Here is a 72,089-nt window from a genome sequence, read left to right on the forward strand (position 1 = left end):
TAAAGGGCTGCGGACAGAAATATAGAAAAAGTTATGGCGGTCAGAACATGGCGATGCAAAGTCGTAAAAACAAAAAACAAATTTGGTATCGCTGTAATCGTAGTGAACCGCGGAATAAGCTTGTCATGTCATTTTTAGCGCATAGTGAACTTCATAAAAACAAAGCCCATTTTTTTTCCATTTCACCCGACAAAGATTTATTTCCCCATTTTTCAGCTCTCACAAGGCTATGTGAATGGAACAGTAAACAAAGTTATGGATTTGGAAGGCGGGGAGGAAATAAAAAATAAATAAAAATTGGCCTGGTCCTTAAAGGAGTTGTCTCTCTTCAGCCAATGGCATTTATCACGTAGAGGAAGTTAATACAAGGCACTTACTAATGTAATGTGATTGTCCATATTGCCTCCTTTACTGGCTGTATCCGTTTTTCCATCACATTATACACTGCTTGTATCCAGAGATTACGACCACCCTGCAATCCAGCAGTGGTGGCCGTGCTTGCACAAAAAAGTAAAAAACAACGTGTCTCTGGTGGCCAGGACCGCCGCGGGAGTGCACATAGGCACACATGTGCAGCAGCTCCTGTCTAGGACCATCTTGCATCTGCTCTGCAGCGGTGGCCATAACCCCTGGATATGAGCAGTGTATAATGTGATGGGACAATTAATCGAGCCAGCAAAGGAAGCAATATGAACAATCACAGTACATAAGTATTAACTTCCTCTACATGATAAATGCCACTTGCTGAAGTGAGAGGGCCCCTTTAAGGGGTCAATTAACCTAACAACTAATGTGATATCATTGCACTGGGAAAGCCTGAACTTGATGGACCCTTTTTTTATTAACCTATAATAACTTTAAAAACAAAGTCTTTTTTTTTTTTTTGCACATACAGTATCGTGGACTTCATGGGCAAACTTGTCTGAACTGAAAATGTTCCTGTTTGTTCCTCAGGGATATCTCAGTTGACAATATATCCTGGCAAATAGTTTGACCATAGGATTGGACATGTCTGTCAGGGTACCACAGACTCCTCAGGTGAGCCCAGGCTCTGACACAATAATGGGCCCCAAAGGTCCAGCAGAAGATTACCTATTCAGTTCTTATTGGTGAGATGGCCTGCATGACAGCAAATATTACAATGCTAGCAAAAGTGCAGATGTTCTGTATAGATGGAGGCTGGTCCTCACAATCATTTCCTTGGACCCTTGGTCTTCTCCACTACAATTTTGTTGTCTTGACCCCAGGGAGGTGCTTATTTGTTCTTGTCCTAATGTCTTCTTCTAATTGTTCATATTGAGCTCTATGAGCTTGATGATGTACAGGTGGAGAAGTCCATTCAGTCTGAGCATTCCTTGTCCTCCAAGATGTGCAGATGATCTTCTCTTGATGCCTCTGAGGTCTGTGAAGGTGTCACAATGCATTACTGGGTGATTGAGTAATACAGCTATGTATATGTATTAATATAAAATCTATTATAGACTAGAGAGGTCTACAAGGTGATTCTAGATGGCACAAGAAAGAAGACCAGTCAGCTATCCTAACCTATCTGTTTTAGTAAATCCCTTTTTTATTCCTCCTGAAATCTTTTAGTAAACCAACAACTGGGTGTTACCTTTTTCATTGTCAATAGGGTGTGTCCATAGTAAAGTCTGACACTGCTGATGCGGATTGGGGAGTGTGAACGTGTATGGATAAGCCTCACGGACAAGGGGAATGATAAAGTCTAGTTGTCTACTTATTCATACAGTTCCAGAAGGAATAACACAGGAAGAGCACAATTCTAGGAAAAGATTGTCATTTCATAAGGAATACAAGTATTTACCAAAGCAGACAAGTCAGGAGAGTTGAGAGATCATCTTTAAATATACAGACGTGGACAAAATTGTTGGTACCCTTTGGTCAATGAAAGAAAAAGTCACAATGGTCACAGAAATAACTTTAATCTGACAAAAGTAATAATAAATTAAAATTCTATAAATGTTAACCAATGAAAGTCAGACATTGTTTTTCAACCATGCTTCAACAGAATTATGTAAAAAAATAAACTCATGAAACAGGCATGGACAAAAATGATGGTACCCCTAGAAAACACAGAACATAATGTGACCAAAGGGACATGTTAATTCAAGGTGTGTCCACTAATTAGCATCACAGGTGTCTACAACCTTGTAATCAGCCATTGGGCCTATATATATGGCTCCAGGTAATCACTGTGTTGTTTGGTGATATGGTGTGTACCACACTCGACATGGACCAGAGGAAGCAAAGGAAAGAGCTGTCTCAAGAGATCAGAAAGAAAATTATAGACAAGCATGTTAAAGGTAAAGGCTATAAGACCATCTCCAAGCAACTAGATGTTCCTGTGAGTACAGTTGCACATATTATTCATAAGTTTAAGATCCATGGGACTGTAGCCAACCTCCCTGGACGTGGCCGCAGGAGGAAAATTGATGACAAATCTAAGAGACGGATAATCCGAATGGTAACAAAAGAGCCTAGAAAGACTTCTAAAGAGATTCAAGGTGAACTTCATGCTCAAGGAACATCAGTGTCAGATCGCACCATCCGTCGTTGTTTGAGCCAAAGTGGACTACATGGGAGACGACCAAGGAGGACACCATTGTTGAAAACGAATCATAAAAAAGCAAGACTGGAATATGCCAAACTACATGTTGACAAGCCACAAAGCTTCTGGGAGAATGTCCTGTGGACAGATGAGACAAAAATCGAAGTTTTTGCCAAGGCACATCAGCTGTATGTTCACAGACGAAAAAATGAAGCATATCAAGAAAAGAACACTGTCCCTACTGTGAAACATGGAGGAGGCTCTGTTATGTTCTGGGGCTGCTTTGCTGCGTCTGGCACAGGGTGTCTTGAATCTGTGCAGGGTACAATGAAATCTCAAGACTATCAAGGAATTCTAGAGAGAAATGTACTAGCCAGTGTCAGAAAGCTTGGTCTCAGTCGCAGGTCATGGGTCTTGCAACAGGACAATGACCCAAAACACACCGCTAAAAACACCCAAGAATGGCTAAGAGGAAAAAATTGGACTATTCTAAAGTGGCCTTCTATGAGCCCTGACCTCAATCCTATTGAGCATCTTTGGAAGGAGCTGAAACATGCAGTCTGGAAAAGGCACCCTTCAAACCGGACACAACTGGAGCAGTTTGCTCATGAGGAGTGGGCCAAAATACCTGCTGAGAGGTGCAGATGTCTCATTGACAGTTACAGGAAGCGTTTGATTGCAGTGATTGCCTCAAAAGGTTGCGCAACAAAATATTAAGTTAGGGGTACCATCATTTTTGTCCATGCCTGTTTCATGAGTTTATTTTTTTACATAATTCTGTTGAAGCATGGTTGAAAAACAATGTCTGACTTTCATTGGTTAACATTTATAGAATTTTAATTTATTATTACTTTTGTCAGATTAAAGTTATTTCTGTGACCATTGTGACTTTTTCTTTCATTGACCAAAGGGTACCAACAATTTTGTCCACGTCTGTATCTGGGACCAGGGTGACAGCAATTATGGCCAACTACTTCAGCTCCCACAATAGGAGGGGGTAGCGAAGAAGTTGCTTGGGGGTCAGGGGCCAGTTAAAAAATTTGCTGTAGGGCCCAGTTATTTCTAGTTACGCCCCTGGACCCTTGCCAATCATGAAAATTGGACCCCATGTTTAAATTGAGGAGCAACCATGTGTACTGGTGCTCCATTCAGAGTGTAAGGCACTGCCCGATATGGCCGGGTACAGCACTCGACTATCTCCGGCAATGTCATAGATTTTGAATGAAATGGTAGTGAGCATGCCTGACCACCACTCCATTTAAAAGGAGTATCTGTAGTTTCCAGCAGTTGGACTCCCACCGATCAGACATTTATCACTTCTCCCTGTGGATGTTCTAATTTGTTATTCTGGAACAACCCCTTTAACCAATTTAGGAAATCTGTGGGTATCGCCATAAAGCCTCAAAACCCATGTTATTAATAACAGGCTGAATAGAATGCCTACAACCAGTGTTGAGCGAATTGAAGTCAAACAAATTGATTTTGATACGAATTTCAGGAAAAATGTGATCTCCTGCTGCGGCCATCTTGATTAAAGATACCGCCTAAAATCTTACGTGCGGTGACATATGATGTCACCACTCCTGCCAGTGTGATGATGTCATCACGTCTCTGCGCGAGATTTTGCGCAATGTCTTTAATCAAGACGAACATGGCGGCCTCTACACGATCAAATGGATAAGGTGAGTATTTTTTAATTTTTTACTGGATTAACCCCTGAAAGCCCTCAATGTTAATCTCCAATGCTGCGATCAGTGATGAACGTGGCATCTGACATTGTGCCCGTGAAAGTAATTAGTCCCGAAGAAAATTTCTTTGTGAAATTCGGTGAAGTAGCCGAATCGAATTTTTGATAACTGCTCAACACTAACTACAACCTTAATGTAAGTGGACAACTCAAGATCTTAAAGGGGTTGTCCACCCGTTAATATTGTTGACCTATAGTCAAGATCGGTCATCAATATCTAATCGTCTGGGGTCTGACAGCTGTTTAAGGAAGATGCGGCACTCCGTGCAAGCGTTGCTTCCTCTTCATTACACTGCACTTCGCCTTGAACCCGCTCCATTCACTTGTGCTTGTAATTACACCACGCCACCGGTCCACAGGAGACAAGACGTAGTGTAATCATGAGAAAGCGGCGCTCGCATGGAGTGTTGTCTACTCTTCAAACAGCTGATCGGCGGGGGTGACGGGAGTCGGACCCCCACCGTTTAGATATTGATGACCTATCCTGACAATAGGTCATCAATATTAATGGCTGGACAACCCCTTTAAGGTCTGGAAAATATAATTATGGGCTTAGGGTTTTAGGCTGAAGGTGACCCTTACAGGGGTTGTTTAGGATTTTCATTTTTAAATTCTTCCCCACCCAGTGGTGCTTGTGAAGATCTCTACGTTCACCTGGTCCCTTCTGCTCCATTCCAACTCCATGGCATCCAGGCTGTCTTCACTGGTCATCCAGTCCCTGTCTCTCAACGTCCATACGGTTCATGTGCACCACTGCAGCCAATTACTGGCCTCAGTGGTGATGGGCTATCAAGCAGCAGGTCGTACTGGGTCATGGTCCACTTGGGGACATGTCACTGCTGAGTCCAATGATTGGATGCGGTGGCGGACATGACCCCACCCATACGGAAGGTGACAGGTAGGGACCGCAAATCCAGTGAAGACAGCCCAGGAGCCACATTGCTGGAACAGAGTGGTGGGGAGCAGGTTAGTATAGATCTTCTCTAAGCTACCAAGGGGTGGGGAGAAATCAAAAAATCAAAACAACCCTAGACAACCCTTTTAAAGGATTTGTTTAACTGAATTTTAAATTAAGATTATTGAATAAATGGATGAAAAAGTATTTGCAACTATAATGACCTAGATAGACATGCTACTACTATACTCAGCAGAGTAGAGTATGAGACAATACTAGGGGTTCTGTCACACGCAGCTTTTGGTGGCAGTTTTTGATGCAGTTTTTGTGAGAAGTTGGATGGAAGCAGGGGCGTAACTACCATAGCGGCAGATCATGCGACTGCTATGGGGCCCAGGGCAAGAGGGGGCCCAGTCTTAGTTGGGATCATCTCCTCTTCTACTGGAGGTGAAAACTTGGTCAGGACTCCAACCTCTAAAGGAACAACTTTTAGCAAATGAGGCAGTGTGAAAATGGGCCAAGGGTCAAACCCTTCTGTCCTGTGTGGGGGCCTGGTTTGATCCTTGCTATGGGGCCCTTACTTCTCTATGTTATTCCACTGGATGGAAGGAAATGGGAAACATAAAGGAGGGTGGCATGGATGTATACTTCTCCTTCTCTTGCTGGATCCACTTCTAGCTATGGCTCAAAGAATTGCACAAAAAGCTGTGCGTGACACCACCCTAAGACTTACTGGTTTCATAGTCATTTGCACAGTACTAGCAGTCGCTTCTGAAAGGGTCGTCCTAGACCAAAGCCTGTGAAATCCTTTCCTGTACTCTTCCCGTACCTAAAAGTAAAGGAATTATATTATTATTTTCAGAAACCCTAATGGAGAGTGAGATCATATGGGAAAGATTGTTGAAAATAATGGGTGATGAAAGTTACATGACCTGGCGGTTGAGCAGACAGTGTACAAGGAAGATATACAATCCTTGGAGACTGTTGCAGATGGTGAAGATGTAAGATGCAACAATGGAGCCAGATCCGAACTGAAAGAGGCCGATGAGCCACGTACAACCTAGTATGAAGAGCTGGGACAAGGCCTTGAATGTCAATAGGCTGTGGAGAGAGCAAGGGTTAAATAATGCTTTTACATATATTCCGACTAACTGCCAATAACTCTCATCAAGCTCCATAACGCCCCCTCCTTATCACATCACATACCCTGCTAACTACTCACATTCCCCAGAACTATGTCTTTCAAAATTCACCTGTATGCCCCTTAAGGGCTCATGCACACAAACGGGCACTGACTGTAGGGTCACCGTATGCGGATGCAGTACTTGAATGGGGTCCGCATTGAATGATCCACATTCGACGGTCAGCACCGCAAAAATTTAGTGTATGCGCTACTGCGCACCATACTGTGTCTCCCAGATTGCGGATCCATTCAAGTGATTTCAGGGCCTCAATACGGGCACGAACGGGCAATGGCCGTGTGCATGAACCCTAAAGGGCCTATTACTGTGATGGCTAATCTCCGGCACTCCAGCTGTGGTAAAACTACAACTCCCAAGATGCACACTTGCTTGGCTGTTCTCAGAACTCCATAGGAATAGAGCATGCTGGGAGTCGTAGTTTCACCACAGCTGGAGTGCCGGAAGTTAGCCATCACTGGCCTATTATATAGGTCATCAATATCTGATAGCAGGGGCTCCTCCAGTTGTTTGAAGAGGCCGCAGTGCTAGCCTCTATATAGCTTACCAAGCACAGCGCCACATGTTGTATAGTGGCTGTGCTTGGTATTGCAGCCTAGCCCCGTGCACTTGAATGGGACTGTGCTGCACCAGGCACAATGTGACCGATCAACTTAACGTCACCAGCCTAAGGGTACTTTCACACTAGTGGTTTTCTCTCCGGCACTGAGTTACATCCTAGGGGCTCTATACCGAAAAAGATCTGATCAGTTTTATCCCCATGCATTCTGAATGGAGAGCAATCCGTTCAGGATGCATCAGGATGTCTTCAGTTTAGTCTTTTTGACTGATCAGGACAGAAATAAAATCCGCAGCATGCTGCGGTTTTATCTCCGGCCAAAAAAAGGGAACACTTCCATAGGAATGTATTCAAAATACCGCAATGCCGGATCCGTCCTTCCGGTCTGCGCAAGTGCAGACCGGTAAAAATGTGAAAAAATATATAACCGATCCGTTCTTGCAATGCATTTGTAAGACTGATCCGGATCCATCTACAAATGCTTTCCGTTTGCATGCAGTTGCCAACTGCTTGCCGGATCACTCTGCCACAAGTGTGAAAGTAGCCTAAGAAGAGGCAATAGAATACCGCAGCCTCTTCAAACAGATCATCATCGGCGGTGGCGGGAGTCGATGCCCCACTGATCAGATATGGATGTGTAACATCCCAGAGTATGTTACCAAACTCCTTCTCCTCGCTACAACATGTTAGGTGTATGTAAATTGTCACCTTGTGTAATTATATTGTCATTAATGTCATTTTATGTATTTCTAGGCCTGTTTCTTATATTATGCTGTAATTTCCATGTACACCAGCAGGTGGCAGCAATGTGTGATCAGGAACTTAGCCAGTTTTAGTATTGCTAGACTGGAATAGTTCATTCCAGTTTTAGCTTTCCCCTCCTCTGTGAGGCTGGTCCCATGTCCTGTCTCATGGGGAGGAGAAGGAAGTTTAGTTGAGTGTACCAGCCACCCCTGCTTGGGGTAGGCTGTGTTAGTAGGAGCTCCCAGAAACAGGGATCTCAAGACAGGATCGGGCCTCGGCTGAGGCCAAAGATCACCCTTCCCAGTCCGAGCCCTGCAGCCTCGACTGTGAACAAGCAAGCAGCACCTCCAGAACTATAGATCTCCAGGAAGAACCATTCCCTGTGAGCAGTACTGTGAGTACATATCCAGAGTCCAGGAGAAGCCAAATTCCTCCTCAGCTAGTCAGGCCTATACCAAGCAGAAGACAGACAGAGCAGAAGACAAATACCTGCCAGATTCTCCCGGCACATAGTATAGCTGCAGAAGAGATATTGATCCCTGCCATACCTTGCCAATACCTGCTGGGACCTAGATGACTACTGCTGTTACTCGTATGGATTTATGCTGCCAGTCAGTAAAGACAAGTTGAATTATATCACAAGTCTGGATCTCAGTTATTGCTACCAAAGTTCCTCAGTTACTCCTACTAGCAACACTCATTTTATTGCAAGTGAGCCACGATCCAGGAGTCCAGCCGTACCCAGGTAGGAGACACCGTTGACACTACCATATCTGCTATATAGAGACATTATCCCCCTCTGGCATTCCTCACCTGGTACATGAGTTGTAACATCTTAAAGGGCCCTGCAACAGTACCCTGCGCACATTGCAATTGGCGTCACGAACAACTCATAGAGTTATACACATCTATCCTGACCCACTGCATAGTTGGCCACCGTACCACGCCCTGGCTCATTGCATAAGACCTATCCTGAGGATAGGGTATCGATATTAAACTTCCAGAATAGGGGTTATCCATACACGAATGGCTAAAATCTACACAATCTATAACACAATGATGTCCACAGTAATACAGCTTTAGGTAATATAAAATAATATTAAAAAGCTCAGATCATCATATTTTTCAACATTGTACAGTAGACACATAATGAAAATCAGCTCAGGGTAGGCCATCACTAGCGGATCAGCAGGGCTCCAACACTTGGCACCCTTGCCAATCAGCTGTTTGGGTGTAGCTCCAGCCCCGGAAGTAGGTGCCAGAACTACTGTACATAGCTCTGTACACTGGAAACGAGCAGTGTATAATGTGAAAGAAAAATGAATCCAGGCAGCAAAGGAAGAAATATGGACAATCACAATACATTAGTACGTGCCTTGTATTAACTTTCTGTACATAGTAAATGCCACTTGCTGAAGTGAGACAACCCCTTTAAGATAGGCCATCACTTAGTAAAAATGGAGCTACACTGTTCACACTTGTCTTCTGGTTTCAGTGTCTTTGGCTTACCGGGTATGTTTTAGGGTAGAGACATTCGAGTTTAGAGACGCCAACTTCTTTCTGAGGAGCCAGAATGTGAGGACCAAGAGAATGAAATTAATCTAAAAGAGAGAGAGTAGTAGACAAGAAGAAAGTCTTAGAGAACACAAGTTGGTTGTCAAGATCAGTGCCCCCCCCGAGTATATATTTCATTTTCTGCTCCTTCTGTATATATATTCCATTTTGCCAGCTCTGTATATATATTCCATTTCCCCGCCTCTGTATATATATTCCATTTTCCCCCTCTGTATATATGGTATTCCATTTTGCCCCCTCTGTATATATATTCCATTTTGCCCCCTCTGTATATATATTCCATTTTGCCCCCTCTGTATATATATTCCATTTTCCCCCCTTTGTATATATTACATTTTGCCCCCTCTATATATTTCCATTTTGCCCCCTCTTTATATATAATTCCATTTTGCCCCCTCTTTATATATAATTCCATTTTGCCCCCTCTTTATATATAATTCCATTTTCCCCCCCTCTGTATATATTTAATTTTTTGCCCTATATTTCATGATTTTGCCCCGGGGGCAGGGCCCCTAAGTTGAGGGATTTGCTACCAGTGCTGTGCCGTGCCCTCATATGGCCGGTGGGGAACGGCAGTGAGCTGTCGTGACTCGTGGTCGCGTCGACCATTAAGTTTATCAAGTGGAAGTGCGGTGTGCCGCACTGCCGCCACTGCCAGGTGCCCCCCGTGAGTATAAAGCCGGCGTGTGCCGCGTCATCCCTCGTGATCCCGTGAGACCCGGCCCTGAGTTCACGGGTCTCGCAGGATCATCTCAGCAATAGGTGCAGCGCCGGAGAGGGTATGGGTGGGTAAGGTTAGGACTAACTACGTAGTGCTGCACCGCCGGCCAGGCACAGGGGCCCGGACTGGCCATTAAAATCACTTGCAGAAAGTTGCGGGGCAGCCGGGCCCAGTCGCGGTCGCACCCTCTGCGATTGAGATCGTTACGCCCCTGATCAAGATCCAACAAGGGAGCTGAGGTAAAATATATACTCACTGAGATAAATATACTGACTGGTCCAAGGAAACTCCAGATGTGACTTATTTTAATCCAACAACTAAAGGCAAAAAGAAAAGAAACCCAACTGGTCATCGTTATCTTTTGATGAATTCATTGGTCTTTTCTCATAATGATAAGGTTTCCTAGGAAGGTAAATCAGGGAAGATGGTGGCATAGAAAAGACTGCACTCTCTACTATGGCCTTCACCGACACAGGAGACTAAGGCCACCTGAGCTTGTACTAGTGATGACACTGCAATTGAGTGTTAAAGAATCTGCCTTATATGTAGGGCTCTGGTGGGCTCTTCAGGACTATATAGCTTTCAGGTATTGCCTACTTGCTAACTGATCAGTTCCCGACTGACACCCAGGGTTATTGTTATTGTCTGTGTATTATGGAACTTACTGTGTCTGATCCCCATAGATGTCTGGATATAACGATGCTGATATAATCATTATGATGACAGGGATTCCAAACCCAATCAAACAGACATATGGGAAGTAAGAGCGTTGAGAGTTCATATAATTTATAGCTTGCAGGTTTCGGACAGTCATGAAGAGAAGGATGCTTTCGAGGGACATCCAACAGAATGCACAGAGGAAGAGGAACTGCAGACTGCCTGCAATAACCGAACAGAGGATCTGAAATAAAGACAAAAGGGGTTAAGATAAAAAATACAGATAAAATTTTTTTAGAAATTCATTTTTGATCCACTACATATAAATTGGTCTTCAGATTCGGCCAAGATCTCACTAAATTCAACCAGAATTAAAAGTGTCCTGATTGCCAGGAAAAGATGCGTATCAGGACAGCACTAGTAATGTATCAGCACCAGGATTTATATTGAAAAATATTTGTGCCTGTGACTTATGTGAATTATGTGCTGTACAGTGGGGTGATACACATGAATAAAAATTGAGAGGGATAGCTTTAAATGCTGCTGCAGCACTCACTAAAAAATGATTGGCAGACTGACTGAATTATACAGTGGCACACTACACTGACACTTGTAACCTAGCTAAAATGTATCTCTCTGTCACTCTCCGACAATAACTTTACACGGGCCGACAATCAGGGCAATTATCAGGAAGGAATCATCAGGTGCGATTTTCACGCATGGTTGCTAGGTGACGATCGGGGTCTTTATTATTTTCCCTTATAACATGGTTATAAAGGAAAATAATAGCATTCTTAATACAGAATGCTAAGTAAATTGGGGATGGAGGGGTTAAAAAAAATATTAAACCTCATCCACTTGTTCGCCCAGCCTGGCTTCTCTTCTTTTTTCTTCTTTGAGGACCTGGGAGAAAAGGACCTTTGGTGATGTCACTGCGCTCATCACATGGTCCATCACATGATCCATCACCATGGTAATGGACCATATGATGAGCGCAGTGACGTCACCAAAGGTCCTTTTCTCCCAGGTCCTCAAAGAAGAAAAAAGAAGATAAGCCGGGTTGCGCAAACAAGTGGATGAGGTGAGTTGAATTTTTTGTTTATTTTTTTTAACCCCTCCATCCCTAATTTACTTAGCATTCTGTATTAAGAATTCTATTATTTTCCCTTACAGCCATTTTATAAAGGAAAATAATAAAATTTACACAACACCTAACCCAAACCCGAACTTCTGTGAAGAAGTCCGGGTTCGGGTCTGGGTACCAAACATGCAGATTTTTCTCACTGGCGTGCAAAACGCATTAAAACGCTTTGCACTCGCGCTGAAAAATCCCACATTTTCCCGCTACGCACCCGCATCCTATCTCGGCCCTCACACGTGACGCCCGTGTGATAGGCCTTAGAAGGATGACATATATCCATCGATTGTCTAGTCTGATGTTAGGTCATCATTCTCTTCCTTAAAAGGCTATCAATGGTAGACTATTACATTCAACTATTAGGAATGTGATCCAGTGCCCCATCACTGGTCTATTCACCTATAAATACATGAAGCGCTTTGTGTGTGTGTGTGTGGGGGGGGGGGGGGGTATGATTGTCTTTTGTGAGCTCCTAATATCACCAACATCTGTATCAATGGCCCCCCCTGTAGTTAAAAACATTGGATTTATTCCAGAGGACTTAATACCTAATCTCCCTAGCTGGAGGTATTTGGAGGATCTGTATTGCCCTGGGTAAGGGTTATTGCCCTGATCATTTGACCACCCAACCTGGGACTACTTATCTGTGGAGCATTTCTTTGTCTGGTTTATTTGTAGCTTCCATTTGAATTATGTTTTTAATTTGACAGTTCTGTTTAATATAGGTTTGTTGTGGTGGCATCGTTCCTTGAGGAACCCTTCAACGGGGGAAAGGCATTGGGACACCTGAAGGGGGAGCTTTACTCTCCCACAACTTCTATCTTAGAGGATGTTATCTTGCAGACCAGTATAGGGACCCCTAACAGGAACCTTTTGTATTATAATACTGCACCTTATGTTGGGGATTTTGAGTTATATTTATGTACTGTTTTTGTGTATGGTCATGAATCAGTAAAAGCACTTTTTTGATACTACAATTGATATTTATTGTGGGTGACCTTCACCCCTTACCTGTTATTAATTATCTTCGGGAGTATCATATGTATCACTGGTCTAAATAGTTTGATGTTCTCAGTGACTTCTTGATCTTAAATGGTGCCTATCATATGTGTCAGTATAGTCCCCAGGGTTATAAAATCCACCTTCTTCATCTTGCCTGCCCTGCTGTGCTGTCTGGTTTGTAAAGTGGCGGATACCTTATTAAGTGATTTGCCCCAAAAACAAATTGCTAAATTTTTCCATCCTCTAGAATCCTAACCTTTTGGAAACTTCATAACGAAGTCAGTTTGTTTAGAACCGATTCGCTAATATCTAGTTAACAAATAAACTTGGAAAACGGTTTATATCACGCTATAGCATGAGATTATAATCAGTGTGGGTCTCTTTGCCAAAAGGGATTGAGAATTAAGATCTTATGCTCTTTAGAGTCCTACAATGTTAGCAAGATGCTGAAGTGTTACTGAGGCCTGAAGGAGAAGTAGAGACACCTTCATTGGTTGTACAAGACTCACAGTACTTTACATTTCTAAAATAGTTACCTTATTCCTGGTTTGTTGAAGACCCACCAAAACAAGTAGTTGGCCCAAGAACAGACATCCACAGAGAACTGTTAGAACAGAAGTGTGAGCGCTTCTTAGGGGCCGACAGAGTATAAAGGTGAGAAAAGTGAGAAAGAGACAGACAAGAGAAATACTGAGGCCAATAATAGAGAGAATTTTTAAGCCATCGTCCACCTGTAGTTGAAAAAACAATAATGGTTTAGAAGTGATATTGTACACCATCAGATACATGAAATTAACTTGAATATTCTTGCAAAAGCTGATCTTTTGAAATGCATTGCTTGTGTAACCAGTTACCTAAGAGTCCATAAGAATATGATGTGTTTTCTGACCGCTAGATCACACGCTATGTGGATTTTTTTTTTTCAGTTTTCACAGGGTTTGAAGGCTCTATATGTGCTATACATTATAGAACTAGCCAATTGTATGGACTTTCCATTCACCCATCCCTCAGTCTTCTACACATTCTTCCATTCTCTGTTTAGCTAGAAGAACATGGTGACTCCTGTTGTACAACACCAAGGATTTTCCAATGAATACATCGGCCAAGGCTAATATATTCCACATGTAACATGTGCTAATAGGAATTCATACAGATCATAGATTTCTGAAAATAAAAATTGTAGATAGCTTTGAACTTTATATGGCCCATCCTCTTGGAACATGAATCCCTACATGACAAATTATATTTGTTTTGTCAACTTAAATGATTAACAGACCATGGACATAGGATAGTTGTCTGACAAAAAAATTGAAGAAGGTGAGCAGATGGGATATAGCTGAATGAGGAGTCCAGTTGGAGGGTTTGTTCAATCAAAATATTTAATGTTCCTGGGGACCCCCACTTATCATGTGCCTTTTATGATACTGACATCTTAAGTGGCAGAGGGTCTTTGGCCTTTCTCTTGTGCCAGGAATCAAGCACAACTGCAAATCCACATTCCCTAAAGCTACACTGGTGTGTCTGGCAGCCAGTTACACATTATTCAGATTGTCTGATGTCCATAGGCTCCTAAATAATAATAAAGAGGGTAATGAGTCAAGCAATATATATGCCTTTATATATCACCTGAATTTTGGTGGGTGCCATGATGACAGCAAAGGTGGAGAGATGTCTGCAGACACAACGTGTACTGTTCGCTTGCTCTGACTGCTGACTTTCACATCCATGGGTTGACCAGACATTATTTTGTGTGTCCAAAAATACACACCGCAAAGTGTAGAGTGGCTTCACAGCCTATATGTAAAAATGCAGACAATGCAATTATCTCATAACGGTTTTATCAGAGCATTATGGATCAAAAAATAATTTAGATTTATAAAATGTACATACAGACCCTCATTGTATACCAAGGGGCTAGATATAAGTCCAGTTAATATAACTTATATGAGGTCCTCTGCCTACCTATGGATTGTATAAAATAGCACAAGACACACGTTTGTCAGGTCCAAATGCCGTGACAATGTCCAAGACAGATAATAATTTCTTTATTGCAATGTCAAGATGCTTTAATGTTCAGGAAAGAAAGATAGCAACATTGAAGACCATCTAAATCGGGCAAGTTATCCATGTGAATATATGTGAATCCTGAGGGCATGCTTTCCTAAGAAAGTAATCATGTACAAAGAGGTCATGTACAATTATGTATTACCGTATGTCTTCATACAACCTCAGAGTTGTGTGAAGCAGTAACACATCACCCCTAGACTTCTATGAATCAGCCCTGGCAATTTTCTAGGGAAGAATATCCCTAAAACAGGCTACCACACACAGTATCATAAGTTGGCACATGGAGTGGCTATGGTCTCTAGTAATGAGATTCTGTGGCTCATTGAACCTTTGTACAGACTGTGCAAACATCTCTGCCATGTGTATAAGGACTACCTGAGGAGTGAAGTATTCATTTGTCCAAATCAGTTTATTAATCTTATGCATGGCAACCATACAACTCAAGGCTAAAAAAATAAATGCCATACTGCCACTAGAAATGATGATATAAATGTTTATACATTATTCCACTGACCGTCATATGTTTCAGAGTAAAGGTCACTGGAGGGTCTAGGTTCTCTGTATTGGAAAGTGTGATAGCTCCACCAACCAATGAGGAGATCACTTCTTCTGTAGTTATATGATCAGGATTCCCAAACGATGCAAGAATACTGCCATTTAACTTGTCGTTGATACCTTTGTATAAGATAAACATGGCTCCACCTAACAAACACATACATATGACAGAATAAATATATGATTAAGATATGTGTATAGTTAGTACAGTGGACTCTACACTTACCATTTTCGAAGTTCGTAAGTGAACACGGGACTTGCATTTCGTTGCCAAGGACTCTTAAGTTAAAGGAAGAACTTTTACCACAATGGTCAGGAGTAACTTTCATCTCAGCCTCTATAGGAGATAGATTATTTGGGTTTATGATCATGTATGCTATGGTAAACCTTGTGAGATATTACTAGTCATCTTATTCTAGACAACAATGCATCAAAATATGTTGTGAAGCCTCCTTCTTGTCTACTACACCAGTGACAGCTTATTTCTTTAACCAGGCATTCCAGGACTGTTAAAATATTTTAGAAGGCACCAACTGGAGAAGCTTTACCCGTGGCCATCATCCATATTGAACATACAGTACTTCCATATCCTAGTACACAAGTTCTAGGTGCACCAGTCTAATGACTTGTTTCCATTACATGTCAGGAAGGGTTCTTTGGCTAATTAAGTAGGGTAAAGGTATAGATGTTGATGGACTACTCTGCCACCGTCCTCTAGATCTTTATACTCCTTAAGTAAGACTGCAAAAGTCTATGCATTTTTTAACAAACTCCACACCTGAGAGCAGGTACCTGCTCTCAGGTGTGGAGTTTGTTAAAAATTGCATAGACTTTTGCAGTCCATGTCAGATCTACTTATTTTAAAGTGATTTGATAGAAACGATTCCTGTCCTGGAAAGTATCTATTCACCAGGAGATTGAAAACTGAAAATGAAATTTAGTTATGGGCATAGGTAATATATATGTAACTGTAACCACCTGTGACTACATACAGTACATACTCTACTGACAACCAAGGGTCTAAAAATGCACCTCTGGGACTATTGCATATATTACATCAGCATTTTATTTACACAGTAGGAATATGTGCACTTCCAGGTGCCATATCAGGTCATTAAATTCAGCAGCTTATTTAAAAGTGTTATCATCCTTTGGCACGCGCACTGCACGTACAGCGGGCAGTGTAATACAGCCTATGACCACCTTAAAAGGGATTTCCAAAGCTTTATAACTCCCTGGACAGGTCATCAGTCCAGACACTCAGGACCCCCGACGATCAGCTGTGTGAGAAGGCACCAGCATTTCTATGAGCGCAGCAGCCTTCTCGCAGCTTACCAACCACAGCACTGTGTATACATTGTATAGCGGCTGTGCATGGTTTCGTGCTCAACCCCATTCACTTCTATGGGGCTGAGCTGCGCCTAGTCCACGTGTCCGATGAACATTTCATCACTGGCCTAGGAAAAGCTGAGAGAAGGTCGCAGTGCTCACAGGAGTGCTGGTGCCTTCTCAAACAGCTGGTCAATGGGGGTCCCAGGTGTCAGGCCCTCACCTATCAGATACTGATGACCTATCCTCAAGATAGGTTATCAGTTATGGAGTCTCGGAAAACCCATTTAAAGTAAGTCTGTCCTGTAAATTTCACCAATATAACAACCAGCAATGGCCATCAAAATGTTGTAAAAGCATTATAACCATAACGTTATGTCATCTGGGTGTTTATTCCATGCCCCCCAAGGCATCTGGGGAGAGGAAAGGAAGCCTTGGGAGGTTAGGAGAGGAGCGTACAGTGGGGAAGTACTTGAGCACTTTGAAAAGGAAAGCCTGCCCAGATGGGCACTTGGTAGCCATTATCCATAGGAATAAAAGTGCTTTTCGTGGACATGTAATAAACACCCAGATGACATACAGTTATGGTTATAATGCTTTTACAATGTGCTGATGGCCATCGCTGTTGTTATACTAATGAAATTTACGTAACAGACTCTATTAAAGTGAATTCAGGGCCAGCCTAAGGGTCACATCACTTGTCACTACTAAAAGGGGTCCCCACTGATCCTGAAGACCTGAGCATGCACCTAAGCATGCACACTTGGTGCTTGAACCTATAAATAAAGCATGGGTATGCCCTAGATACTTGATAAGGTAGTGTTTTTTGGGCACTATATGGTATACCATAATTGAGGTGAATCAATAGAACATACTGCAAAGAGTACTGTCTAAGTTAAGGCCAGCACTGGTTGAATCAAACATATCATAAAAACCTCTATAATGGTTCTTCTATACCTAGTATGAGTCCCAGTTGTCAGGATATGTGGTTATAAAGATGTTTGGAAACTCTCAGATCTAAGATATTCGTACCAGTGTTGGTCTATTGGTGTTCTGTTAAGGCCTCATGCACACGACCGTTGTGTGCATCCGTGGCCGTTGTGCCGTTTTCCGGTTTTTTTCGCGGACCCATTGACTTTCAATGGGTCTGTGGAAAAATCGGAAAATGCACCGTTTTGCAGCCGAGGCCGTGATCCGTGAATCCTGTCCGTCAAAAAAATATGACCTGCCCTATTTTTTTGACGGACAACGGTTCACGGACCCATTCAAGTCAATGGGTCCGTGAAAGAACACGGATGCACACAAGATTGGCATCCTTGTCCGTGATCCGTGGCCGTAGGTTGCTTTCATACAGACGGATCCGAAGATCCGTCTGCATAAAAGCTTTTTCTGATCTAAGTTTTCACTTCGTGAAAACTCATTTCCGATAGTATATTCTAACACAGAAGCGTTTTCATGGTGATGGGGACGCTTCTAGTTAGAATACACTGCAAACTTTGTACAAGACTGCCCCCTGCTGCCTGGCAGCACCCGATCTCTTACAGGGGGATATGATAGCACAATTAACCCCTTCAGGTGCGGCACCTAAAGGGGTTAATCGTACTATCATATTCCCCTGTAAGAAATCAGGGCTGCCAGGCAGCAGGGGGCAGACCCCCCCCCCCTCCCCAGTTTGAATATCGTTGGTGGCACAGTGTGCCCCCACCATCGCCCCCCCCTCCCTCCCTCTATTGTATTAAATCGTTGGTGGCACAGTGTGCCAACCACCATCGCCCCCCCCCCCCCCTCCCTCCCTGTATTGTATTAAATCGTTGGTGGCACAGTGTGCCAACCACCATCGGCCCCCCTCCCTCCCTCTATTGTATTAAATCGTTGGTGGCACAGTGTGCCAACCACCATCGCCCCCCCCCTCCCTCTATAGCAGTAACATTGGTGGCAGTGTGCGGTCTCCCATTCCCCCCCCCCCTATCATTGGTGGCAGCGGAGTTCCGATCGGAGTCCCAGTTTAATCGCTGGGGCTCCGATCGGTAACCATGGCAACCAGGAAGCTCTTTAACAGTTCTTTAGCAATGCGCCGCACAGACCTTTCACTTACCAGTAGGAGGAGCTCCCGGCCGGACACAGACATCGCAGCAGCAAGCAGGTAAGTATGAATCTTCTACTGTTGTACTATTGCTAAGTAACCATGACAACCAGGGCTGCAGTAGCGTCCTGGTTGCCATGGTTACCGATCGGAGCCCCAGCGATTAAACTGGGACTCCGATCGGAACTCCGCTGCCACCAATGATGGGGGGGGGGGGAATGGGAGACCGCACACTGCCACCAATGTTACTGCTATAGAGGGAGGGGGGGGCGATGGTGGTTGGCACACTGTGCCACCAACGATTTAATACAATAGAGGGAGGGAGGGGGGCCGATGGTGGTTGGCACACTGTGCCACCAACGATTTAATACAATACAGGGAGGGAGGGGGGGGCGATGGTGGTTGGCACACTGTGCCACCAACGATTTAATACAATAGAGGGAGGGAGGGGGGGGCGATGGTGGGGGCACACTGTGCCACCAACGATATTCAAACTGGGGAGGGGGGGTCTGCCCCCTGCTGCCTGGCAGCCCTGATCTCTTACAGGGGAATATGATAGTACAATTAACCCCTTTAGGTGCCTCACCTGAAGGGGTTAATTGTGCTATCATATCCCCCTGTAAGAGATCGGGTGCTGCCAGGCAGCAGGGGGCAGTCTTGTACAAAGTTTGTAGTGTATTCTAACCTAAAGCGTCCCCATCACCATGGGAACGCCTCTGTGTTAGAATATACTGTCGGATCTGAGGTTCACGAAGTAGCTCATATCCGACAGTATATTCTAACATAGAGGCGTTCCCATGGTGATGGGGACGCTTCAAGTTAAAATATACCATCGGATTGGAGAAAACTCCAATCCGATGGTATAAAAGAACTCCAGACTTTACATTGAAAGTCAATGGGGACGGATCCGTTTGAAATGGCACCATATTGTGTCAACATCAAACGGATCCGTCCCCATTGACTTGCATTGTAATTCAGGACGGATCCGTTTGGCTCCGCACGGCCAGGCGGACACCAAAACGACTTTTTTTTCATGTCCGTGGATCCTCCAAAAATCAAGGAAGACCCACGGATGAAAAAACGGTCACGGATCACGGACCCACGGACCCCGTTTTTGCGGACCGTGAAAAAAAACTGTCGTGTGCATGAGGCCTAAAGGTTTAGAACCAGAAAGTCATCCTTTTGAGTCAGTTGCAACCACATTAACCCTTTTTCTCACATCAGTAGATATTCCCTACTCTCAAGAAGTATATCGATATTATTGTCTATCTACTCACCAATTTCAGAGGTGCTTATTTGTTGGTTCCTGGGGTCTGCAGAGAAGGATGCCAGTAGTGCTGTTTCCACATTCTCTATTATTGGAAAGACAACAGTTTGGAGGTCTGAGATGTCCAATGTTTTCAAAGTCTGATTGAGAAGGTTAGTGATCTCAGATGCCACGTTCTATGGAGATGGGAAAATTTAGGACAGTTAATAAAACCAATGATGTTAGGAGAAGAATTAAAAAAACCTTCATCAACAATACAAGTGTTGCCTCACATGGTACATTATAAATGGCCTAATACATCAGCCTAATTATTCTACCCTTTCCATCTAATAGTGTAATTTCTTTCCATTCTGGGAGTCTTTTTGTTCCACGGGTTCTAATTAGCCTTATAGGTACAACGAAGTGTATTAAAGGTCTTAACTTGGTTAAGTGAAGAGCAGTCACAAATGAGAGTTCTCAACTACAGTTTTAATTGGTCAAAAATTACTAGCATGTGATAAAAAAAATGTAAACTAGATGTAAATCAAGGAGAAAAATGAACCATCTTTGCAAATTAGCAATTAATAAAAATTCCCAATTGTTTTGCATATACAGTGCCTACAGTATGTAGACTGTATATGTGATTCTATAGTTACAGACATCAAACAAACCCTGCATGTAGTCATGTGTTACGCCACTACTTTTTCCTCCTCTTCTTGCTAGTAGTAGCAACTTTGGACTGGCCCACAGTCCAAAGTTGCTATTATTGCTGCAAAGGTACCAAAGGTATCAAAAGGTGCAGCATAAGACAACCCCACCAGGAGGTGACTTTGGAGCCAATCACTTGCCATTAGGGTCTATTTCTTATGAGATGAGGCTTCTGTACCTTGAAAATGGGATCTACCAGGTTGGAAACTTTTGGCCTTGTTAGAAACAACATGTCTTGATGGGTTCTGCTGATCATTAGCCACTTTGTACTAGATGCTTATCTTATGTGTATGGCTAGCTTAGGACATGACTGCAGGATCTGAATGCAAACAAAGGGTTTGTTAACCATGAAGACATATACAGTACAGACGAAAAATTTGGACACACCTTCTCATTCAAAGAGTTTTCTTTATTTTCATGACTATAAAAAATTGTAGATTCCCACTGAAGGCATCAAAACTATGAATTAACACATGTGGAATTATATACATAACAAAAAAGTGTGAAACAACTGAAAATATGTCATATTCTAGGTTCTTCAAAGTAGCCACCTTTTGCTTTGATTACTGCTTTGCACACTCTTGGCATTCTCTTGATGAGCTTCAAGAGGTAGTCACCTGAAATGGTTTTCACTTCACAGGTGTGCCCTGTCAGGTTTAATAAGTGGGATTTCTTGCCTTATAAATTGGGTTGGGACCATCAGTTGCGTTGTGGAGAAGTCAGGTGGATACACAGCTGATAGTCCTACTGAATAGACTGTTAGAATTTGTATTATGGCAAGAAAAAAGCAGCTAAGTAAAGAAAAACGAGTGGCCATCATTACTTTAAGAAATTAAGGTCAGTCAGTCTGAAAAATTGGGAAAACTTTGAAAGTAAGGGCTATTTGACCATGAAGGAGAGTGATGGGGTGCTGCGCCAGATGACCTGGCCTCCACAGTCACCGGACCTGAACCCAATCGAGATGGTTTGGGGTGAGCTGGACCGCAGAGTGAAGGCAAAAGGGCCAACAAGTGCTAAGCATCTCTGGGAACTCCTTCAAGACTGTTGGAAGACCATTTCAGGTGACTACCTCTTGAAGCTCATCAAGAGAATGCCAAGAGTGTGCAAAGCAGTAATCAAAGCAAAATGTGGCTACTTTGAAGAACCTAGAATATGACATATTTTCAGTTATTTCACACTTTTTTGTTATGTATATAATTCCACATGTGTTAATTCATAGTTTTGATGCCTTCATAGTCATGAAAATAAAGAAAACTCTTTGAATGAGAAGGTGTGTCCAAACTTTTGGTCTGTACTGTAGGTCTGCTCGAAGCTGTACAAATATTCCCGATGTTGTGTCCTGCACTTCATGTTGGGGTAGAGGCTCTTGTGGATGACGTGTTCCCGGCATCATGTACTCGAGAAAACACCCATAGCATACCCAAATCGTGCAATTTGAAATTACCTTTATTCAGTAGTCTAAGTTCAGATACATAACCATTGGCATAATGTTAGTAGGGCTGATAGTTCAATACCAGATATTTCGGTCACTGCAGACCTTCCATAGTATCATACAACTCCAAATGGATAGTAGTGGAGATGTCTTGTGCTAATAGCCATATACACAAAATTCAGAGATTTTTTTTGTCTCGGAATCTGGACGTTTATAGCATATCCACAGGATGGGACTAGAAGTAGCACTTGCACCTATCTGGAGAATGGGGGTCCTCCACTCCAGTATCACAGCTGCTGTGGAAGGAGAAGTGGCTGCATATGCACAGCTCGTTCCATTCATTCCTAAGGGAGTTCTGAAAACAGCTGAAAATGCTCATTCAGTTATTTTCTGAACTCTCATAGAGGTGAAATTAAAGAATAAATGGATATGCAATAACTATTCAGATGTGAATAACCCTTTAATATTAAGATTGAAACTTAAATGTCATTCCTTTTTTAAAAGCTGCTTCATTTATTTTTATTTTAGATGAGTCTGGGCATTGCAATATTTACTCCACTGCAAGGGTGTAGCTATAAAGGGTGCACAGGTAGCAGTCATACCCGGACCATGGTGCCTGAGGGGGCCCAAAGCCTCCTCTGCCACATATGACAACACCAGTATTAGAAATAGCACATGGTAAGTTGGGTCTCTCTTACAGATTTTGCACTGGGGTCCAGGAGTTTCAAGTTACTCCTCTGCTCCATGGATAAACAATGGAAAGTAAGGATGGTGTAAATATGATCAGTTCTTTACTTACCTGGACACGATTGGTGCTATTTCTCTTACAGGTTTCTTCAGTGATAGCCACAAAGGATTTTAAGAAAGTGCACGACGGATGCTATAAGAAAATCAATTAGAAGGTCTTAAAATTCATCTTAAAAATGATGCCCACTTATTTTTCTGTTGTGTTCTGTGCGGAGCACTACTGCTTAGTTATATTACCAAAATAGCCATGTTCATGAGGCCTTAACACTGCTGGTGCAGGAAATGTAAGGGCCCAGTAGCTGTTCTTCAGGCTCCATGAGCAGAACACAATCATCTTTGAGGTGAACTTTATTTTTTCCTCTTTTAAGAAAAGTTTTTTTTTTCTTTTTTTGTCCTCTAACTATGGTTATACACTTGGAAAGTTATTTCTTAGCATCACATACCGCGTTATTATATTTTGTACATCTCTCGATCTGCTCAGTTCTGGAATTATTTTGACATCTGTAATTCACTAGAAGAAAAGACAGCAAAGGTTCACTTATTAAAATACTGTATTTATGTAGGAGCTGTGACACAGTGAGGGGTTGTGTCTGGCATGGCAGGCATTTTCCTCACAGAATGTGCGGCTGGGCTAGTTTACAGCCAGGTGAGGTCAAAAACCGGAACGGAGTTTAAGTGCCGGTCCGGATTTTGGCAGCACCTGGATGTCCTTAAATAGGACGCTGGGCTCAGCAGAGATGTCTCTGTTTTTGGGATCTGAGGCTTTGTGCCGTGCTGGAGGGCTGAGAGCCGCATGCTGGGGAAACAGGCCTGCTGTTGACTACTGGAGGCAGAACTGCCAGCAAGGTGACTTGTGTTATATGAACTTTCCATTGTGTGTGAATTAACACCAAGACTGCAAAGTTATGTGCTGTTTTGTGCAATTGCCTCAAGTGTGAATAAACACTGAGGTTTTGAGTAAAGAACTTGTATTTTGCCTCTGTACTGTGCCCGCTTACCCTATCTACCAGAGCCTGGTGGAGGATGCGTACAAGAGCAGTGAGGCTGGCGTGAACGCCAATATTTTTGGTTTCTGCATTTTTCAGGCACGGTTGTATGTTGTACATTAGGCCAGCTGTATTACAACCAGTGCCCCACGACAAAATGGAGGCTGTTGTGAAGGCCCTCATGGAGGGTAATCTGCAGCAGTGAGAGACAAACCTGCAGCAACACAAGGCTAATAAGCAGCAGCAGGAGACTAACCAGTTTCTGCTACAACATGTGATGGCTTTGTAGACAGCAGGAGCAACCCCGAGCGTCCACGATGCCCGGAAAGCAGTCCGTGCCGAGATTCCTAAGATGACCCCCGCAAACGACATCAAAAACGACCTGGCGATGTATGAGAAAGTGGCTTTTAGGGAAAAGCTACCCCGTGACCAGTGGGCTGAGGTTGTCGCTCCATTCCTGGCATCCGATTCCCAGCGGGTGTATTTCGACTTGCCGGATGATCAAGTGGCCGACTACCAAAAAGTAAAGGGTGAGATTTTGGCAAGACTGGGGGTGAATTTGTTGGTCCGGGCCCAGTGGGTAAATCAGTGGGGGTTTAAGTTGGCTGAGCCTGCAAGGACCCAGTATTATGACTTACTCCACCTCTTGCAAAAGTGGCTACAGCCTGATGTGCTGAGTCCCACGGCTATGCTGGATAGATTATTGGCTGATATGTTCTGGAGGGCTCTGCCACTCCCTCTCCAGCACTGGATCGCCCAGGTGTCTCCTGGCAACGCCCTAGAAATGGTGGACCTGGTGGAGCGCTACGAGGCTACTAAGACTGTCACAGGGGGTTCTTTTTGGAGAAATCTCCATCCCAGACCAGGCGACTTGTACCAACCAAACCCACCCGGGGTGTACCCTCTACGGACCTGGCGCTGATAGTCTGCTGGCAGTGTCAGGAGCCGGGCCATGTAAGAGCTGACTGTCCCCATGAGGTGGAACCTATGGATACTAACTATGGCTACCGTCAGTCGGTATATGCCAGGAGGCTGTGTGCAGCAGGTACCCCAAAAACTCTAAACCACCTGTGCCAGGTGAAGGTAGGAGACACTCTAGCTGAGGCTCTGCTAGACTCAGGGAGTCTGGTGTCCCTAGTTAGGGCTCCCCTGGTACGGTTAGCGGAGTATACTGGCCGGAAAGTCGGGGTCATGTGCATCCATGGAGACTTAAAAGACTATCCCACTGCCCTGGTGTCTCTAACCACAGGGGCTGGCAGATGGATTCACGAAGTGGCAGTTACCCCAAATTTACACTACGAACTCATAATAGGGAGAGACTTTCCGGCACTGTGGCCTCCTATGAGAGTGACTAATACCCATGAGAACGGGGTTAACCCCACTAAGTGTGATGGTGGGAGACGTGAAGGACTTGCCGCCGTGTCCTGAATTGGCAGACCTCAATGTCTCCGGGAATAATTTTGATACCGCCCAATGTCGGGACCCAACCCTATCCTGCGCCTGGGAAAATGTATTAATAGTAGATGGTGAACCACAACAACCTGGGGCAGAGTCAGTGTTTCCCCATCTTGTGGTTCATCAGGATATGTTGTATCGTGTAAACAAACTACGGGGTGAGCCTATTGAACAGTTGGTGGTCCCTAAGGCTTATTGCAAGCTTGTGTTAGATCTAGCCCACCAACACGTTCTCGGGGGTCACCTGGGGCTGCAGAAAACTCAGGATTGTATTCTAGAGCGGTTTAACTGTCCCAGCGTATTCAAAGAAGTGGAAGAGTTTTGTAAGTTTTGCCCGACTGGCCAGATAACAAGCCCCCAGCCACATTTCCGTAGTCCCCTAGTACCTCTACCGATTATCGAAATACCATTTGACCGAATAGATATGGACCTCATAGGCCCAGTACCGAAGTCCGTCAGAGGGCATCAACACATCTTAGTCATTCTAGACTATGCCACTCGGTACCCAAAGGCGGTGCCACTGCGAAATACCTCGGCCAAACTCATAGCTAAGGAGTTAATGGAGATGTTTTCCCGAGTGGGACTACCTAAATAGGTTCTGACCGACCAAGGGACCCCTTTTATGTCCAAAATGTGAGTGGGCCAGTCCTATAGTATTGATACCCAAGCCGGACGGGATGTTGCAGTTTTGTAACAATTTTTGAAAACTTAACGAGGTTTCCAAATTCGATGCGTATCAAATGCCCCGGGTGGATGAGCTCATCGAGAGGTTAGGAAAAGCCTGGTATTTTTCTCTTTTGGACCTCACGAAAGGGTACTGGCAGGTGCCCTTAACAGAGGCTGCCAAAGAGAAAACTGCCTTCATCACGCCTGAGGGACTGTATCAATATAAGGGCTTACACTATCACTGAAAGCAACCACCTAAAACTTAACTTTTAATCCAAGGTTCTTTAACAATAAAACAAGTCCCAAATAGGACTAATGTATACTTAATGCAACAACAGAGGGAACTATGATGACCTGGACAGTCAGCCACTAAATAGGGAAACACATTTAGGACAACACGTATATATACCTAATGTCTGTCCCTGTTTAACCCTACAAAGATCTGCTCAGCCCAAAGATACACCTGGATGGTAGGGGTACTCTGTCCACGTACCTTGGCTAACCTGTCCTTAAAATAGCCCTAACTTAAATCTAATACACGATACATGATTGAAAATCCCATTAATTTGATACACAATACTTGGTTCAAAGTTTCCCCTTATGATAATTAAGGTTCATCAGGGGACAATTGGTATCAAACACTGATAATAAAATATCAAATCAAGTATATCAAAATAGACAAAGGGAGAAAGAAAAAGAAGAAAAAAGAGACTGGAGCGCACCAAAGCGGCACTGGTCTGTGAGAGAATATGATACACTATGCAATATATGTCAGAGATAGAGATATAAAACATATGCAGTGCCGACCTCTATAGGTGGTTAATTCAATAAGGACCACTAGTATAGTACTTATCTGATCAATCCAGTCGACATTGTTCACACACAGACCGATGGTGCACAGTTGGAGGGTCTCCAGGGGGGCAAAAACATACAGCTTACCCTTTGGTCTGCATGGCGCCCCCGCCACTTTTCAGCGACTAATGTACTTTGTGCTTCGTCCACATCGTCAGTACGCTTCGACTTACCTGGACGATATTGTCATTCACAGTACCGACTGGGAAAGTCACCTACCCAAAGTGCAGGCTGTAGTGGACTCCCTTCGGAAAGCTGGCCTAACCGCTAACCCCAAAAAATGTGCGATAGGTTTAGAGACGACTAAGTACCTGGGGTGTGTCATTGGGCGCTGAGTCATCAAACCCCAAGTGAACAAAATAGAGGCTATACGGAATTGAAGTGACGAAAATCAGTGATGGCTCGCTGGGATGATGGGGCGGAAGAGTCTTTTGCCGCTTTGAAGTTGGCCCTGTGTGGGTCACCGGTTTTGGTGACGCCCCACTTCAAGAGGGAGTTCGTGGTACAAACGGATGCCTCTGAAGTAGGCCTCGGTGCTGTACTGTCTCAGGAAGTCAACGGGGAGTAGTATCCTGTTGTCTTTCTAAGCTGCAAGCTCACCCCAGCCAAAACCAGGTACAGTATAGTGGAGAGAGAGTGCCTGGCTATCAAGTGGGCACTAGAATCTCTCCACTATTATCTGTTGGAGAGAAAGTTCCGCCTGGTGACCGACCACTCCCCTCTCAAGTGGATGAGCCAGGCCGAAGACAGGAATGCCCGGTTCACCAGATGGTTTTTGTTCTCAGTAGAACACAGAGCAGGCGGGTTGCAGCGAAACGCGGATGCCCTGTCCCGGGTGCATTATCTGGCATGTGTCCAGCCACCCAGGGTTGAACAAAGGGGGGGGGGGGGGGGGGTATGTGACACAGTGAGGGGTTGTGTCTGGCAAGGCAGGTATTTTCCCAGAATGTGTGGCTGGGCTGGTTTCCAGCCAGGTTAGGTCAAATACCGGACCGGAGTTTAAGTGCCGGTCCGGGTTTTGGCGGCAACTGGCTGTTCTTAAATAGGCAGCTGGGCTCAGCAGAGATGTCTCTGTTTTTGGGATCTGAGGCTTTGTGCCGTGCTGAAGGGCTGAGAGCCGCATGCTGGGGAAACAGGCCCCCTAAAGCCTGCTGTGGACTACTGTAGGCAGAACTACCAGCAATGTGACTTGTGTTATATGAACTTTCCATTGTGTGTGAATTAACACCAAGACTGCAAAGTTTCGTGCTGATTTGTGCAATTGCCTCAAGTTCAAACTTTTGGTCTGTACTGTACAGCAGTGTACTGATATATGAGAAATGAGGTATAATAGATGTGTGTACAGATATATAGTATACACAGCAGTGTACTAATATATGGGGAATGAGGTATAATAGTTGCAGTGTGTACAAATATATAGTATATCCAGCAGTGTACTGATATGTGAGGTACAAGGCATAATACATGCAGTGTGTACAGATATATAGTATATACAGCAGTGTACTGATATGTGAGGTACGAGGTATAATACATGCAGTGTGTTAAGATGTATAGTATATACAGCAGTGTACTGATATGGGAGGTACAAGCTATAATTTATACCTCACTGCTGTAAATACTGGTTAGGAACAAGTATGAAGGAAGGGCTATGATTGGGGCATGGGGGCCCAATTTAGATTCATGCTATGGGGACCAATGATTTCTATGTAAGACCCTGTTTCAGTAGTTAAAGGGGTTGTCTTATGAAAAATATTCTACACTTTTCAAACCAACATATGGATCTGAATTCTTTTGTAATTGCATATAATTAAAAATTTAACATAGCCACTGAGTTATTCAATAAAATGTATCTGTATAGCGCCACCTGCTGTTAGTTTTTTTCTAATTTCTTTGACCTGCTCATTAAGATGGACGCACATGCTCAGTTTCATCCTTCAACTGCCTGCTGGGCTGTGATAGGGAGAGCTGAGACACGCCCCCTGAACTCTGATAGGGAGAGCTGAGACACACCTCCTGAGCTGCGATTGGGAGAGCTGAGAAACGCCCCTGATCTGCAACAGAAAATACACTCCCCTTGAGCTGTCAGCTTGATATAAATCTAGCAGAGCAATGAATGTGGAGATCTCTGGATCCATGTGAGGTACAGGGCTGGTTCTAGCTTTGTTAGAAAGAGACTGTCATGTACTATATGATGTCTGATTTTCATTTTTTACATTAGTCATAGGATAACCCCTTTAACGACTGAACCCTCGCAACTATCTATCCCGACTCATGCATGTACACTCATGGTTTGGCCAAGCATGTAGATATTTTCAATGAGGAGAGAGTAGAAAGACCCTGTCAGATACTTCATTTCCTGGACACTATCTGTCGTGGGTCCTCTAACATTAGGAAAATCTGTATTTTTCCCAAAAGCAGTGCCACTCTACGGTTGTGTCTAGTATTTCAGCTAAAACCAATTCAAGTAAATGCTTCAGGCACAGCGAAGAAGACATTAGCATTTAGGGAAAGTCTTCTTAGCAAGCACTAACCACAATGTTGAGGGGTAGTTTTGTAATAACATTCCCTGAGTTGCATGACACATAGTGTTTTTATGCAGTGTGCAAAATATGAGGAAATAAGTGAAAAGAAAAAAATGCTAGATATATTGTACATTTTGGCATGTATGGCATGCCAAAATTAAAGTCAGCCGTACACATGATATACTGTAGCTCAAATGTGCTTATTTCAGTGAAGGGAGGGGACTATACTGATACTAGATACCGGGCATATTTGGAAAGTCTTCAGATCCTTTCACTTTTTCACTTTTTGTTATGTTGTGGCCTTGGGCAAAAAAATCTAAATGTTTAAATTTTCTCCTATCAATCTGCACTTAATACTACATAATGAGAACGTAAAAACAGAATTTTTGAAATGTTTGCAAATTTATTAAAAAGGAAAAGCTAACATTTCACATTGACATTTAGACCAGGGGTCCGCAACCTTTGGCACTCCAGCTGCTGTGAAACTACAACACATTCGGCAGTTCTTGCAACCACCATAGAAGTGAAAGGAGGATTCTGGGAGTTGTAGTTTTAGAACAGCTGAAATGCCGGAGGTTGCTGATCCCCAATATAGACCCTTAGCCTCCCATTTCTCTTGATCATCTTTGAGATGTTTTTACACCTCGATTGGAGTCCACCTGAGGTAAATTTAGTTGATTGGACATGATCTGGAAAGATACAGCCCTGTCTATATAAGGTCTCAAAGCTGACAATGCTTACAGTACCAGATCAAAAACCAAGCCTTGAGGAGGAAAGAACTGCCTGTAGAGCTCAGAGACAGGATTGTGTGGAGGCACAGATCCAATGTATCAAATCAAGCAGCTGGGGTGTGTAATGTGTGTGGTATTGCAAAGGGGGATGCACTTGTATTGACTTGGGCTGATAGACGTGGTCTCATATATTGTGTGATGAAGTACTAAGTGCAGGGTATTTGGCCGTCACTGTAATTGAATAGATGCGGTACTCTATAGTACCAGTACAGGTATGCTGAGCTCAGGTCACTCACCGCTATCTTCCCCACCCAGAACTCTCTAAGCATACATCCCATCCAACATGATGCCTACAATATTGTATGATTGCTATCCCAGCGAGTTGGACTTAAGATCCAATGATGATATTCTGACCCTGATACGTCCCGCACACACACACACAATTGTATGATTGCTGTCCCCGTGAGTTGGATTTAAGGTCCACCAGTGATATTCTGACCCTGATCCATTCACTCTCACATTGGCTCACACACAGCTAAACATTATATCACCCCAAGCCAAACTAGTGAAGCAAAGTCTGGATGAATACGCCAAGTCCTAAGTCTAGACACAGTTGTTAATAGATAGTGGACTAACTGCTCTAGCTGCATATGCCCATGTACTCTACGCGTTTCCCCACTGAAATGGATCATCAGGAGCATGGCATAGCGGTTTGAAAGAGACCGTGTGCCGACCACCTCCTGTGGTGAAGCGGCGGCGTGACTGGCACTAGTATGGCTGTGAAGAGGCCATTGGACTCACACACATATAATGGGGTGGCTCCGCCCCACACATTAGCGAAGCAGGGGGCAGGGAGCCTTGTTATGCGCGTGATGTCATTCATTCCCCTGTATCAAGCACCGTAACTGAAAAGTTCCATAAAAATGTCATACATGTGAGACACCATTGTCTTCCAGTGTAAATGTCCCTACTTTATTAGTCAAGATCAGAATACCGTACAACAATTCTCAGCATACAGTAACTGTCAATCTGTAATTGGCAATCTGAATTCACAAGTTTCTGTGAATTCTACATCTTAAATAAAATACAAGAAATAATGAAGTTATGAAACTTGACAACTCACATATGACATGATTGTAAAATGAATCTAATTGATCAATGCAAGAAATAGGATTACACATTGGGTCGAGATCTCTGGTGAAATGCCCACCTGGTTGTGATGTCGTGGCTCCAGGCTCCTCTGTTTTTTTTTTAGATATGCTGCGTGATGTTACTGATATCTCTACTGTTGATGTTGAAAGTTGGTTGTAGTGGGTAGTGTTTCCCATATTCATGCTTGATGTCAGCAATGGAGTGGTGGTAGAACGTGGGTCTGATGAAGAAGTTTTAATTAGATCTTAAGAAATTAAATGTTCCAACCCCATATAACATGTGTACTAGCACATTTCTTATAAAAATTTGCACTGAATGAAGGTCTGGAAAAATATCTTTGTTTAGAGATACACTAAAGGGTAAAGGGTTGGGAATTTATTAGGAAACTGACTGTTTAAAGGGGTTGGCCACTTTCTGGCTACCCAAAAGCCCAAGAATGTCTTACTCTTGATTGTTTTTTTTTCTCTATATGTCTTGGAGTGTTTACAGTAAGACTCTCTACCTGAAGAGGTGGTGATGGTGAGTTCACTAAAAAGGTCCAAGAGGGGCCTGGATGTATTTCTGGAGTGTAATAATATTACAGGTGATAGTTACTAGAGATGGGTTGTTGATCCAGGGAGTTATTCTGATTGCCTGATTGGAGTCGGGAAGGAATTTTTTCCCCCTAAAATGAGGACAATTGGCTTCTACCTCACAAGGGTTTTTTGCCTTCCTCTGGATCAACTTACAGGATAACAGGCTGAACTGGATGTCCTTTTTCAGCCTAAGAAACTATGTTACTATGTTGTTTTATAAAGAAGCTCTGGTGGACATACTGTAGCACTGCATAATGCATATGGTACCTGTTTCATGGACAAAAGTGGCTTCATTTCTGAAAAACGAACAGATCCCTATGGGTCTGAGCTGCAAAACCAGATACAACCCAAGGACAAGGGTAGCACTGTTTCCAGACAAAAACACCCTCTTTAAAGCATTTCATTTTAGAGTATTTGTATTAATTCATCATTTAACAGTTCCAGATTACCAGAAAGTCAAGTTAGCTATGGAGAATAGTATGTAGCCTTGTCAATGTCCTAAATGTATTTCTGAAAGAAGTCATTGTGCACAACAAGCTTCTGCATACCGTGAGCCAGTGTATTCTTCCATGTGATTGACAATTAAGATGAAATATGTTGAATCTATGAATTCTAAGGAGAACGCAAGAAATCCTGAAGTCATGTTGTACTTGACATCTTACTCATCATTTTACTGTAATGAGTGTAATTATTCATTGGAAGAAGAGTAGAATCTCACATTGAGCTGAGGACTCTTTGGAAGTGCTCACCTGGTTGTGATGTCGGGGATCCTGATTGTGTGTACACTGCTGTGTCTACCACATTTGATGTAAAAAATGGACTCCTGGTGGTACTTGACTCTGATGAAGAAAAAGGTTTAAGAAGTAAGTTTCTGAGTTTCACCACTGAAATGGATCATCAGGAGCATGGCATAGCGGTTTGAAAGAGACGGTGTGCCGACCACCTCCAGTGGTGAAGTGGACTCACACACACATATGGACCTAGCCCACACATCAGCGAAGCAGGGGGCAGGGGGCCTGGTTATCCGCGTGATGTCATTCATTCCCCTGTATCAAGCACCGTAACTGAAAAGTTCCATAAAAATGTCATACATGTGAGACACCATTGTCTTCCAGTGTAAATGTCCCTACTTTATTGGTTAAGATCATAATACCGTACAACAATTCTCAGCATACAGTAACTGTATTCTTCCATTAGATTGGCAATCTGAATTCACACGTTTCTGTGAATTCTACATCTTAAATAAAATACAATAAATAATGAAGTTATGAAACTTGACAACTCACATTTCACATGATTGCAAAATGAATCTAATTGATCAATGCAAGAAATAGGATTTCACATTGGGTCGAGATCTCTGGTGAAATGCCCACCTGGTTGTGATGTCGTGGCTCCAGTCTCCTCTGTTTTTTTTTTAGATATGCTGCGTGATGTTACTGATATCTCTACTGTTGATGTTGTAAGTTGGTTGTAGTGGGTAGTGTTTCCCATATTCATGCTTGATGTCATCAATGGAGTGGTGGTAGAACGTGGGGCTGATGAAGAGGTTGGGAATTTATTAGGAAACTGACTGTTTAAAGGGGTTGGCCACTTTCTGACTACCCAAAAGCCCAAGAATATCTGACTCTTGATTGTTTTTTTTTCTCCATATGTCTTGGAGTGTTTACAGTAAGACTCTCTACCTGAGGAGGTGGTGATGGTGAGTTCACTAAAAAAGTCCAAGAGGGGCCTGGATGTATTTCTGGAGTGTAATAATATTACAGGTGAATGTTACTAGAGATGGGTCGTTTCACTGTAATAAGTGGAACTAATCATTGGAAGAAGAGTAGAATCTCACATTGAGTTGAGGACTCTTTGGAAGTGCTCACCTGGTTGTGGTGTCGGGGATCCTGATTGTGTGTACACTGCTGTGTCTACCACATTTGATGTAAAAAATGGACTCCTGGTGGTACTTGGCTCTGATGAAGAAGAAGGTTTAAGAAGTAAGTTTCTGAGGGTATCCCATCAATGTATGATCAGTGTGGTTCCAACAGGGGGTCATGAGAAAAAAAGAGGCCACAGAACTAGTGAACAATGTGGTCTCTTCATTCTACTGATCAGTTGGGTATTAATAGGTCTATGAATAGGCTGTCAATTAAAAATACCCAGAAAATCAGCTAATTATTATAATCATATAGCATATTTACCTGTACATACACCATCCAATTTCACCAAAGTCACGCAGTTTGGTTGTTGTGGCAGACAAATGTGATTACAATAGCAGTTGTTACTCTTACAAGAGGCTTCAAAGGGACAATCTGAGTCATTCTTGCATTTATCTGCATAAAGCAATGACAATAAAATTATTTATGGACTGTTTTACTATAATAGTCGCCTTTAGCCTCACCCAATTTATCCAACGTTCAGAGAAAGGCGCTATAAAAATACGGCGCTCTTTTGAAATACCATATTTCTCAAGACACTAGACAACAGGCATAAATATACTGATCTTCTGTTTCCCTTCTATTACAAAGCTGTCTGCCTGTAGCCACCACTAGGGAGAGCTCAGTGCATAGGAGTCTGTACAATTACCATGGAAGTTATAATAATCTTATTGCTTTGAGTTCCCCCTAGTGGTGGCTGCATGAAATTGCAGGGTTTTCACGAAGAGAAGAAGCTTTTCCCCCGGGCTCCATGGCAGTCATGTGGTCTGCCTCCATTGCAGGTACGGCATTAGACAATGAACACTTACTGCCAGGTTCCTCACAGATTACACCTTATCAATGGGGAAGAGGGCACAAGCTGTGATGAGCTTGTTGTCAAATGACCCTTATAACTTAAAGGGATTGTCCAAAGTGGACAGCCCCTTTAAGTTGCAACTATCATGTGGCACGTGCAAATTAAACAAGTGAAACATTATACAAGAGGGGAAAAACTAGTTAGTGCTAGGAGTGCAGGCGTGAATACCTGAACTGAAACCAGAGGTTCTTTTCTCAAGGGTTTAAAATGTCATAAAATTGTAATGTTGATTTTTTTTCACTTGATCCAACAGTTTCTTAGACTTGTAAGGTGGTACCTGCATTGTCTCATGGTTTCATTCACTGCCATATAACTTTATTACATGTGTTTTGATTTGTCCCTGCTGCCTTCCTGTAGTCAGGCCCCTTCCTGTCCCTGGTAGCCATGTTACGCTTTTGTTGTGCAGACATCTCCTGTTATATTTTCATTCGCTGAATTGTGCACAATTACAACAATATCATGGAATAAACCTCATCTGGATTCTTCATGTAGGTCTCCTCAGCCGTGTTTTACATTGCCTGATAGATTTGAAGGAGTGCAAAAGTTTGGGCACCCTTGGTCAAAATTATTGCTACTGTGAACAGTTAAGCAAGTTAAAGATAAAATGATCTCTAAAAGGCATAAAGTTAAAGATGACACATTCCCTCCTTTGTATTATAAGCAAAAACATTTTTTTTCTTCATCTTTTACATTTTCTAAATTGGAAAAAAAGGAAAAGGATCAGAAGCTAAACTTTGAGCACCCTGGATGGTTACTACCTAGTAGCACCCCCTTTGGAAAGTATCACAGCTTGTAAATGCATTTTGTAGCCAGCCAAGTATCTTTCAATTTTTGTTTGAGAGATTTTCATCCATTCTAACTTGTAGACGTCTTCCAGTTCTGTGAGATTAATGAGTCATCTTGCATGCACTTCTCCTTGAGGTCTAATCCACAGATTTTCAATGATGTTCAGATCAGGGGACTGTAAGGGCCAGGGTAAAATCTTCAGCTTGCACATTTTGAAGTAGTCTGTTGTGGATTTTGAGGTGTTTTTAGTAATATTATCCATTTGTAGAAGCCATCCTTCAGCTTTTTTACAGTTGGTGTTATATTTGCTTTCAGAATTTGCTGGAATTTCATTGAATCCATTCTTCCCTCTACCCGTGAAATGTTCCTCGTGCCATTGGCTGCAACACAACCCCAAAGCATGATTGATCCACCCCCCATGCTTAATGGTTGGAGAGGTCTTCTTTTCAAGTCTTTCAACTCTTGTTTATTCTTCCTTGCAAAAATCTTCCAGTTCTGTGAGATTCCTGGACCGTCTTGCGTGACATGCTCTTTTGAGGTCTATCCACAGATATTCAATGATGTTCAGATCAGGGGACTGTGAGGGCCATGGTAAAATCTTCAGTTTTCACCTTTTGAGGTAGTTTCAGGTTGCCATTTCTTCAGTTTGAAATGTAATTAAAGGAAATCTGTCAGCAGTTTTCTGCTGCCGTCACTTTTAAACCCTAAGGCCTCTTTCACATGAGCGTGGCGTGTGAAGGCCCGATAAGATGCGGGTGCGTTGCGGTAAAATGCGCGATTTTTCCGCGCAAGTGCAAAGCGTTTTAATGCGTTTTGCACCCGCGTGAGAAAAATCGCCATGTTTGGTACCCACACCCAAACCTGGACTTCATCACTGAAGTTCAGGCTTGGGATCGGTGTTGTGTAGATTTTATTATTTTCCCTTAAAACATGGTTATAAGGGAAAATAGTAGCATTCTTAATACAGAATGCAAAGTAAATTAGGAATGGAGGGGTTAAAATAAATAAATAAAGAAACTTACCTGCTCTGTAGCTGCCGATCTGTTCTATCTTCAGGACCTGGCAAAAGACCTGTGGTGACGTCACTATGGTCCAATCACATGGTTCATCACCATGGTGAGGGACCATGTGATTGGATCACGTGATGTGACGTCACCACAGGTCCTTAGCCGGCAGCTCAACATTACAGAAGAAGACAGAGATCCGCAACTACATGATCAAGTGGACTCGGTGAGTTAATTTTTTTTTATTTTTAACCCCTCCATCACTATTTTACTTTGCATTCTGTATTCAGAATGCTATTATTTTCCCTTATAACCATGTTATAAGGGAAAATAATACAGATCGGGTCCCCAGCCCGATCGTCTCCTAGCAACCATGCGTGAAAATCGCACCGCATCCGCACTTGCTTGCGGATGCTTGCGATTTTCAGTGATATTTTATATGTCTCATTTATGAGCTAACAGTAAGCATCATAACCTTTGCAGCGGTGGCCTGGAGAATAGTCATGGCTGATTCTTCTCTCTTCCTTCTCTCTCACTGGTAGTGAAAGGAAAAAGTGAGTCCAAGCTATGGCTCCTGAGGAAAGGTCAGGTAGTAGAGAATGTTACGAAGCAGTGTGCAGAGAGACCTGAGGGAACATCACCTCTGAGTTCAGCGAGGAGAACCAAGGTACTGTAAGTGCGCTAGCTGGTTGAAGACTATGGAACCATGATCACCATGAGGAAACATGTGCAGCCAGCCCCGGTCGAGCTGTCTAGTGAAATTACCTTGGTGTCCACAGGTGATTAGCTGATTGAGTGAGTTGACCTTTCCATGACACATTAACCACATTGAAGTAAATATATTCACGATTGGCAGTCACCGTCTGTCACCCCTTTAGAGTCCATTCACACATCCGTGTGTGTTTTGCAGATCAACGGATCCGCAAAACACGGACACCAGCAATGTGCGTTCTGCATTTTGCGGACCGCACATCGCCGGCACTTAATGGAAAATGCCTAATCTTGTCCGCAATTGCGGACAAGAATAGGACATGTTCTATTTTTTGGGGGATCGGAATTGCGGACCCGGAAGTGCGGGTCCGCATTTCCAGATCCGGACAGCACATCATGCGGCCCCATAAAAAAGAATGGGTCCGCAATTCCGTTCCGCAAAATGCGAAAGGGAATTGAGGACGTGTGAATGCAGCCTTACTCTGTGTGCCTAACCTGGACGGTCTAGGAGCAAACAGTATGACCAAGACTCCATCCCCCAACCCCTTACACACTGGCATGGCCTAATTTACCTATTGCCACCTTGTGCTGGATTCTTACCTGTACATTCATAGAGTCCATTTTCATTCACCTTAGAGACATATCCTCTCCTACATGCACATGGGAAGGTCTGTCCTGTTTTACAGCGCGCTGAAGGATAAAACATTTGGTTCAGTGAAAAACATGGAAAAATAAAAGGATTAAAGTATAAACCTTGTTTCAGGTTATTTTTCAGGATAAGCTGCCATTTGGGTGTACATGAGGAAAAACACTATTTCTGGCTATTATATGACTCGGAACTGGCAATTTTATCAGTTTTTCCTCTGCAATCTGTCTGTATTGTCTTTTTTACCAAGCTAGTAGGTGGATATTAGCTGGCATCATGTCTCCCCATACACAGGACATGGAGAAACAGGAGGTTCTGCTTCCTAACTCTCAGTAGCTCACCCTCAGAAGCAGGAGCACCAATGAAGGACATTACACAGCAGAACTAAGAAGTTTAGATGTGACACCAGTAGTAAAGTTAGTAGTAAACCCTCTCTGTGTCAGGCTCTCTGCCTCTGCCTGTCTGCAGCAGCCCCTCCCCTCTCCATAGACTTCTATGTAATCTGATCCTCCATTAGCAGGAAGTTGTCTTTACTGAAGACGGATCTAACTAGTGAGAGTTAGACCCTCATACACACGGCCGTGTCCGTTTTTGCAGTTTGGAAATTCTGGATCTACAAAACATGGATACCGGCCACTTACGTTCCGCATTTTGTGGATCAGCAATTCCTGCTCTCTGCTTAGAAATGCCTATTCTTGTCTGCAAAACGGACAAGAACAGGGCATGTTTTTTTTTTTTTTGCAAGGCAGACATATGGATGCGGACAGCGCACAGTGTGCTGTCCGCATCTTTTGTGCCCCCGTTTAAACGAATGGGTCCCCATACGAGCCACAGAAAATGTGCATTGGATGCGGACTGAAACTACGGTTGTGTACATGAGGCCTTAGTAAAGAGGAGGAGGGAGCAGGAGAGGAATCTGATAAGAGGAGAAGGAAACATCTTTTTCTGACAAAGATTCTCATATCTGGCAGTTTATCAAAAAATAAAACACAAAAAAACTGTTACTCTTTAAATACACAGATAAAGTTAATGGGACCATTTCCCCTTGATGGGATTGCTCTTTCTGAGCAACCTTTTTACTGTACAGATCTGAAGGGTCCTGATAGACTCTACAAGACATCTAGCAGTGGAACACCAAATTCAGCATGGTCCCAGTGTGTCTATTCCATCGGTCCCTGCAGACCTACATTACATTTTATCTGTACAGTAGAAGTCTCTTGTAAAATAATTGAGTGCATAGGAAATACCACGAGGTGTGGGGTAAGACTGTGTACATTACCAAGACACTCTCCTCCCGGGTAAGTGATGGTTAGCTTCTCCTTGTCATTCAAGAAGCCGTTCTCACATGCACAGTAGTAGCCGTAACTTGTTTCCTCGCAGTAGGAATGGGCCGGACACTGATTCAGAGCGGGGTCACACTTAGTAAAATGAATTGCTTCTTGGGGCAGAAAACGAATTGCTAGAAAAGAGTAACAAAGTATTATATATAATACTACAGGAACAATATGGGGGCTCATTTATTAAGACTTAAGTCCCTCTGTGCTGCTAGAGGAAGCGCTAAAGTTATGTCGAGGTGCAGGCCTCTACATCAGATTGGCGCTTCTCCAAGCAGGCCGTGCAACAGACTTAAAGGAAGGGGTTGTCTCACTTCAGCAAGTGGCATTTATCACGTAGAGAAACAAGGCACTTACTAATGTATTGTGATTCTCCATATTGCCTCCTTTGCTAGGTTAATTCATTTTCCATCACATTATACACTTTTCGTTTCCATGGTTACAACCAACCTTCAATCCAGCATCGGTGGCCGTGCTTGCACACTATAGGAAAAAGCGCTGGCCTATGTCTGCTCCTATGATCTTGTCCACCAGAAAGGCCAGTGCTTTTTTCTATAGTCTGCAAGCACGGCCACCGATGCTGGATTGCAGGTGTGGTGTGCGGTGTGGTGTGCGGTGTGGCCATACAGCAGTTTTTGACCACATATAGTGTGTTTCTGCAGAATCTGGGCAATTAATATTGTGGTCTGTTTTGCTGTTAACCTTTGCTGTGCTACAGGAAAAAAAAATTGATTAAAATGAAAATCTGGGGGAAAAAGTGAAATTATGAAATTTCACCATCATTTTCCAGGAATTCTTGTAGAATTACTAAAGGGTTAAATAAGTTTGGAATAATTTGAGTAGTGTAGTTTTTAAAATGTTAGAATGGGTCATTTATGGGTGGTTCTGCTATGTAAGCCCCTCAAAGTGACTTCATAACTGTAATAAAGGTAAATCATTGACCCAAATTTACCACTAACATGAAGTATGATGTGTCACAGCAGGCATTTTTCAACCATTTGTGTATCCATTTTAATGGCCATTTTGCATCCGATTTTTTAAGTTATAACCCCAACCCCTGCAATGTCTTCAGTATATGTATTATTTTCATATGCAGATCATCTGTAGCATGGAATATAGCAGAGTGGGGGTTTTGGGGTCTGTAGTTTTCTTTGTATTTTTTTATATCGGTTTACAAATTTTTATAGAAATCTGAAAAAAATGCAACAGTCTGCTGTCTGATATATCTTCCCTGTTACATAATTCGCCATAATATAACAATGGTGCAGAATATAGAAAATAAATTAATTAGTTGAAGATTGGGCATTACCGTTCACCTCAATGGGGCATGTCTGAACTCAGAGCTGTGTTGGTGAACATTGTTAAATCAGTACTGTGCAGTGATCCATGGGTAACTGAGTAGCAGTAAGGGTCCATTCACACGTCCGTAATTTGGGTCCGCATTTGTTCCGCAATTTTCAGACCCATTCACTTTCAATGGGACTGGAACGGATGCAAATCCGCATTTTCGGGATCCGCATCCGCATTTTCAGGATCTGCATCAGTTTTTTCGGGATCCGTTTTTTCGGGATCCGCAATTCCATTCCTGAAAAAAATAGAACATGTCCTATTCTTGTCCGCAATTGCGGACCAGAAAAGGCATTTTCTATTTTAAGTGTCTGTGATGTGCAGTCCGCAAATTGCGGATCGCACATCGCAGGTGTCCTTGTTTTGCGGATCCGCGAAACACTTACGGACGTGTGAATGGACCCTGAACGTGGCATCAGCAATATGACCCTGTGTGTAATGTGACCCCCGATAGTCACTCAGCAAGACAAGAGGGTTCTGACATCACAATATATAGCGGCAGGTTATACAGAAGATGGGGCCCCTTTGTAACACTTGCTATTACACTTGCGATAACATATAGTGCCAACATAATACTTCCACACACAGTACACATATTACTACCATATAGTGTACAAATAATATTTACTGTACTTTTTAATTTAATTTAATAGAAAATGGTGTAACTAGCACATTTTTAAATCACTTCATTTAAAAAATATGCCTGCATCCCCCTGGAAAAAGCTGTAAAGTCATGGGCGTCTAGGGGTCTCATTTCCAGCTCAGTTGCAGTCCACTGCCTCTCGTCAGACAAGAACTGTTTCTGGTAAGAGAGACCCAGAATACGGCACAGAGGAAGTGGAGGCGTGTCAGAGCTAGCTGAGCTATGAGCCTGATAAAAGAACTGCTTCTACACTGCTTCTGAACATCACAAGAGCCTCCTGTGTGTCTGTATAAGTTGAAAAAAAAAACATAGTGGGAAGTAAGGGAAAAGATGTCATAGCAGTACCAGTGCTGGCAGACTTCCACAGAAGGGAACTTCTGAGAGAAATGCATCTAACTGTGCAGCTGAAACAGGGAATAATTTGGCTGAAAAACACATTTGGGAAGCCCAAACATAACTGTTCCTTCACAGCCATTATGAAAATGTTTTTTAAAACTCATGTACGCCTTAAAGAGCCCACATAAAAGTACCATATAACTCCCACATACCAGAAAAATTCATATTCACTTTCCCTTGTGACTTACCATACACTATCTTTTGTGACTTACCTATCACTGTAGAGAAGCTCAAGAAGAAGCAGAGACCTAAAGAAGAAACAATCTGTTACATTAGGGTTTAATGTCTCAGCAAGCAATCTTAAAGGGGTTGTACCACAAAATCTATTCTCTATGGGACCGCCAGAGATAGTCAACATCCTTAGCAGTCCCATAGAGAATAGATGTTTGACCTGCTGTTCTATTCAGGGGATTGATGGTTTCATATCAATTCAGTAGAATTGGTAGAAGAGGTGCTGCGGCTAATGTTGAGCAAATTGAAGTATCTGAAGTGGACTTCGATCCGAATTTCAGGGAAAATATGATTCCCCGTGAAGCCGAATCTCCTCATGCTAAGTGGTAACTAATCAATTTTCCTGAAATGATGGTGAAAAAAAAATCATACTCACCTCATCCATTTGAGCGCGAAGAGGCCGCTGCGGTCATCTTAATTAAAGATCGCACGCAAAATCTCGTGCACAGTGATGTATGGCGTCACTCACCACACTGGCCAGCACCGTGCAACATTTTGCGTGGGATCTTCAATCAAGATGGCCACGGCGGCCTCTTCGCGCTCAAATGGATGAGGTGAGTATTTTTTTTTAACCAATTAAGGCCTCTTTCACACTTGCGTTGTCCGGATCCGGCGTGTACTCCACTTGCCGGAATTACACGCCGGATCCGGAAAAACGCAAGTGTACTGAAAGCATTTGAAGACGGATCCGTCTTCAAAATGCTTTCAGTGTTACTATGGCAGCCAGGACGCTATTAAAGTCCTGGTTGCCATAGTAGGAGCGGGGAGCGGGGGAGCGGTATACTTACAGTCCGCGCGGCTCCCGGGGCGCTCCAGAGTGACGTCAGAGAGCCCCATGCGCATGGATGACGTGCCATCACGTGATCCATGCGCTTGGGGCGCCCTGATGTCATTCTGGAGCGCCCCGGGAGCTGCACGGACGGTAAATATGCTGCTCCCCCGCTCCCCACTACACTTTACCATGGCTGCCAGGACTTTAACGTCCCGGCAGCCATGGTAACCATTGAGAAAAAGCTAAACGTCGGATCCGGCAATGCGCCGAAACGATGTTTAGCTTAAGGCCGGATCCGGATCAATGCCTTTCAATGGGCATTAATTCCGGATCCGGCCTTGCGGCAAGTCTTCAGGATTTTTGGCCGGAGCAAAAAGCGCAGCATGCTGCGGTATTTTCTCCGGCCAAAAAACGTTCTGTTCCGGAACTGAAGACATCCTGATGCATCCTGAACGGATTTCACTCCATTCAGAATGCATTAGGATAAAACTGATCAGGATTCTTCCGGCATAGAGCCCCGACGACGGAACTCTATGCCGGAAGAAAAGAACGCAGATGTGAAAGAGCCCTAACCCCTGAAAGCCCTAATTTTTTATCTCAGATGCTGCAATCAGTGATGAACGCGACATCTGACAGGTTCATTGAAGGGGGACGGCGCAATCGCCATTTCCCATCATTGCGCCCGCTACTTACAAAGAAATGTGCTTTGTGATGAAGTAATTTGCCACAAAGCTAATTTCTTTGTGAAATTTGGCAAAGCAGCCAGCTCATCTCTAGCTGCGGCCTGACAGACGTTACATGTGTATTAATGACAATATATGAACTCCTCTATTGACACCCAGCAGGACGGTTAAGAGGCACTACTGTATTTCTGTGACTTTTTTTTTTAAGGTAGTCTAAGTATATCATTACAGCAGGGGGGATAGATTTTTAGCATATCCTGTTATACACACATAACATCTGGTGTGCAAAAGCAAAAAATGAAAATTAAACTAGACAGACTAAAAGGTGAAATAGGTGAAAAAAATCTTTCTAAAAAAATATATGTATATTTTTTCGTTGTTCATTGCCTTGATTTACTGTAACCTATATAAGACAGCTTTCGGATGCGTCAACGACTAGAGATGAGTGGATCACTCAAAATTCTATTATTATTATTATTTATTATTAAAACACCATTCATTCCATAGCGCTGTACATATGATAAGAGGTGCACATACATAATACAGACAATTGCACTAATCATGAACAAGACGAGTTACAAACTGGTACAGAAGGAGAGAGGGCCCTGCCCATGAGGGCTTACAATCTACATGGTATGGGAGAAGGACACAGTAGGTGAGCGTAAAGCTGGTCATGATGATATAGCAGCAGCAGGGTCACTGCTATAGTAGGCTTGTCTGAAGAGGTGGGCTTTCAAGTTTCTTTTGAAGGAGTCCACTGTAGGTGAGAGTCTGATATGTTGGGGGTAGTGAGTTTGAGTGTGGGGAATGCATGGGAGAAATCTTGGAGGCGATTTTGGGAAGAGGTGATAAGAGGAGAGGAGAGAAGAAGGTCTTGTGAGGATCGGAGATTGCGTGTGGGGATGTATCAGGAAAATAGCTCAGAGATGTATGGAGGGGACAGGTTGTAGACGGCTTTATACGTATTTGTTAGAAATTCAAGTTCCAGTTTGATTCAGTTGACTCTGAGTTCAAAATCTGAGTTCATTCTACCTGGATTGAAAGTACTCCACTTAGCATGAAAATTTGTGTATGACGCAGAGGTCTCCTAGGACAAATTTTTTCTCCGTTGTTACATTTTTTACAAATTTTTCTCACCTCTCTTTCCCTCTCCACTCCTCTCTTGCACTTTAACCCTTCTCTCTCTTTCTCTCTCTCTCATACTGTATTTTTTCTCTAGTTTCTCACTAATTTCTCTCTCTCCTTCTCTCTTTCTCTCACCCCTCCCTCTTTCTCTCTTTTGCTTTATCTCTTTATCCGTCTCTCTCTCCCCATCTCTCTCTTGCTCTCTTTCTTCTTCTCTCCAAAATTCACCTAAATCCAATGACCAAAAGTTTGGATTCAGATCCACCTAAAATTTTACAAAATTTGGGTGGAATCTGATTTGTTACGACCTCTATGAGGTTCTGCTGAACTAGACATAGGATCACAAGCTAACCTAAGTCTGGTCCAGGCATGAAGACCACAATATAGATGCTAAAATGTACCCGGATTAGTATGCCTGTCTGAACGCTACCCTTAGAGAAGCCACAGCAGCGGCGATGCGTGTGGTGCTTTGGGCCCTCCACAACAACCAATGTGATTTTTGGTGTATGCTACTTTGTCTTTTTTCCGTGTATTCTTTTTTGTAATTGATTTCTCTAGTTTTCTGGCTCAAATGCAGCCAGAAATATATGGCAGCTCAGAGCCGCCGGAGGATGAGCCTAATTTAAGATGAGGCCTGCACCTAGTGACAAATTGGGCACATCCTCTGTCAGTGCAGGGCCATCAAGGAAGGCTCAGAAAGCATCAGAAAGCTTTATATATATCACCCATGAAATTTAGTTTTTGAAAGATTAAGTTTTAGATAGAAGACATGATGTTGGAGACAGCAGACAGACAGTCAGTGGTGTTCTGTAGGGGGGGATGTCAAGAGAAGATGTACACTACTCACAAAAAGTTAGTGATACTTGGCCTGTGGGTGAAATTTCAGGATGAACCTAAAATGCACTCTAACCTTTACAGGTGAACTTAATGTGGCCTTCTCTTTTGAATGCATATGTCCAACTGTTCAGCGTTTCAGTACTTTTTGCACAACTTGCTATTCCCTAACAAGGAGCCTAACGGCAAAATTCACAACAGGTATTTGATCCATGAATCGACCAATAAATTTCCTGGTTCAAATAGAATTGGTATTCAAATAGTCCTCCTCATCATGCTGTTCACATTTTGACATCATGAGATCAAGACGACACCTAGCAATTGATCAGCAGTACCTCGCCATTGTGAGGCTTCAAGCAGGATGTTCTCAGATGGAAGTGCCCACTGAGCTTATAGTGTCACAGAGCAGGTTGCAACAGAGATACAGAGAGACTGGAAGAGTCACAGAGGCATAGACGTGGACGTCCTTTGGCCACATCCCACAATAATGACCACTTCATTGAGAACAATGCCCTACAGAACCAGATGATGAATGCCACACAACTCCAGGCACATTTAAGGGAGGTGAGAGGCACCTAAGTGTCACGTCAGACCATTCAAAACCATTTACATCAGTGTGGTCTGCATGCTAGATGGGTACCTGACCACACCACCAGGCACAGGAGTCATCGTCTGGTGTGGGCCAGGGAGCATCTACGCTGGACAAGGGATCAGTGGGTCTCAGTGCTGTTCACTGATAAAATTTGATTCAGGCTAAGTAGAAATGATGGCCGCCAATAGTGTTGGAGACATCAAGGAGAGCGCTATGCATCAGCCACTGTTGTCACCAGACAAGCCTTTGGTGGTGGTGTTACAGTGTGGACAGCTGGGTCTAGTCAATACAGAACTGCCCTACACTTTGTAAATGGTGCAGTGACAAGCCCATACTACATAAATAACATCATTAAAGGGGTTGTCTGGACTTTTTCTGACACCTGGCACCCCCACCGATCATCTGTATGTGAAGATGGCACGCTGTGCGCACGTTCCGTCTCCCTTCTCTCTTCTTGCTCTGCTGCTGTATGTCTATGGGACAGCAGCAGCAGAGCAGGAAGAGAGAAGAGAGACAGCATGTGCGCACAGCATGCGCCATCTCCTCATACAGCTGACCGGTGGGGGTGCCAGGTTCTGGACCCTCACCGATCTGATATCGATGACCTATCCTGAGGATAGGTCATAAATATGAAAAAGTCCAGAGAATCTCTTTAACCCAGTCATTGTGCCTCTGCATGAACAACACAGGACTAATTTGATCTTCATGGATGACAATTCGTCAGCTCATGGAGGTCTGATCATTAGACAACGGTTGCTCGAGGCTGGAGTACCTAAAATAGAGTGGCCTGCCCTTTCTCCAGACCTGAATCCTATTAAAAACCGATGGGAGTCGTCGTGTAGAGGCTTGTAGCTCTGTAACCCAGAACCTCAATGACTTGAGGGCCGCCCTTCAAGAAGAGTGGGATGCCATGCCTCAGCAGACCATAAGTTGACTTGTGAATAGCATGAGATGTCTTTGTCAAGCTGTAATTAATGCTCAAGGCCACATGACAAGTTATTGAGACATTGACATTTTTTGTGGGGGTATACCCACCACTGTTGTTGGCTTATGTTTCAATAAATTGTTTGAGATGAGGAAATCATCATTGCTGCTTCTACTTAAATGCCCTACTTGATATAATATCACTGTAGCATGAACTTTTTTCATAAATTTCACCCAAAGCCAAATATGCCTAACTTCTTGTCAGTAGTGTATATAGTTGGGTATTGTCAGCATAGAGATGGTACTAAAGATCAAATATACTAATAGTCTTTCCAATAGAGGTTATGTAAAGATAAAAGAGGAGAGGATATTGGATTGAACCCTGAGGAACACCGACAGTAAGAACATAAGGAAAAGAAGTATAGCCAGCGAATGATACACTGAAGGAGTGGCCAGAGAGATAGGAAGAAAACCAAAAGAGAGTAGTGTCCTTAAGACCAATAGATTGGAGCGTGCTGAGTAGGAGATGGTGGTCTATAGTGTCAGATGCTTTAGAGAGATCCAGGAGAATGAGCAGAAAGTAGTCATTGTTGGAGTTAGTTGTCAGGAGGTCAATTGTCATTTTGGTGAGGGAGTTTCTGTAGAGGGTAGAAACACAGGTTTTAATGGGTCAAGGAGAGAGTTAACAGAGAGGTAGTAGATGAGATGAGAATAGTATGTAATGAGGTTATGACACAATATTTGAAGGAAGAGTGGAAGATATGAGAAGAGAGAGCTTTGGAGGTTCTCAATGTAGGGGGTACTACTTTATTCAGGGTGCTTCTGAGGGTGTCATAGTGTTGTGCAATCAGATCAGGATAGAAGAGGGAATATATTGGGGACAATGATGACTGTAAAGAGTACATTTATGATTATCAATTGCATGTAGATTTCTGAATGTGTAATAAGTAGGAGTATGCTAAGATGGATGAGCATTTACAAAAGTGAAGGAGAGAAGTTTGTGGTCAGAGAATGAGAGAGGAAAGTTGGTGAAGTCAGAAACCAAGCAGGGCTGGGAGAAGACCAGGTCATGTGTATTACCGTCTGGGAGTTAGAACGTTGTGAAAGGCCAAGAGAGGATATTAGAGACAGAGGTTGGGAGGCAGATGGGGAGATAATGCTGGCTATGGAGATGCTAAAATTGCCCAAAATGAGAGTTGGCAATTCTGAGGACAGGAAATGTGTTACCCAGACAGCAAAGTGATGCAGGAAATGGGTGGGTGAGCCGAGGGCTCAGTGTACAACCACCGCTTTCAGCAAGAGTGGGTGAAAGACTCTAATAACCTCAAAAGATGGGAATGGGGTGATGGTACTGGGGGAATGACCTGGAAAGTGCACTGTGGGGAAAGAAGTACGCCAACTCCACCACCATGTCTGTTCTCAGATCTGGGGGTATGAGAAAAATGTAAGCCACCATAAGACAGAGCAGAAGGGGACGTGGTGTCAGATTGCTGAATCCAAGTTTCGGTAAGGGTGGGTTCGCACTTGCGTTATGGCATTCCGTTACACAGATTTAGTAGGGTTAGCACTCCAGCTCTTAACTCAAATTTCTTAACTCATCGCGTTATCTTGAAATAAAAGCCATTGAAAAGCAATTGAAGGTGTTTGATTAGATTAGATAACACAACTCAGGAGTGTTAACTCTACCCCATCCGTAGGTTCCATTTATCACAGAATATAACGGAATTCTGGATGGAATGCAAAACGGAAGCCTTTAACCCCTTAGTGACCACCCATATGTCTTTTTACGGCAGTCACTAAGGGGCCTTAGGCTGGGCCGCCGCTGCACGGGCCCTGCTCTAACAGCCCAGACCGGCAGGAGTTCTGGGCTGTTTAACACTTTACATGCTGCGGGCAGTGATGCCCGCCGCATGTGAAGTGCTGACAGAGGGAGCGGACTCCCTCTGTCTCCCATGGGCACCCCGCAAATGAGATCGCAGGGCGCCGATGTGTGTGAAGACTGGCAGGGATCTGATGTAGACCCCAGACCAGCCTTCAGTAATTTCCAGCAGGCTGCTCCAGCTGTTAGAAAAGCATTGCCAAAAAAAAGCAATGCACTATAGGGATAATGCATTGCATTTTAAAAGCAATCAAAATATGATAAAGTCTGTTATAGTCCCCTTGTGGGACTATTAAGTGTTAAAAAAGAGAGAAAAAAAACATTTATTAAATAAAATAAAATAAATACAATTTCACCACGCATGCCAAGAAACCGTACATCTGTATCACACAGCTTGATGAAGGGCACCAAATTTGGGCCCGAAACGTTGCTATAACATGTACCACATTGAAAAATCTATAAAAATATACATTTTTGGAAGATCATTTGGTGTGCTGTCTCAAACTAAACATTGAGGACCTAGGCAGCCTGTCTGTGTGTTGGTTAGGACGGGTTCACATCACAGTTTATTTTTCCATTCTTCTGATCCGTCAGAAGAACAGGAAAATAAGAAAAAAAATGGATCCCATATTTTAAGCATCCATTATGCTCATTTGGCTTCCGTTTTAGCCATTTCTCTCTTAGATCTGTTATTTTAGACGGAAAAAAAGTATTGCTTGGAGAACAGTTTTTTTCCATCCAAAATAACAGATCGCAGACGGAAAAGGCTAAAATGGATGCCAAATATGCATAACGAATGCTTAAAATACAGGGTCCATTTTTTTTTCTTTATTTTTCTGTTCTTCTGTCGGATCAGAAGAATGGAAAAATAAACAGCAATGTGAACCCGTCCTTACTGCTTAATCTGCGGCTCACACAAGAGCACCATCAGTACAGACAATTCTACCAAAAACATACATTAAAATAAAAAATCATCAGTACAAGGTATGGACAACCTAGCCCAGTGGAGGGGCCTTTGATAAACCAGTAAGCGTATAATGATTTTGTGGGCTCACCACCAAATTTCGTAACATTATGAAGTGATTTCTGGAGAATACATTTTAGTTTTCTGGGGCTCTAAAGTTTACAATAACCACATTCATACACCCCTTTTAGTTGCTGAATTTTGCACTAACACATCTTCCGATATATAGGGAATTTCAGCTCAACCCAGTATACAAAGGTACAGCTCTGCTGCATCTGTATTTGCCACCCTCATTTTTGAGAAACTGCTAAATCCAGGCTACTCACCATAAAATAGGAGTCTTCGTGAGGTCTGCATTGTGACCAGAGATGTATAGAAGTGAGAGCTAGAAATAGAGAAGTGTTCTCTACATGGATATTCACTCTGGTGATAACATTATGGGTTACATAGCACTTCCTCTCAAAATACACAGTGACTCATAATTAAGGAGAAGTTTTAATTTACAAATTAAGGCTTAATAGGGAAATCACAGCATGGTATGGACAAGGGTTACATGGAGGTGTGTGTGTGTGTGTGTGTGGGGGGGGGGGCTAGGGGGTAAATCACAATGTTCCTTTCAGCATAATCAGCATAAAGCCACCCTCTATTTCAGAAAAAAAAAAATCACATTAACTGGGAAAGGAACAGAAAGCTTCTCAGACTACCTACAGTGCCTTGCAAAAGTATTCACCTGTATTTTGGTGCCTGACAACCTGGAATTAAAATGGACTGTTTGAGGATTTACATCATTTCATTTACAGAACAAGCCCACAACTTTGAAGATGTTTTTATTTTATTTTATTGTGAAGCAAATAACAAATAGGGCAAAATAACAGAAAACGTCAATGTGCATAACTATTGACTTGCGGCAATCACAGCTCCAAGTCGCTTTGGATAAGTCTCTATGAGCTTGCCACATCTTACCAATGGGATTTTTGCCCATTCCTCCTTGCAAAACTGCTCCAGCTCCGTCAAGTTGGATGGTTTGCTCTTGTGAACAGCAATCTTTAAGTCTGACCACAGATTTTCTATTGGATTGAGATCTGGGCTTTGACTAGGCCATTCCAACACATTGACATGTTTCCCCTCAAACCACCCAAGTGTTGCTTTAGCAGTGAGTTTGGGGTCATTGTCCTGCTGGAAGGTGAACCTCCATCCTAGCCTCAAATCATGCACAGAGTGGTACAGGTTTTGCTCAAGGATATCCCTGTATTTAGCACCATCTTTACCTTAACTCTGACCAGTTTCCCAGTCCTGGCTGCTGAAAAACATCCCCACAGCATGATGCTGCCACCACCAGGTCTCACTGTGGGGATGGTGTTCTTTGGGTGATGTGATGTGTTGGGTTTGCACCAGACATAGCATTTTCTTTGAAGGCTGAAAAGTACAATTTTAGTCTCATCAGACCAGAGCACCTTCCTCCATACACTTTGGGAGTCTCCCACATGCCTTTTTGCAAACTCACAACGTGCATTTTTGTTTTTAGCTGAAAGTAAGGGCTTTCTTCTGGACCACTCGTACGGCTTATTGTCGTCCTATGTACAGATACTCCAGTCTCTGCTGTGGAACTCTGCAGCTCCTCTAGGGTTATCTTAGGTCTCTGTGCTGCCTCTCTGATTAATGCCCCCCTTGCCCGGTCTGGGAGTTTTGATAGGCGGCCGTCTCTTGGCAGGTTTGCTGTTGTGCCATGTTCTTTCCATTTGGTTATGATAGATTTGATGGTGCTCCTGTGGATCATCAAAGATTTAGATTTTTTTTTTATAACCTAACCCTGACTTGTACTTTTCAACAACATTGTTCTTTACTTGTTTGGAGAGTTCCTTGGATTTCATGGCAGTGTTTGGTTAGTGATTCCTCTTGCTTAGGTGTTGCAGCCTCTGGGGCCTTTCAAAAAAGGTGTGTATTGATGCCTCAGAGTCCAGGTCAAAATTTACAAATCTGACATACGTCACTTTATGTGGTAATAGCTTTGGAACACATTATTTATCCAAGCCATTCTGAGAAGTTTAGAAGCAATTCTTAAAATTTTAAAGAAAATTTCCAAAACTTTTTAAGGACCAGTTCAGTTCTGAAGTCACTTTGTGGGGCTTACATAGTGGAAACCCCCGATAAATGACCGCATTGCAGAAACTGCACCCCTCAAGTTACTCAAAACTGATTTTACAAACTTTGTTAACCCTTTAGGTGTTCCACAAGAATTAATGGAAAATGCAGATGAAATTTCTAAATTTCACTTTTTTGGCAGATTTTCCCTTTTATTAAATTTTTTTCTTTAACACATTGAGGGTTAACAGCCAAACAAAACTGAAACATATGATTTTTAATAGCTCTATATTACGTTTTTTGTGAGGCAAGGTAACCAAAAAATGGCTGTTTTGGCACCATTTTGTTATTTTAAATTTTTTACAAGATTCATCTGACAGGGTAGATCATGTGCTATTTTTATAGATCAGGTTTTTACGGATGCAATGATATCAAATATGTCTACTTTCTTTGTTTGTTTCAGTTTTACATAATAAAGAATTTTTGAAAAAGAAATTATGTTTTTGTGTGTCCATTTTCTGAACGCTATATTTATTTTTATTTTTCTGCCGATCGTCTTGTGCAGGGGCTCGTTTTTTGCAGAAAGAGTTGAGGTTTTTATTGGCACCATTTTTGGGTACATACGATTTTTTGATCATTCATTATTAAACTTTATGGGGAAGTTGACAAAAATTGGCTGTTTTAGAAAGTTTTTATTTATTTATTTTTACAGCGTTAAGGGTCATGTGACAGTTTTATAGAGCACATCGTTACGGAAACTTTTTCTTATTTATTTAAGTTTTACACAATAATAGCATTTTTTAAACCCAAAAAATGTTGTTTTAGTGTCTCCATAGTCTGAGAGCCATAGATTTTTTATTTTTTGGGCGATTGTCTTAAATAGGGTATCATTTTTTTGCGGGATGAGGTGACGGTTTGATTGGTACTATTTTAGGGGCATATGCCTTTTTGATCGCTTGATGTTGTACTTTTTGTGATGTAAGGTGAAAAAATTGGCTATTTTGGCACCGTTTTTTTTGTTTTGTGTTCACCTGAGGGGTTAGGTCATGCGATATTTTTATCAAGCATGTTGTTATGGATGCGGCGATACCTAATATGTACACTTTTTTATTTATTTCACTTTAACACAATAATAGCATATTTGAAATTAAAAAAATTATGTTTTAGTGTCTCCGTGTTATGAGAGCTATATTTTTTTTTTCTTTGAGTGAATTTCTTATGTAGGGTCTCATTTTTTGCGCGATGAGGTGACAGTTTTATTGGTACTATTTTGTTTGACATACGCCTTTTTGATTGCTCGGCACTTTTTGATGTAAGGTGACAAAAATGCCTTTTTTTGACACAGTTTTTATTTTATTTTTTATGGTGTTTATCGGACAGGGTCGATCATGTGATATATTTATAGGGACAGTTGTTACGGACGCAGTGATACCTAATATGTGTAGTTTTTTATTTATTTTTTCATTTTTTATAGGGAAAGGCAATTTTTTTTATTTACATTTTAATTTATTTATTTATTTTTCTTTTATTATTTTCTCATTTTTTTTAATCAAGTCTCATTTGGATCTTGAAGATCCAGTGGGGCTGATTGCTGTACTATACTTTGCAATGCTCTTGCATTGCAAAGTATAATACTTTCAGATTTCCTGCAGATGGTAACACCAGACGCCTTTGCAAAGCGTCAGGTTGCCATGGCAACCATCGGGCGCTGCCATCACAGCGCGGCAGCCCCGATGGTTGAGAGAGGGAGCCCCCTCCCTCTATTAACCCCATTGATGCCGCTGCTGTGGCATCTAAGGGGTTACAGCAGAGTGTCAGCATACTGCTGACACTTGCTGCTGATGGCGGCGGCTCAAGAATGGAGCTGCCGCCATCAAATACAGCAGGGGGACCGCATTGGGGGCAGGGGGCACAGATGGGGGCAGCACTGGAAAGGGGGGGGTATGGCCAGCATTGAGGAGGCACGGATGGGGGCAGATGCATGGATGGAGTGGGGAGGGGGGGGGGGCCGCATCAGGGGCAGGATACATGGATGGGGGGAAACCGCATCAATTGCCGGCAAGGGACCACTCTGATTGGTCCCTAGCCGGCATTACTGAACTGTATGCTGTCCGCGACAGCAGCAGTGCAGGGGCAGAAACTTTAATCCAAGCGTTTTGCAGCGCTTGGATTAAAGAGCTGCCATGACGTCTATACACATGCTGGCTGCACGAGGTATGTGCAGCTAGCACTTATATAGCCGTATGGCAGTCAGGAAGGGGTTAAGCATGTTGACTACCCCTTAGTCATTAGCACCATCTCTACTGCTTTTACTCAGTTGCGCCTTTACAAAAACCATATTTGTCTCCTTTCACAGTCATGGAGAATTTCACAGTGTAGTACCCAGGGTCAGACTGGTCCACCAGAGCACCAGAGGATCCTCCAGTAGGCCCAGGCTCTAATAATATATTGAGCCTCAAAAGTCCAGAGGAAAAAACTAATTTATAGTTTGTACTGCCTGATTACAAGAAAGAAACTAGCCTTCACTTACAACCTTGGGAACTACTGTAGTTGTGTCAACTGTAAAGACTTTATAACTCCCATCTGCGCTACCACCGTTATTCTCTCCATCTCCTCACTAGGCTGCTGCACCTTTTGGTGCCAATCATGGGCCACTAGGGTCTATTTATTCGATTATAACCTGTTAGACTCTATTGGTAAAGTAGGGATTGGGCCCCAAGAATAATTTTCTCTGGTGGGCCCAATGAACTCCAGTCTGACACGGATAGCACTAATGATGTTCAGATGGAAAGGAAGAAGTAGAAAGCTTGATTGGAGTCCAAGTCACAAGATCATTAGATAAGTAGCATTTACAGCAATAGAAGAAGGAAGTCAATAGATTACAGGAGTAAAGAGGCAAATGATGTGGTGACAGATATAAGAACATACAAAATATGTAGACATAGTTCTTATCGATTGTAAAAGTAGGGGAAGTACTGTATATTTTGCAATAAAAAAGAACACCAGGTCATGGGATCACAGACCACCCCTCCCCCACACCAGACTGAGAACTAATGAGAAAGCACTAGAGAATTGGAGAAAATAAAGGTTGAGGTGTTTATTATGGGTTAAACAATTCTGTAAGATGAATGAATGACTACACAATGACTAGCAAGATAAAGTGCATAAAAACAATGTACAACCAGCGTTAAGGTGCGTTTACATGGCCCAAGAATCAGGCAGATTATCCTGGGAACGATCGTTCCAGACAATTTGCCCATGTAAATGTGCTAAAACGCTCGTTCATCGGGTGTTCCCATCGTTCATGCAGGCACCACAGATCATGGCTTTAGGGCAGCAGATCGTGCTGTCTAAACAGCGATTTGCTACCCAGAAACCATGAAGTATTGCGATCCCTCGTCCGCATGCTGTGGTGGTGATCGCTGCATGTAAATGCAGTGGTCTTTTTTAATGAAAAAGCAGCCGACTGTTGGGAAGGAACGCTTTCTTTACGACAATTGGCCACTTCGTCGGCCCATGTAAATCCAGCTTTGGTTGGTTGTAGTATACTGTATATTGGGTGAAAATGTGTGAAGTTGCTGGCTTCACATTGTTACAAAATTAGGTCTTATGAGCCATTGTTCTGGATGTGGTTCAGCCACTGTATTGCCTAGCTGGAGAATAAAGCAAGAATCCTCTTGATTTTAACAGTGGGTACAATTTTTGTTGACACATAGGCATCAAGACTGGTGCCTGCTTTGCTGGTATTGATGGAGGAGGCATGTCATTTCTGACGAGACGCAGGCCTATGATGAAATACCTGGCTCCTCTGAAATCTATGGCTGCTCCAAACTGCCATCGGTTTTAGACTTTACTTACTCCAGGTTCTGACATAAATAATGATGAATGAGCCGGGGGGCCATGATCCGTTCACACTCCTTCCTGGCCATGCCCCTTTCCATAAAATTGGTGAGGGTAGCATAAAATGTTTAGTGCGACTAGAAAAGTTGAAATTGCATTGAAAAGTAGCAAACCCAATGTATTTTCAACTTTGTTTTATCCCCAAAAAAGGCTTGGGGGAATAAATAATTTCCCCAATAATTTTCTTTTATCAGGAATTTTACCTTCAGAAGCAAAACTGCCCTATGGGTGCTAAGTTCATCCTCTTCCTTGCAAATATATACATGTCCTATTGGGAGGAACATTACATCTTCCATGTACAGAAAGTCTTATATCAGGTTTTAAGACAGAATACATATAGATGACACGCCAATTGTCTGGGAGGGGGGTGAGAGAAATTATGTTACAGCCTTTGTGAACTACACCAATAACAATAATGAAAACTTATTTTTCAGTATCAAAAGTTGCAAGACACTATATGCAAAATCTATACATAAACTAATACTGCATTTATGTGATAAATAAACATTAGGTTGTTAGCAAATATATTTTGATAAAAAAATATCTGTGCCCACCCACCACAACAAGGTGATCTCAGTCCAGATGGGAACCCACTATATTTAATACCTATCGCCATGCCTTATGGGCATCTAAATTCAGGAGAGCAAAACAGACACATCCTGTATACTGTGGTGCTACAATTTTTGTCTTTTTTTTTGTCTTTGTAGTAGATACTTGGATGTGTGGCCGCCTCCAAGTTTGAATGCACTCCTATTATCTCATCCACCATCTATTTCACAGGTTGCTCTTCCTCTCATTGGATGCCTGGTGGCAAGCAGAGGTAACGATTGTAGCAACACAGTATACACATATGTGTGGGGTCTGCCAGGGGTGTAGCCATAGAGGGTGTAGAGGCAGCAGTTGCTACCAGGCCCAAGAGCCTGAGAAAGCCCAAAGACCCTTGTGTCTCATAAGCAGACACCAGTATTATAGAAAATGCATGCTGGGAGGGCTCTGTTATAGATTTTGCACTGGGTATAGAATCTTCAAGTCACACCTCTGGCTGGAGGGTCAAGAATTTGGCATGGGGGAGGGGGGGTGACATTTCAATTTTTGCCTTAGGCAGCAGAACAGCTATGTGCTCCTCTGCCCCTTGCCACAAAACACTGAGGGAAGGGGGCCAAGCTTAACTCTTGCACCAGGGCCCATGAACCTTTAGCTACTGGGGTCTGCTCTCCTGAACTTAGATGTCCATACAGTATGGAGATAGATATTAAACAGAGTAGGTACCCTCCTGGACTGAGGTCACCTTGCTGTGGTGGGTGGGCACAGATATTCAAATGTGGTATTAGTTTATATATACATTTTGCATTTAATGCTTTGAGAGTGCTACTATGTTATTTTTTTCTTTAATTGTGTCCATGTATTATTATTATTCATTTGAAAGCACCATTAATTCCATGGTGCTATACATCAAAAGAGTGTTATAAAAAAAATATACAAATACAATCAAAATACAAATAAAATAAACATGAAACTATTAACAAACTAGTACAGAGGGGGAGAGGACCCTGCCCATGACAATCTACAAGAAGAGGAAGGATGCAGTAGGTGACGCTAAAAGCTGCTCATCTGGTTGTATGGTGGAAGCATTGTAGATGGTAGGATTTCCTGAAGAGGTGGGTTTTCAGGTTGCTTTTGAAGAATTGGAGTTTGGGGGAGAGTCTGATATGCTGGGATAGGGAGTTTCGTGGGGGATGTACGTGATAAATCTTGTAGATGATTGTGGGAAGAACCGACGAGAGGAGAACAATGAAGGAGATCCTGTGAAGATGGGAGATTATGGGTGGTGATGTATCGGGAAAGCAGGTGAGAGACGTAAGGAGGGGACAAGTTGTGGACAGCCTTATATGGAGAAGGAGAAGAATGAAGATATAGCTGACAGACTCACTGGGATTCTGGATAGCAAGGAAATAACATCTGGGCCAGAGAGGTAGATTTGAGTGTCATCAGCATAGAGGTGGCATTAGAAGCCCCGGGACTCTATGAGCAGTCTCAAGCCGAATGTATAAATGGAGAAAAGTAGGGGACCCAGGACAGTGCCTTGAGGGAAACCAACAGAGAGAGGGTGTGATGAAAAGGTGGTGTATTAATGGGAAACACTGAAGGTTTGGTTGGTGAGGTAAGAGGAGATCCACTGATGGTGGCAAAATGGGTTATCTGGGAAGAGCACTGAGCTGAATTGTGGAGGGCTACTGGGGTTTGGTACTGGATTTTGGCAATTTTATCTTTAAAATACGAGTATAAGTCTTCGGCAGAGGTGAGGATATTAAACAATTATTTGGAGTTGTGGGAAAGAGAAGATATAAGAGTAGTGAAGTAGTCCTGTTTAGAAGAGGTGAGTGCAGACAGCTTGTTTGTATGAGGTGAAGTCTTCCTTTGAGTGGGTTTTCTTCCAGCATCGTTCCGCAGCTCTGGAAGCTTGTCTTAGTTTTTTTGTCTTGTGATTCTAAAAACAGAGCCTGGAAACTATAGGCTGGTAAGTTGTACATCTGTCGTGGGTAAACTGAAGGTTTTCTAAGAAATGCTATCTTGGAGTACCTCAATAAAAATAAGAAAATAACTCCATATCAGCATAATTTAATCAGTTTCTATGAGGAGGTAAGTTCTAGACTTGACCACGGGGAATCAATGGATGTCGTATATCTGGCCTTCTCCAAAGCATTTGGCACTATACCACATAAAAAGATAGTAAATAAAATGAAAATGCTTGGACTGGAGGAAAATGTTTGTATGTGGGTACATACTCAGATTGGGTCACTGTCACTAGTGGGGTACCATAGGGCTAAGTATTGCAGGGGTCACTGTCCCTAGTGGGGTACCACAAGGGTTAGTATTGGAGGGGGTCACCATCACAAGTGGGGTACCTCAGGGGTCAGTATTGGGCCCTATTCTCTTCAATTTATTTATTATTGATCTTGTAGAAGACTTGCATAGTAAAATATCAATTTGTACAGATGACACTAAACTGTGTAAAGTAATTTACATAGAAGAGGACAGTATACTGTTACAGAGGGATGTGGATAGATTGGAGGCTTGGGCAGAGAAGTGGCAGATGAGGTTTAACACTGAGAAATGTAAGGTTATGCACATGGGAAGGAATAATGCAAGTCACCAGTACATACTAACTGGTAAAACACTGGGTAACACTGACATGGAAAGGGACTTAGGAATTTTAGTGAACAGCAAACTAACCTATAGAAACCAGTGTCAGGCAGCTGCTGCCAAGGCCAATAAGATAATGGGTTGCATCAAAAGGGGCATATATGCCCGTGATGAGAACATAGTCCTGCCACTTTACACATCACTAGTCAGACCACACATGGAGTACTGTGTACAGTTCTGGGCTCCTGTGAACAAGGCAGACATAGCAGAGCTGGAGAAGATTCAGAGGAGGGCAACTAAAGTAATAACTGGAATGGATGGACTACAGTACCCTGAAAGATTATCAAAATTAGGGTTATTCACTTTAGAAAAAAGATGACTGAAGGGAGATCTAATAACTATGTATAAATATATCAGGGGTCAGTACAGAGATCTCTCCCATTAGCTATTTATCCCCAGGACTGTGACTGTGACGAGGGGTCATCCTCTGCATCTGGAGGAAAGAAGGTTTCTACACAAACATAGAAGAGGATTCTTTACGGTAAGAGCAGTGGGGCTATGGAACTCTCTACCTGAGTAGGTGGTGATGGGGAATACACTAAAAGAGTTCAAGAGGGGCCTGGATGTATTTCTGGAGTGTAATAATATTACAGGTTATAGTTACTAACTAGGGAGTTATTCTGCTTGCCTGATTGGAGTCTGGAAGGATTTTTTCCCCCTAAAAGTGGGGAAAATTGGCTTCTACCTCACAGTTTTTTTTGCCTTCCTCTGGATCAACTTGTAAGATAACAGGCTCAACTGGATGGAGAGATGTCTTTTTTCAGCCTTATAAACTATGTTACTATGAGTGTGCCAGGGTTGTCAATTGATTTGACATATTCTGGTGTGTGTGAGAGGGGCGATTGAGTAAAGGGGTGAAATAATTGTGGTGTTGTAGTAAGCAGTGGCTGTATCAGCATCATGATGGACAGCGGTGAGAAAAAATCAAAGAGTGTTTGAATGGCAAGATGTTTGAGGTTTCTACGAGGGTGTACTAGTGCATGGACTGGATGGGCAGTTGAAGAGAGAGTGGATAAAGAAGTTTATGGTCAGAGAGGGGGAGAGTTTAAGAGATTATATAGGGAGCCGAGGCGGGTGAAAGCAAGGTCTAGCATCTCTGTATGTGGCAGTAGAGGACCAGTGTGTGAGGACAAAGGAGGAAGAAAGAGTTTGGAGGCAGTTGAGTTGTGTGTGTCAATAGGGAAGTTGAAATCCCCCAATATAATGGTGGTGATGTCAGCGGGGAGGAAATGTAGAAGCCAGGTATTGAAGTGGTCAAAAAAGGCAATAGCAGCATTAAACTAATAGATAAACAATTAAAACTAATAGAACAGCTCTGAATAATATTATATCCCTGAAACAAAAGTAGATCTCTCACCAGATATGCTTTACAAAAATGGTGGAGTTTGAGAAGGAGATATGCAAAAGGACAGCTCTCCTGATGTGTCCTGGAGACTGGAGACTTCTCTTTCCCAGGATGCTTTACACTCCCACAATGCAGTGCACCACCCACAATGCAGTAGTATTGTAACAGGAAAAACAAGTGTAATACAACTTAACACTGCTATAGTGTGCTATAACTACACTAAACACTTCAGAATTACCCTGAGCCTGGCAGAATGAACTAGAATCATTTTCTAACCCTGCTGGGCGTCAACAGATGCCACTACTGAATTCTTCTTTATTAGCAACCCATTTTGGTCAATGGTGGGATCAAGCTTCTTCAAAGAGCAATCCTTGGAGACTGTTTGACCTTTGCTAAGGCAGTCTATTTCTTTAGCATAACATTCATTTTGTATAGTGCAAATTATTATGTTTTTTCCATATTGGGATCGTTAAAAGCATGTTTGCAGTTATGCCAACCTTTGCAGGGCTTCTGACTCACAGGTAATGCCAACTTGTAAGACTGAGCTATATGAACTAGACAGGCTATAACACAAACAAGCAACATCCAGGTGGAGAATGTATTGGAACGATGGGATTTGAGTTGGTGGTCCGAAGTCACCATACGTAGAACAGATACTTCAGGTCGGATTTCTTTATCTGCATCTGGGTCTACCAATTCAAACGTGTTGGATCCGATGCTGCAAGACGTTGAACAATACAAGAATGTAGGACCCGTAAACCATGTTGTGTCCTTAACCACTTCAGCCCCGCTAGCTGAAACCCCCTTCATGACCAGAGCACTTTTTACACTTCGGCACTACACTACTTTCACCGTTTATCGCTCGGTCATGCAACTTACCACCCAAATGAATTTTACCTCCTTTTCTTCTCACTAATAGAGCTTTCATTTGGTGGTATTTTATTGCTGCTGACATTATTACTTTTTTTGTTATTAATCAAAATGTAACGATTTTTTTGCCAAAAAATGAAATTTTTCACTTTCAGCTGTAAAATTTTGCAAAAAAAACGACATCCATATATACATTTTTCGCTAAATTTATATTTCTACATGTCTTTGATTAAAAAAAAATGTTTGGGCAAAAAACAAATGGTTTGGGTAAAAGTTATAGCGTTTACAAACTATGGTACAAAAATGTTAATTTCCGCTTTTTGAAGCAGCTCTGACTTTCTGAGCACCTGTCATGTTTCCTGAGGTTCTACAATGCCCAGACAGTGGAAAAACCCCACAAATGACCCCATTTCGGAAAGTAGACACCCTAAGGTATTCGCTGATGGGCATAGTGAGTTCATAGAACTTTTAATTTTTTGTCACAAGTTAGCGGAAAATGATGATTTTTATTTTATTTTATTTTTTTCTTACAAAGTCTCATATTCCACTAACTTGCGACAAAAAATAAAAAATTCTAGGAACTCGCCATGCCCCTCACAGAATACCTTGGGGTGTCTTCTTTCCAAAATGGGGTCACTTGTGGGGTAGTTATACTGCCCTGGCAATTTAGGGGCCCAAATGTGTGAGAAGTACTTTGCAATCAAAATCTGTAAAAAATGGCCTGTGAAATCCGAAAGGTGCTCTTTGGAATGTGTGCCCCTTTGCCCACCTTGGCAGCAAAAAAGTGTCACACATCTGGTATCGCCGTACTCAAGAGAAGTTGGGGAATGTGTTTTGGGGTGTCATTTTACATATACCCATGCTGGGTGAGAGAAATATCTTGGCAAAAGACAACTTTTCCCATTTTTTTTATACAAAGTTGGCATTTGACCAAGATATTTCTCTCACCCAGCATGGGTATATGTAAAATGACACCCCAAAACACATTCCCTAACTTCTCCTGAGTACGGCGATACCAGATGTGTGACACTTTTTTGCAGCCTAGATGCGCAAAGGTGCCCAAATTCCTTTTAGGAGGGCATTTTTAGACATTTGGATCCCAGGCTTCTTCTCACGCTTTCGGGCCCCTAAAAAGCCAGGGCAGTATAAATACCCCACATGTGACCCCACTTTGGAAAGAAGACACCCCGAGGTATTCAATGAGGGGCCTGGCGAGTTCATAGAATTTTTTTTTTTTTGCATAAGTTAGCGGAAATTTATTTATTTTTTGTTTTTTTCTCACAAAGTCTCACTTTCCGCTAACTTAGGACAAAAATGTCAATCTTTCATGGACTCAATATGCCCCTCACGGAATACCTTGGGGTGTCTTCTTTCCGAAATGGGGTCAAATGTGGGGTATTTATACTGCCCTGGCTTTTTAGGGGCCCTAAAGCGTGAGAAGAAGTCTGGAATATAAATGTCTAAAAATGTTTACGCATTTGGATTCCGTGAGGGGTATGGTGAGTTCATGTGAGATTTTATTTTTTGACACAAGTTAGTGGAATATGAGACTTTGTAAGAAAAAACAAACAAAAAAAATATATATTTCCGCTAACTTGGGCCAAAAAAATGTCTGAATGGAGCCTTACAGGGGGGTTGATCAATGACAGGGGGGTGATCAATGACAGGGGGGTGATCACCCATATACACTCCCTGATCACCCCCCTGTCATTGATCACCCCCCTGGTAAGGCTCCATTCAGACGTCCGTATGATTTTTACGGATCCATGGATACATGGATCGGATCCGCAAAACACATGCGGACGTCTGAATGGATCCTTACAGGGGGGTGATCAATGACAGGGGGTGATCAGGGAGTGTATATGGGTGATCACCCTCCTGTCATTGATCACCCCCCTGTAAGGCTCCATTCAGACGTCCGTATGATTTTTACGGATCCACTGATACATGGATCGGATCCGCAAAACACATGCGGACGTCTGAATGGAGCCTTACAGGGGGGTGATCAATGACAGAGGGGTGATCAATGACAGGGGGTGATCAGGGAGTGTATATGGGATGATCACCCCCCTGTAAGGCTCCATTCAGACGTCCGCATGTGTTTTGCGGATCCGATCCATTTATCCATGGATCCGTAAAAATCATACGGACGTCTGAATGGAGCCTTACAGGGGGGTGATCAATGACAGGGGGTGATCAGGGAATCTATATGGGTGATCACCCGCCTGTCATTGATCACCCCCCTGTAAGGCTCCATTCAGACGTCCGCATGTGTTTTGCGGATCCGATCCATGTATCCATAAAAATCATACGGACGTCTTAATGGAGCCTTACAGGGGGGTGATCAATGACAGGGGGGTGATCAATGACAGGCGGTGATCAGGGAATCTATATGGGTGATCACCCGCCTGTCATTGATCACCCCCCTGTAAGGCTCCATTCAGACGTCCGCATGTGTTTTGCGGATCCGATCCATGTATCCATGGATCCGTAAAAATCATACGGACGTCTGAATGGAGCCTTACAGGGGGGTGATCAATGACAGGGGGGTGATCAATGACAGGGGGTGATCAGGGAATCTATATGGGTGATCACCTGCCTGTCATTGATCACCCCCCTGTAAGGCTCCATTCAGACGTCCGTATGTGTTTTGCGGATCCGATCCATGTATCTGTGGATCCGTAAAAATCATACGGACGTCTGAACGGAGCCTGACAGGGGGGTGATCAATGACAGGGGGGTGATCAATGACAGGGGGGGTGATCAGGGAGTTTATATGGGGTGATCAGGGGTTTATAAGGGGTTAATAAGTGACAGGGGGGGGTGTAGTGTAGTGTGGTGTTTGGTGCGACTTTACTGACCTACCTGTGTCCTCTGGTGGTCGATCCTAACAAAAGGGACCACCAGAGGACCAGGTAGTAGGTATATTAGACGCTGTTATTAAAACAGCGTCTAATATACCTGTTAGGGGTTAAAAAAAAATCACATCTCCAGCCTGCCAGCGAGCGATCGCCGCTGGCAGGCTGGAGATCCACTCGCTTACCTTCTGTTCCTGTGAGCGCGCGCGCCTGCGTGCGTGCGTTCACCGGAAATCTCGGGTATCGCGAGATGACGTGCCGATGCGTACAGGAGGAACAAATCAACCACCTCCCGGACGCATCGGCGCGTTAGGCGGTCGGGAGGTGGTTAAGGTGGCTTGGTGCGAAGGATCTAGTCGCGTGGTCCGCAGGATTATGGTGTACAGGCACGTAGTGCCACTGTTTAGGACAAGTGGATCTCCTAATCCTTAGTACCCGATCGCTGACATAGACATAAAAGTGTCTGTTTTCGTCGCAAATATATCCTAGGACTACCTTGCTGTCCATATAAAACTTGACTTTTTCGATTTCCAGGTTCATTCCTGATGTTATAAGTTCAGCCAACTCCACTGCAAGCATAGCAGCGCAGAGCTCCAGTCTTGGAGCCTAGTTCACCAGAGGTGACAGCAAACATGGCAGTGCTAATTTTGGAGGATGGAACCCTTCTTTCAATTCTAAACTCCCTCTCTAAATAGAGGAGATTAGTTAGTTAGAGTCAGTTGAGAGTTTCCCCTGCCAAAGGAGGAAGCAGGTCCAGTGTCCTGCCTAAGCCAGCTAGAGCACCTTCAGCTCTGCTGGATATGGAGGCCACAGCTTGGAGCCCCATCAGCCAGGAGCAGTTCCCTGGATTGATCTAGATTCAGTCTACAGAGAGAAGTTGCAGCCTAAAGAAGAAACCAAAGATTCCATTTAAGCCTGTCAGCACAGCAGAGCCAGAAAGTCACAGATGTAGCAGATTTGAGTTTGTTCGCCTGCCAGAGTTAATGCTAACGCCTTCTGGAACCAAGATAAAGTCTGTAATCTGTTGGGAGAAATGTGTATCCAAAGTAAAGCTGCTATTGAACTTTAAACGAGGTCTGGACTCAGTTATTTACCTTTACTTTGCACCTAACTGTTCTGGAATCACGAACACCAGGGACACTGACGCCAAGGCATCTTAACAAAAACTCATTCCACTCAGGGCACCTCAAACACCATCTGGCGGGATTCCCTGGACAAACAAAGAGTGCCCCAAAGGAACTGGTGCTGTCTTTCCCATCACTGCACGCCGGCCTGGGAAGGCTCTGCTAACCGTGAGCAACTACTACCTCCATCGGCCCACCGTGCTTCATGTGTTGCCCCTGCGATAGGGCATGAGGTGGCTGAGCGTGTTTAGAGGAGAAGGTTTTTGTGTTTTGTGGAGGTAGCCAGGTTAGAGGATAGAAGGGATGGTGAGATAAATAGCTCCTAGCCTGGTGTAGGAATTGTGGGGTAATTCAATATTTTTAAGGATATGGAGGTGATCATCGTGAATACAAAATAAAACGTTTATTTAGTGTGGATATAGAGGAAATGGTGACAGATAGTGTATGGGATATCGAGTTATCTTCTGGTCAATTTCCGATATAATTCCTGTTATACAATTGAACATTGCACTTTGATGTTCCACTGAAATGGCCCGGTTCACAGATGACAGATATCTCCAATAATTGCAAGTAAGGAATGCAAGTGAATGATACCAGGTATGGCCTAATCAGGATAGACAGATGCAGGGAAATGCAGATCTATACAGATTGCCTCTACACACAGCATTGATGCACACCTACCACAAACAGGCACGAGGTGTGAATTTTAATCACATCAAGTATCTATTTATTATATTGTTTCTATTTTTTTTGTATCAAAAGTTTGAATCATCTTTTAGGGATTTTATCCTTCAAGGGCATCTGTCAGCAGATTTGTACTCATGAAACTGGCTGCTGAAGACATCTGAGTTGGTCCCATATTCATATGTGTGCATATCTGTTACTGCTACAGGCTCAGCTCTTTCTGCAACTTCTTCGCCTTCTGCACTTTGATTGACAGGGCCAGGCAAAGAAAGCATCACCACACCTGATCCTGTCAATCAAAGTGCAGAGGGTGCGGCAGTTCCGGAGAGCACATGCTACAAGTCAGCCAGTTTCATGGGTACAAATCTGCTGACAGATTCTCTTTAAAGCGGTGGGGGGTCCGAGTTAAATAGAAAACTTGTCCACCTCCTGTAAATGGGGCTATCAGGGCATGCTGGGAGTTTTAGTTTTGCAACAGCTGGAGGCCTGCAGGTTGGACATCCCTGGAATAATAAAAGAATTGGTAGTCACGTTCTTTCTCCACTGATGCTTCCAGTGCTCTGGTCTTCCCAGCCACTGACACCATCTTTCTGGCGGCCGCGGTACCCACAGGTCACCATGCAGCCAATTACAAGCCTCAGCGGTACACAGAACGTCACTACTGAGGCCAGTGACTGGCTGCAGTGGTGACCAAACTGCTGTGGGGAGGACTGGAGCACAGCACAGGAAGAAGCAGGGGAAAAGGAGTAAATATAGATTATTTTCCTATTTTACACCACATACAGGGGCTGCCCAAATTTTTTTATTTGAAGAGGACCTGTCTCTCCTGACATGTCTAGCTGCTTGCATCCCTATGTAATAGCAATTCTGGAGAATCACTTGTTATGACCGCATGTTGTGCCATTCTTCTCTTATTTCTGCTAGAAGTTTATGGATAAAATGACAGGTGAGTGTTACCAGTTGGGAGTGTGTCCCTGTACAGTCTGCCACTTTCAGCACTGGTCTGACAATGCTAGACTGTGCCGACACCCCCCCCCCCCCCAACTGGTAACTGCCACCTGTACCTTTATCTATAAACCTATAGCAGGAATAAGAGAAGAACAGCACAACATAGAGCCATAAGAATAGATGATCCAGAATTGTCATCTCATGTGGAATACAATTATTTACTAAAACAGACATGTCAGAAGCGGGGACAGGTCTTCTTTAACTCAGACAACCCCTTTGAAGGGGATGCTATACAGGGTATAGTTTCAACTTGTATACAGAAAACACCATTAGTTATCACTCTCACAGTGTACTCTCGGGAGTATATTAGGGTACATCATATTTTTCTATGGAAGATGCCTATGTCAAGAATGCAAGGTAATAGAGAATAGACTCCAACATAAAGGTTATTGTCAACCCCACATTTATTAATTCGATCTGAGCATCTGTTTATAGGTAAAAGCTATAATACCATCCCCACAGCAACATATAAAATAGGCTTCCATTATGTTATTTCTAGTTCAACTAAAAGGTAAAAAAAAACCCATAAAAAGCCATTTCCCGTTATCAGGATCCCCTATTGAAGCGCATTCTTGGTGACAGATGTATTTGTGGGAGGGGAGGCTGATTACTAGGCTATTTATAGACACCTGTGGGCCCAGGCTGATGCCGATTCAGCTGATTTCACCCACCCACCCACACCTTCTTACAGTCACTTCACATTAGGGTGGCCCCCTTTAAGCTGCCCTACCACAGCAGTTATGGCATAACTCTACTGCTTGTTGTAGATAGGTTAGCTTCACCTTTCTGATAGCCGATCCGACCACAAATAACGTTATCACAAATAACAGGGCTGTTATAATGCATTGGTCCAGTGAAAAGGTTTCATGAATGGACCCCCCACCCCAACAATCCAGTGGCGTGCCTAGGGTGTTTGGCACCCGGGGCGGGTCCTTTCTTTGGCAGCTCCCCCCCCATACTAAAAAATTGTACCTCCTCACAGTAGTATTTCCCTCATTGTACAACCATCACAGTAGTTTTGTACAGATGTGTGGCCCCTCACAGTAGTTATGCCCACATTGTGCCCACTCTGTGCCCCTTTCACAGTTGGAATTCCCTTCTTTGTGCCCCCTTCACAGTAATAATCCCATTGTGCCCCTTCATAGTAATAATCCCCATTGTGCCCCTTCATAGTAATAATGCCCACTGTGCCCCCTTCATAGTAATAATGCCCAATGTGCCCCCTTCATAATAATAACGCCCACTGTGCCCCTTTATAGTACAAACCGGATTCCAAAAAAGTTGGGACACTATACAAATTGTGAATAAAAACTGAATGCAATGATGTGGAGGCGCCAACTTCTAATATTTTATTCAGAATAGAACATAAATCACGGAACAAAAGTTTAAACTTAGAAAATGTACAATTTTAAGGGAAAAATATGTTGAATCAGAATTTCATGGTGTCAACAAATCCCCAAAAAGTTGGGACAAGGCCATTTTCACCACTGTGTGGCATCTCCCCTTCTTCTTACAACACTCAACAGACGTCTGGGGACCGAGGAGACCAGTTTCTCAAGTTTAGAAATAGGAATACTCTCCCATTCTTGTCTAATACAGGCCTCTAACTGTTCAATCGTCTTGGGCCTTCTTTGTTGCACCTTCCTCTTTATGATGCGCCAAATGTTCTCTATCGGTGAAAGATCTGGACTGCAGACTGGCCATTTCAGTACCCGGATCCTTCTCCTACGCAGCCATGATTGATGCAGAATGTGGTCTGGCATTATCTTGTTGAAAAATGCAGGGTCTTCCCTGAAAGAGATGACGTCTGGATGGGAGCATATGTTGTTCTAGAACCTGAATATATTTTTCTGCATTGATGGTGCCTTTCCAGACATGCAAGCTGCCCATGCCACACGCACTCATGCAACCCTATACCATCAGAGATGCAGGCTTCTGAACTGAGTGTTGATAACAACTTGGGTTGTCCTTGTCCTCTTTGGTCCGGATGACATGGCGTCCCAGATTTCCAAAAAGAACTTCGAATCGTGACTCGTCTGACCACAGAACAGTCTTCCATTTTGCCACACTCCATTTTAAATGATCCCTGGCCCAATGAAAACGCCTGAGCTTGTGGATCTTGCTTAGAAATGGCTTCTTCTTTGCACTGTAGAGTTTCAGCTGGCAACGGCGGGTGGCACAGTGGATTGTGTTCACTGACAATAGTTTCTGGAAGTATTCCTGGGCCCATTCGGTGATTTCCTTTACAGTAGCATTCCTGTTTGTGGTGCAGTGTCGTTTAAGGGCCCGGAGATCACGGGCATCCAGTATGGTTTTACGGCCTTGACCCTTACGCACAGAGATTGTTCCAGATTCTCTGAATCTTCGGATGATGTTATGCACAGTTGATGATGATAGATGCAAAGTCTGGGTAACACCTTTCTGATATTGCTCCACTATCTTTCTGTGCAACATTGTGGGAATTGGTGATCCTCTACCCATCTTGGCTTCTGAGAGACACTGCCACTCTGAGAAGCTCTTTTTATACCCAATCATGTTGCCAATTGACCTAATTAGTGTTAATTGGTCTTCCAGCTCTTCGTTATGCTCAAATTTACTTTTTCCAGCCTCTTATTGCTACTTGTCCCAACTTTTTGGGGATTTGTTGACACCGTGAAATTTTGAATCAACGTATTTTTCCTTTAAAATGAAACATTTACTCGGATTAAACGTTTGATCTGTCATCTACGTTCTATTACAAATAAAATATTGACATTTGCCATCTCCACATCATTGCATTCAGTTTTTATTCACGATTTGTATAGTGTCCCAACTTTTTGGGAATCCGGTTTGTAATAATGCCCATTGTGTCCCCTTCACAGTATTAATTCCCATTGTGCCCCCTTAATAGTAGTAATGCCTACTGTACTAGTAATGCCTTCTGTGCCCCCTCCATAGTAGAAATCCACATTATGCCCCCTTCACAGTAATAATGCCCACTGTGTCCCCTTCATTGTAGTAATGCCCTCTGTGCCCTGCCATAGTAATAAAGCCCTCTGTGCCCCCTTCATAGTAATAAAGTCCTCTGTGCCCCCTCCATAGTAATAAAGTCCTCTGTGCCCCTCCATAGTAATAAAGTCCTCTGTGCCCCTCCATAGTAATAAAGTCCTCTGTGCCCCGCCATAGTAATAAAGCCCTCTGTGCCCCCTCTGTATTAAAAAAACAAAACAAAACAAAAAAAACACAGTACCTACTCACCTTGTCCCGCTCCTGAAGCTCACAGTCCTCTCTTCTCTGCAGGCACAGATCGCTCTGCAGCACTGTGTGGGCGGAGCTCATACAGATTTCTGGGCTGCAGGCTCCGCCCACACATGCCAGCAGAGCGATCTGTGTCTGAAGGCTGAATGGTGGAGCGGGGAGAAGTCTTTCTGCTTCACCATTCTGTTCACCGCTGGTCTGAAGAAGGGGAGGAGCGCGGGGAGCTGAGGAGTGAGTGACAGGACTACAGCTCCCTGCGCTACAGCAATGAGCGCTTCCATCTGTATTGATCGAAGTGCTCATTGCTTCTAGCACTCCCCTGAGAGCTGGCACGTGGGGCGGATGTCCCCCCCCCCCCTTAATACGCCACTGCAACAATCACTTCCTCTGATATCTTCACAGTCATTTGAATGGAACCTGTTAAGGGCTTCATGCTGGCTGAAATGTAGGCAGCCTGAAATCCCAATAGTTGTGTTTTACTATGAAATTCTGTTGCATAAACAGAACAAGAGAAGTGGTACTGTGCAGTGTCCGTATATACAGAATAAGGGCAGATACTGAGAATTATACCCAGTATACAGGAGTAGTGGTACTGTGCAGTGTCCATATATACAGAATAAGGGCAGATACTGAAAATTATACCCAGTATACAGGATAGGAGAAGTGGTACTGTGCAGTGTCATATATACAGAATATAAGAAGAAGCTGATAATTACACTCAGTATACAGGACAGGAGAAGTGGTACGGTGCAGTGTCCATATATACAGAATAAGGGCAGATACTGAAAATTATACCCAGTATACAGGACAGGAGAAGTGGTACTGTGCAGTGTCCATATATACAGAATAAGGGCAGATACTGAAAATTATACCCAGTATACAGGACAGGAGAAGTGGTACTGTGCAGTGTCATATATACAGAATAAGAGAAGATACTGATAATTACACTCAGTATACAGGACAGGAGGAGTGGTACTGTGCAGTGTCCATATATACAGAATAAGAGCAGACACTGAGAATTATACCCAGTATACAGGAGAAGAGAAGTGGTACTGTGCAGTGTCCATATATACAGAATAAGGGCAGATACTGAAAATTACACCCAGTATACAGGACAGGAGTAGTGGTACTATGCAGTGTCTGTATATACAGAATAAGGGCAGATACTGAGATTTACACCCAGTATACAGGACAGGAGAAGTGGTGGGAGGAGCTGCTGTTCCTTCCTGTTCCTGTTGTGTGTGGGTGTGTAAGGTCCGGGAGGCTTACGAGCGCTTTGTTTTCCGGGGAAATTGCTACCCTTTCCCCAGGGGGTGGCGGTTTCTCCCAGTATGGATCCCCGAGCCTCGAGCTGCTGGCGTTCATCACCACGTGTCGGCAGCTGCGGCGGAGATGCGCGAGTGGAGAGGAGGGCCTCCAGGACTGGAGATCTGGGCTTAGATACCTCGGCGCTACTGGAGGCCGACGACGATGCGGATATGAAGACACCGCAAGCGGCCGCAAGGTCGCAAGTAATGGAGGGCAGCCCCACAAGTGCTGCGGGCAGGAGGGGCCCCGCTACTAGGAGCGGCCGTGATCCCTGCAGTGAGCCCAATGGAGTACCAGGTGAGGTCCGGAGTGGTCCCAGGAGAGCAGCCAGCTTGGGATCCTCTCTGGACAATTTGAGTCAGCACCCGAGAAAGCAGGATGCTGTGGAAAGGCCTGCTGCTGCACAAGCGGGTGAAAACATGAAAAGTACAGTGGCTGGACAAGCTGCCGGACGGACCGTGGGATGGGATACAGGGAAGGCCGCGGAGAAGGTGACGAGGCCAGAGGCTGAGGTAGGTGATTCAGCATATGGTGTGTCGGTGCCTCAGCCCGGCAACAAAGTTACTGTAAAGAAGCCTGGTGTCGGAGGTTCTTCCTGCCCAGCGGTTGAGGGACTGCATAATTGTGGTATTTTTGGCCCTAAAGAGTCTTCAAAAACTTTTTCCTCCCAAGTAGCATATTTTCTGAACATGCATGAGGAGGTCAGGAAGGAATTAAAAAGACTTAATGTGGAGTATAAAAATGTACAAATGCAAGTGAAAATGGTGCCTAAGACAAAGAAGGGAATCCTCTCCTCCAGACTGGTGAAGTTGGAGGAGGTAATCGCGGTTTTGGAGGAGAAGAGGGCAGCCATTGAGGAAAATAGCGGCCCATTCTTGGAAAAATTCAGGAATGACTGCAGGTTTAAG

The 72,089-nt window shown here is 43.3% G+C and overlaps 1 protein-coding gene across 7 annotated transcripts; it reads right to left on the bottom strand.

Annotated features, from left to right (window-relative positions):
• Nucleotides 1-461: 461 nt before the first annotated feature.
• Nucleotides 462-49,957, bottom strand: LOC122929445 (adhesion G protein-coupled receptor E1-like). 7 transcript variants are annotated; one of them, XM_044283011.1, is made up of 22 exons: nt 49,888-49,957; nt 41,770-41,805; nt 39,117-39,296; nt 37,792-37,881; nt 34,099-34,230; nt 33,781-33,870; nt 33,286-33,447; nt 32,662-32,751; nt 31,396-31,557; nt 23,417-23,484; nt 23,026-23,106; nt 20,118-20,283; nt 15,655-15,765; nt 15,388-15,575; nt 14,433-14,600; nt 13,343-13,537; nt 10,675-10,910; nt 10,266-10,326; nt 9,223-9,314; nt 6,144-6,312; nt 5,945-6,040; nt 462-1,402 (listed from the first exon to the last, which is right to left on the bottom strand). In XM_044283011.1, the coding sequence occupies exons 1-22, from the start codon at nt 49,916-49,918 to the stop codon at nt 1,340-1,342; spliced, it is 2,667 nt and encodes an 888-aa protein (XP_044138946.1). In that variant the 5' UTR covers nt 49,919-49,957; the 3' UTR covers nt 462-1,339. The 7 variants fall into 7 exon arrangements, with proteins under 7 accessions (XP_044138946.1, XP_044138945.1, XP_044138947.1 ...); XM_044283010.1 differs by having other exon boundaries at nt 41,746-41,805; nt 49,888-49,925; XM_044283012.1 differs by lacking the exon at nt 33,286-33,447 and having other exon boundaries at nt 41,746-41,805; nt 49,888-49,925.
• Nucleotides 49,958-72,089: the final 22,132 nt, after the last annotated feature.

The sequence above is a fragment of the Bufo gargarizans genome, chromosome 2 (assembly GCF_014858855.1).
Source record: "Bufo gargarizans isolate SCDJY-AF-19 chromosome 2, ASM1485885v1, whole genome shotgun sequence".
Taxonomy (NCBI): Eukaryota; Metazoa; Chordata; class Amphibia; order Anura; family Bufonidae; genus Bufo; species Bufo gargarizans.

Excerpts from the sequence above, each read along its gene's own strand:
- LOC122929445 (XM_044283010.1), bottom strand. The coding sequence starts at position 49,918 with ATGCAGACCTCACGAAGACTCCTATTTTATG. Across the intron at positions 13,538-14,432 it reads TGGCACCCACCAAAATTCAG|GTGGACGATGGCTTAAAAAT; the intron begins GTGATATATAAA and ends TTTCAACTACAG. Across the intron at positions 1,403-5,944 it reads TGCAAATGACTATGAAACCA|ACCTCAGAGGCATCAAGAGA; the intron begins GTAAGTCTTAGG and ends ACACCTTCACAG.